Source organism: Barbus barbus (assembly GCF_936440315.1).
Source record: "Barbus barbus genome assembly, chromosome: 34".
In the NCBI taxonomy this organism is placed as follows: domain Eukaryota; kingdom Metazoa; phylum Chordata; class Actinopteri; order Cypriniformes; family Cyprinidae; genus Barbus; species Barbus barbus.
The window spans coordinates 6580087-6641234 of record NC_136762.1 but is presented as its reverse complement, the minus strand read 5'-3'; the positions used below and the strand labels follow the sequence as shown (position 1 = coordinate 6641234).

General features: G+C 37.1%; 3 protein-coding genes across 4 annotated transcripts; 1 reads left to right on the top strand and 2 right to left on the bottom strand.

Annotated features, from left to right (window-relative positions):
* Positions 1–11828: 11828 nt before the first annotated feature.
* LOC306854195 (geminin coiled-coil domain-containing protein 1-like) lies at positions 11829–13700 on the top strand (the record flags this gene model as incomplete). Its single annotated transcript, XM_079392018.1, has 4 exons — positions 11829–11991; positions 12258–12343; positions 12443–12559; positions 12915–13700. The coding sequence occupies 4 exons, from the start codon at positions 11829–11831 to the stop codon at positions 13698–13700; spliced, it is 1152 nt and encodes a 383-aa protein (XP_079248144.1).
* An 8723-nt stretch (positions 13701–22423) lies between these two features.
* On the bottom strand, positions 22424–30916 carry LOC306854508 (NACHT, LRR and PYD domains-containing protein 3). Of its 2 annotated transcripts, XM_079392602.1 has the most exons (12): positions 30846–30916; positions 29561–29635; positions 29250–29348; positions 28952–29050; positions 26743–28539; positions 26288–26461; positions 25849–26022; positions 24121–24294; positions 23846–24019; positions 23602–23775; positions 23155–23328; positions 22424–23073 (listed from the first exon to the last, which is right to left on the bottom strand). In XM_079392602.1, exons 2-12 carry the CDS (start codon positions 29587–29589, stop codon positions 22878–22880), a joined length of 3264 nt encoding a protein of 1087 aa, XP_079248728.1. In that variant the 5' UTR covers positions 29590–29635; positions 30846–30916; the 3' UTR covers positions 22424–22877. The 2 variants fall into 2 exon arrangements, with proteins under 2 accessions (XP_079248728.1, XP_079248729.1); XM_079392603.1 differs by lacking the exon at positions 29561–29635 and having other exon boundaries at positions 30846–30908.
* A 1442-nt stretch (positions 30917–32358) lies between these two features.
* On the bottom strand, positions 32359–40052 carry LOC306853790 (NLR family CARD domain-containing protein 3-like; the record flags this gene model as incomplete). Its single annotated transcript, XM_079391444.1, has 10 exons — positions 32359–32542; positions 32723–32896; positions 33249–33422; positions 33562–33735; positions 34042–35835; positions 36167–36280; positions 37598–37717; positions 38115–38228; positions 38869–38982; positions 39883–40052. The coding sequence occupies 10 exons, from the start codon at positions 40050–40052 to the stop codon at positions 32359–32361; spliced, it is 3132 nt and encodes a 1043-aa protein (XP_079247570.1).
* Positions 40053–61148: the final 21096 nt, after the last annotated feature.

Sequence of the window (61148 nt, the reverse complement as noted above, 5' to 3'; positions counted from 1 at the left end):
TTCTTTTTGGGATTAGAACAGTTGCTTGACTGTAATGAATCCGTACAGAGAACCAGGACTGCAGTCACAAAACAAAAATAAATCAAGTGAATTAAGTGGCCGTGAATTGAATTCAGCTGTATGTACTTAATACAACCTACTTTCAGGATATAGGACATCAGAGTGCTTCAGAGAGTATGTATTTTTGAAGGATTTTTTCATTGGCTTTTGGCTTATTAATAATCTGTGACCAACAAAAGTATATGATTTTTCCTCATTTTGTACATCATATTATTATTTTTTAAATATATTTTAATACTTTATATATTAAATATTTTAATACTTTTATGAATTTTGAACCCTAACTATAATCATCAGAAGTAAAAAGTTAAAGATTTAAAGAAGGCTATACCACAGTTACATGACTTCAGTGTTATCACCACAAAGCTTCCAACAACTCTTTCAGTCTGTATTTAAAGTGGAAATTGGATGCCCATTTTACTCTTTTTAATGAAAAGTCTATAACATACTTTGGCAAAAAATTTCTCAGTGGTAACATTTCTCAGAAGGTAAAAAACACCTTCTTTACCCTTTCAAAATCAGCTCTGTTTTCATCAAGCCGTTTTTTAGTCCATGTTGCTTTAAATCCTAGTGAGCTCTGCTGACTCCACCCCTCTCTTCCGTGGAGTGATGAGCAGACCATAGATATGTTTAAGTTAAGTGACATACTGCCAAGTATGGTGACTCATACTCGGAATTCGTGCTCTGCATTTAACACACACACCGTGAACACACACCCGGAGCAGTGGGCAGCCATTTATGCTGTGGCGCCCGGGGAGCAGTTGGGGGTTCGGTGCCTTGCTCAAGGGCACCTCAGTCGTGGTATTGAGGGTGGAGAGAGCGCTGGACATTCACTCCCCCCCACCTACAATCCCCGCTGGCCCGAGACTCGAACCCGCAACCTTTGGATTACGACTCTCTAACCATTAGGCCACGACTTCCCACATTTAGATTCCCTATTCACATCTTACATTCATCATAATAATCAATGAACATTCAAAGATATATAAGCGTATAACTTGCTGTTGTAGATGCACACAGTCAATGCGCTCAAAGATTCGCAGACCGTTCCAAAAATGGTGGATGGCTTATGTATCACGGCCCATAGAAATAGTCGATAGTGAGGCATCTAGGTATACTGTATATGTCTTTGGAGTATACTAAACTGCATCCGCGAAACTAGCACATTATTAGGAAAGGCGATTTGCACAGATTCATAAAAACCCTTATATTCACTTCTTCTGTAGATAAAGCTGATCACGAATGATTCGGGTGAACAGATGCATTTATGTAGATCGGGAATCGGCACATTCACTTCAAATTGAAAGTAACGTTAATCCTCTGCCTCTGCCTCTGGCTCAGATGTCAGGATTAAATGACGACTGCTTTATTCATTATTATTTCCAACAACTAAACACTTAAATCGCTTAATCGGAGACATCTTGTCTTCCCCTGCACCAGAGGCGGACAGCTCTCAGCTCACTCAGGGCGGGTCTAAGGTAAGACGGTCTTGTCAATCAACTATCGTGGGGGGGCCTGTACAAAACTACATCATTCTGACAGGAATCTCAGAACAGCCTGATTTGAGAAAGGGGATTTTAAAATAGGGATTTAAAAAAAAACACTGCGGGGATTTTTAGCATTATAGGATGGATGTGTACACACACTTCCAACACACATTTATGTTCAAACAACTTGAAAAGTGAATTTTGCATCCGATGGCCCCTTTAAAAAAAGCTTCAGGCAACACAGCACAATATACAATTCTGCTCGTTGGTATCTAGTTTAACTCTGAAGCCACTAACAAACTTTTGACAAATTACACCCTCCCCAAAAAGCACACGTCAACCTGGTTCCTTCAACACCTGCTAAACTCCAGTGTGTTTGCACCTGAAGTGATATGAACTGAATGAATGATATCGCTCATTTTTCCAACCATTCAGTGTTCCTCTGTTGTTTTTTAACAGTCAGAACATTATGCTCCTTAATTTTTTTAGTATTATATCGTTGGCTGACCTACATCCACATATTTTCGACTAAACACCCAGGTGAATGACCCTAGAAGAGGAACACCATAACCCAAACACACACACATACACTGGCACACACTCTCAGTAGTGGATTAAAGACAAAGACATCACTCCGGTCGTGCTCTGCTGCCTATCAAGTCCTCCAGGAACTTTTTAATTCCTCACGCTCCGCTGCTCCTGTAGAACACTTTTGTCTAGCAAAAATTTCAACCTGCAACCTTCTCTCTTAACTACATCACATGATCCGCCCAGCAGCCAATCAGAGGCCGAGGAGAGGATTAGGCGGCAGGCCCATTGTGTTCGAGGGGAACTGAGTGGGCGAGTGGAGGTGTTGTCGGGCACTGGGTGACACCTGAGATCAGGTGTGTTCTCTGTGAAGTTTATGTTGGAGGTGCCACACTGGGGGAAGGTATTAGGCATTCCACCATAATCTGTCTTTTCATTGATCATCTAATAGTTTCATTAGAATAAAGAGAAGAATTGAAACACAAGCATATAATCAGAGGCAGTGCACGGGGGCGGGTTGCGTTTCGGTAATGCTCACATTCCACACTTAAACACCCGGCCTACACACATCTATACCTGCCGGAAGCCAAGAGGGATAGAGTTATACAAGAAAAGTGAAATGAGTTGATAAAAGTGGGTTAGACATGCATTTTTCTTTTTGCATTTTGATGTTCTTAGAAAGAAAGATGCATTTTATGCTCACCAAGACTGCATTTATTAAATCAGTAATACTGTGAAATATTATTACGATTTCAAATAACGGTTTTCTGTTCAAATATATTTTTAAATGTAATTTATTCCTATTATGCAAAGCAGAATTTTCAGCAGCCATTACTTCAGGTTTCAATGTCACATGATCCTTCAGAAATCATAATATGATGATTTATTGTTTAAGAAAAATTCTTATTATCAATGTTGAAAATAGTGCTGCTTAATATTTTTCTTTGATTAACAGAAGGTTCTAAAGAACACCATTATAGTGAAACAATCTTTTGTTACATAAATGTCTTTAATGTCACTTTTAATCAATTTAATGCATTCTTGCTTAATAAAAATATTAATTTCCTTAAAAAAAGACTGACCCCAAGCTTTTGAACGGTAGTGTATATCTTGTTTGAGATGAGTAATCTGACTCTTTAAGGCTAAATGTGTTTAAGTGGCAGGCTTCAGCTTCATTGTTTGTATAATGTGTTTAACCTTTAATAAATGCATTGTACAAGTCAATATATTCCTCAGCACCAGCAAAACAAGTTTGTCTGCTGAAATGCATTTGTTACTCAGATTACAATTTATGAATAATTTTATTTTAGATGCCGAAAGGCAGTTAATGTATGCAAATGCATCACAAGTTTGCGCAAGAGCTATTATACCCTCAGAATATTGGGTATGATATTGCATTACTAGGGAAGCCTTCATGGAATGTATTTATTTCCATGATAAAATGCACCAAGAACAAGAAAACAAATGATAGAAAAAGTTAGAATCAAAACAATGCTTTCGTACATTACTCCTAATAAAAAGTAACAAATTAACTAAGTAAATGTTACATTGTTTCTTTTTATGTGGCATGACCTAATATACAGTATGAGATGCATCAGTTAACATTATGTAAAGTGAAAAGCTGTGTGTTTGTAAGAAGCAAATCCATCATTAAGGGATTTTAACTTTAAACCATTGCTTACAACTAAAATACAAGTCCATTCTCCAGTGAACAAGTCTATCCTCTGTTGTACACTCAAAATCAAACCAATTATTTGTTTTAGGCTGTCTCAGCTATAAACTTGATCTGTGCATATTTCTCTCCTGATTCAGATGAGAGGACTTTTTCATTGGAGAAAGCATTATTATGGATAGAGGACTCTGAAGGGGACTACACTAGTCAACATTTGAAGTGGATCAAAACCTTTCATCAAAGTTGTCCTAAAACCAAAATGCATTCTTGTTTTAGGACAACTTTGATTCACATTTTTTTGAGCCACTTCAAATGTTGACTACTGTATTTTATAGTTAAAATGTCTTAATGACAAATTTAATGGATTTCTGGGTGAACTATTACTTTAAGTCAGCTCTGATGCAAACACACATGTTCAAGTATTTCAGGTATTGTGGTATAAATACAATAAATACAAAAAGTAACTTACTTTACTTAATTTAAAAACTCAGCGATATGCAAATCCCATTTCTCCAGCACACAAGCACAAAACTTTTTGACTACAGTAACTCTCTAAACTGACTTTTACATCACATGGAAGCTTTTATATATCATCTTCTGAACTGGTTAAAACAACTTATCTGGCACCAACTTCTAAAATCTTGAAGTACTGCAAAATGGAGTGGACACACCACAGATGAAGTCAAGCCTGGCAATGGGAAAAGAAGGTGTTCCATTAAACGGATGTTAGCGGGACAACAACAAAAAAACAACCTGCTGTGGCACAGACACCGTCGGCGGTACTTTTATCTACACGGCGTCAGGTTCGACCCGAGGGGGGGGCTGTGTATATCCCGCCGAAACCAATATGGCTTTGCTCACTCCACACAAAAGGACCCCTGCTAAGGGCTGCCCTACATGTGCCTGTAGTGAGGGAAGGGCGTTCGAGATCGGGCTGGAACATGGGCAGCCACGGTAGGCGGAAAGAGAGCCCTGGGCTTAATTGGCAGCGTGTGCTCGGCTGGAGACCATTGTTCAGGTAAAAGAGGCTTAGCATCGCAGCACGCTAACAGCACTCCAAGTCTGGTTTGACACGCGTATGGAGCATAATCTCGATGGAAGGGGGCAATTTTCTCTGAGGGAGGGGCTGGTAATAATGAGATGGAGGACCCCTGTGAAGAAGTCAAGGGCTCTGTTGACTTTGTTTTGACTTTACATTGATGTGTGATTCTCAGTTAATTGGCCCGTCAGTGTTCTAGTGCTCTAGAGCAAACAAGGCACTGCTCTTACTTACTGTACAGAGAGTTTTATATCAAAACAGCACTTTAGAAACAAACTGATTTGCTGAACTCCATCACACTTGAAAGAAAAATTACAAAAACACAAATGAGGCCTCTTAATAAACATCTTAATTGTTTCTTCTAGACAGCAGTGATATTAAATGGAGGGCAAATAGAGACCGTTTCCTGTTTCTTAGTTTTTTTCTTCTGTGGACAAATACCTTAGTAATCTCAAATGTATCTTATCTAGAGGTCATCTCAATAATGTCACACAAACACAAGAAAAAACTAATTAGAACATGGACTACAAACATTACATAATGACTAGTCCCAAAATTCCAAAGAACGAATAGCCTAAAAAAGAGATAAGTACAAAAAAAGACTAACCTAAAGATATTTTACACAATAGTTCATCATTATAAAATAAACTAAAATATGCACTACTGTTTTAAAGTTTATTCTTAGTAATATTTATGGGGGTTTTTTTTTGGGGGGGGGGGGGGGGGGGGGGGTTAAACTTCATTAAGCAAGGATGGATTACATTGATCAAACATGACAATAAAAAAAAGAATAATGTTAAAAAATATTTAGTTATTTATTTTAAATAAATGCTGTTCTTTTAAACTTTTAATTCATCAAAGGATCCTGAAAAAAGGTATCATGGTTTCCATAAATATATGAAGCAGCACAACTGTTTTCAACATTGATAATACTAAGAAATGTTTTTTGAGCAAATAACAAAACAAAAAGCAGCATATTTGAATGATTTCTGAAGGATCATGTGACACTGAATACTGGAATAATGGCTGCCTAATATTCAGCTTTGCATCACATTAATAAATAATATTTTACAATATATTAAAATATGTTGTTGATGAGCCTACCTTCCAGTTATGATAAGCTAAATTTCTCAGACCACATTGCTAAAACTGCCTGGTCCTGCAGATTTGCATTATACAATATTAAGAAGATCAGGCCCTTTCTCTCGGAATATGCTTCACAACTCATTGTTCAAGCTCTTGTTCTGTCCAGACTTGACTATTGCAATGCTCTCTTAGCAGGTCTTCCAGCCAATTCCATCAAACCTCTACAATTAATCCAAAATGCAGCTGCAAGATTAATCTTTAATGAGCCGAAAAGAACGCACGTCATGCCTCTGTTCATCAATTTGCACTGGCTACCAATAGCTGCTCGCATTAAATTCAAGGCATTAATGTTTGCCAGAACCACCACTGGCTCTGCACCCCTTTACCTAAATTCATTAATTCAGATTTATGTGCCTCTAGATTGCGTTCTGCAAGGGAACGATGCATTATTGTGCCATCCCAAATAGGCACAAAATCCCTTTCACAGACTTTTTCATTAACTGTTCCCATCTGGTGGAATGACCTGCCCAACTCAATCCAAGCAGCTGAATCCTTACCCATCTTCAAGAAACGGCTAAAAACTCATCTCTTCCAACTTTATTTGACCCTCTAACTCTAGCACTCTCTATTCTAATTTTATTTTATATTTCTGTCTTCTTTTTATTTAAAAAAACACACATTTGACCTTCTATCAATTACATATTTATTCTCTAACTGCTAGTTTTTCTTGTAAAGCTAACATTAGCTTTATTTTTTCTATTCTATCTACTTGTTTCCTATAAAAAACAAACAAACAAACAAACAAAAAAAACAAAACACTGGCTTTCTTTTTTCTACATTCTATCTGCTTGTTTTCTTAAAAAAAAAAAAAACTTGTTATGTGTACTGCGTTAGGCTAACCAAGACTTGTCATCTTGCATGTTGTTGCTCTTTTGTTGGTTTTGATTGCTTCTATTGTCCTCATTTGTAAATCGCTTTGCATAAAAGCATCTGCTAAATGACTAAATAATAATAATAAATAAAATAGAAAATTGTTATTTTTAATTGTAATAATATTTCAAAATATAACTGTTTTTACAGCCTTTATGCAGCCTTGGTGAACATATAAGAGACTACTTTCAGAAATAATTTTAAAAACGTGACAAAATTTGCTCAGATTAGCAAACCGAAGTCTGCAATCCAAAGTCATAGATCTCATTATTTCTTATGGAATTCATCCAATACTAGTTTTAGTAAAAACATCTGAGACAGTTTTCTGAGCCATGAAAGAGAAATATTTCATTTCGTATGATATTTTATGTCTAGCATATTTTATGCAAAGGCAGCTTTATACCATGGTATTAACTTCAAATACTATGGTACATATACAAAAACTTTGGCTAACACTTTATTTTAAGGTGTCCTTGTTACACTTTATATGTACTTACTATTATAATAACAATAAATTATGCATAATTACATGCAAGTAACCCTAAACCAAACCCTAATCCTAACCCTAACCATATAAGTAGTTAATTAATATTACATAGTACTTAAATGTATAATTACACTGTAACAAGTACACCTTAAAATAAAGTGTGACCAAACTTTGTAATACCGTTATATTCTTCCCTTGCACATTTTTAATAGCTCTTAATATTTTAGTGAGTTTCAAGACTGTATGTATAAGGGTCCCAACACTTACAAACAAACGCACACACAAACAAACAAACAAGCATTTAGCCTTTAACCAGGTTAGCGACCACTTAACATATCTAACAGGTTGCAAGTCCCCATGAGTCCAGTTTGTTGGCCAACAAATCCTGAGCAGCAGTGTCTGGCTATTAGAGCTCTCGGTGGGGAGCTGCACAGGAAAAAAGGGCCTTGACCCAGAGACAGCTGGGCTGGGGGCAGAGGAGTTAGACGCCCAGGTATCTCCACCTGTACCTCCATCACCGACCCTGAGAGAAGGCAATTAATTCTCCAACTGCTGAAAGAGGGAGGGAGACAGGGGTGTGTACAGGGGTGGGGGTTGATGGAAAGATCTGAATTATTATATGAGAGTCTAGTGAAGTGAATTTCAATGCGTATATGTTCAGTATAAACTTAAGGGTCTTTGATGTGTCTGATTGAGCCAGAATTGGTTTTGCATGCTGATCTGAAGTCTTTTGACTTCTTAAGCCGCCTGATCCTCCTCTTCACTCCTACTGTCTGCAGTGTGTCAGCAGGGGTCATACACACCCACACACACTCTTTGATCCTATACATGCTCCTCTTATACATTAACATTCAGTTAGCAGACACTTATATCCAAAGCAACATGCAAACAGGAAATGCGACAGCAAACATTCATACAATCCATTATACAATCGATACAAACTTCCATCATTGCTCAAAAAAAGTGTGAGTAGTTACTTGACATCCAGTGCATAAATCTGCCTTATAAGAATAATCCAAATGTAGAAAGAGAGAGAAAATAGCATTTGTATTATTCTTATTAGAAAAGAAATGCTGTTTTCTTTCTGACATCTAGTGATCATTTTATTATAGTTTTTTCAAACATTCATTAGCCTTGTTCACAGCGTAACAAAAGCGTAAAGTGTTTTCTCATTCATTCTGATACTTCAGCATAGTTGATAATTTAGCTCATCAGACATGATTCATGCAAAAAATTAGTGTTAATTCATATAAATATCCAAAAAAACAAACTTTCAGTCTGTTCTCAAACTCATATTCGCTCTCAGATTGGCGAACAGCCAAAAAACAATCTACAGAAACAGAGCTATAAAATCAGACCTGTCAACAGACAGAATGTTAGACCTGAAAAAAAAACAGCTCTGCCAGCAGACAGATTGATAAACAGTCAGAGCAGCTGACAGCAAAGGACAGAGGCTGTTTAATAGAGGTAGGAGGAGAGTGACAAACTGCCATTGATGTCATAATGAGGCACCTGACAACAGCTCCGCTCTTAATTACCCAAGCTGCCACCTCTGAGTTTAGTTAGCACATAGAGGGGTGCACCAGCACACACACGCATTTCACACTCCTCAAGAGCGGGCTTTCTTCAATAGACTCCCGCATATTCTGCCACACACTTTATATTCTGTGGTTTGTATAATAATCTTATATATACGTTGACAAGTGCTCTTTCCAAGTCATGACTTTATTCATGTGTACATGGATGTTACTTCGTCACTTTATAGGATGTTTGACACCTCACAGCCCATGTCCTGAAGCAGCATTCATATGAAATATGATCAAAATGATTAACCGTTATTGAGATGCAGGTTCACTGCACTTACTGTACACTACCATTTGAAAGTTTGAGGTCTGTAAGATGTTTTTTAAAGTTTCTAATGCTCACCAAGGGTGTATTTATTAATCAAAAATACAGTAATATTGTAAAATATTATTACAATAAAAAAAAGAAATCCTTAACATACTGAATTTCTTTACTGTCCTTTTTTTATTAATTTAATGCATCCTTGTATAGATTTTGTTTGGAACTATATATGCATTGATTGCTCATAAAGTGTTTGCAGGTTATCTAGGACTGTTTAGGAAAAGTTGCAGATACAAAGATTGGTGCACAGTTCTGCAGAATCTGACTTACTGGGTTTCTGTATCTCTGGTATCAGGTGAGAGAGGACTAGGAGAGAGAGTGTGTGAGACTGGACCGAGGTTTCAGATGAAATGACAGAGCTTTCAGCCTCACCATATCCCTTCTCTCCTGCCTCCACCTCCAGCTCCTTTCTACACAGGCAAAGCTGCTCCCGAAACCTGCACAAAGTCATTCTAAAACCCTGCAATTAGTGCCCACAGGCCCCTATACATCTAAATGGGCACATACCATAGACTTCTATTGTTTTTATATAAAGCTGCTAACAAATACTATAGACTAGAAAACATTTCAATTAACCAATTTTTCAATTAAACACAAAGGAAGTTTTGCACATTTCAGTGGACAGTTTTGTCTCCAAATTGTAGCCTACCTTCTCTCTAACTGCCCATATCCAGTTCAACCACATCACACCATGTTTTAAAAGTCTTTATCACTAGTTAATCTTGCATTGGTGCAAAATGTAGGGGAAAACACAACTACCCCCCAAAATCTCTGCATTTTGCAACCAAAATACACTAATTTATAAGACTGAAATGAAGACCTCAGAGTTTAAAGCACAAAAATCTGGTCAAGCAATTTCACTATTCATATACATTTCAATATGATACATCAGCAAATCTATTTTTCTAGCCATAACTTCATTTGGTGATGTCTTCCCAATCAAGGGCAAAGTACAAAAACTCATGTGAGCATTAAAATGATAATCTTTCAGTTCTTTGGAAAAAAAACACAGGCTGACAGAAATGCTCAAAAGTATGTTAATGTGTCACTCTGTGGTATGCACCTTTCATTTAACTCTGTGAGAGGGGGTCATGAACATGTCCTTTAGCTCGTTTGGTTAAATTAATTCATCATGCTTCTAAACTATCAGTTGAGCAATTATACATTAACCCATTAGACAGCGCGCAGAAGTCAGATGCGCAGAGGAACCCTCTACCTCTCCATCCCAAAGCAATAAAACCGTGCATTGGTACAATCACGCCTATTTTAAGGTGAACAAACCACGCGCACTGCCTTCTGCTCGAGCCCTCGCTCATTGCGCATCTGCGATCCAACAGTTGAACGCGTCACTTCATCAATTTGACAGCTTCACACCGAATCAGGTTGCTGCTGCGCTCTAGAGAGCGAGTGTCAAAGCAATTTGAATGAACTTTTGCGCACTTGCTTCTCTGGGTCTTTGGAGAGCTCGCACCTACCCGTGTCATCCTGCCCCCAGAACTGGTAAGTGCTAATGGTTATTTATTCACCTGTTAAATTTAAAACATTTTATAACTTGTGAATGCTCATGGTGAGCTGGCTTTACGCGCACCTGTGAATTGGAGTTTTATTCGGTCTCCGAGTGCCATGTGCGAACATCTTGATGTTTAGATGTGTCTGATACACTGACAGTTATTTGACATGCATAATTAGTACACTAAAGCCATGTCAGCGCAAATGATAAGCCATTAAAAGGAGAGTAGGTTGTTGCAGTCAGTGCAACACGTGGGTATACTGTGGGACATAGGCATGGAATTGATGTCAGTTTCAATAAATGATTGAATTATAATGCAGAAGGCGGGGGTTTGCAATTATGCTTTTTTTTGCAGTTGCACGTTTTCGTCAATATAACATCCTTTTTCCATTAATTTTTTCGTGACAGAATCATTTGTCATTTCTATTCTGTTTAATGATTTTTAAAAAAAGAAGAAATTAACCCGGATTAATCAGATTTTAAATACTAAACTGCAAGTAACTTCTCTGCAGGTTGTAACTTGGCACCACTTTGTTCACATTTATACAGTCTAAAAACAAGTAGCAAGTTTCAACAGTGTTTTCAAAGAACAGTTTAAGTTAGATTACCAGTTAGTCAAAGCGCACTAGAAGTCAGGTTAGATTGAGTTTAGTAACAGTAGTGCACGTTGCTCGCTTTCTAATCCGTACTGGTGCATGGACAAAACAAAATTACTGTCACTATCAATTATGAAACATTTTATATCGCAGGTGATAACCCAAAAATTATTTAAAAAGTTCTAGATAGTTGACGTTTAGCTCCTCCTCCTCAGAACTTCAGCAGATTGACAAATTGACAGAAAGCCCCTTCAAATGTCAACAGCCATGAGTGAGTTGAATATAATTAATAGGCTACTTAGTCGATTTTTATTAAAAAAAATTAATTATGATTATTATTAGGTTTTCCGTCCCTGGAGAAAAAGTTGTTTGCAAGACACAAAAAAACGATTCATGTCACAAAATGCCTAGTTTGAATGACTTTTTTTGGTGTATGTAACGTGGTCGTAAAAACTCAATATTTTCATTCAAAATAATAAATTGTTAAATAACTGTCTCGCTCTGTTATGATGGATTTTGTAGAGCACCATGCTGTCCTGCCAAGATCTGAGCTTTGCAGGAGGGCAGCGCTACTTCTCCGCCTCGACTTCAGCTGACTGTAGTGTTGACGTTTCCACAGCAACGCTGGTCTCCCTCTGGGACGCCGGTCCCCTGGACAACGCTGCCCGCCAGCACGAGCCGCCGCGGCGGGGTAAGTCCTGCAATATGCCGGGATCAGCGGCGCGAGAGGCTTCCCGCCTTCACAAACTGGAATTGTTCCATCTGGGATTTTTTTCTTCACGTTTTGTTAGAGTAGCAATGGACTGTGGAGTATCTGGCCACCTCCAAAGTGTTAGTTCTTTTTGGGCTCTTTCTTTTGTTTTTAAAGTAGCCTATTTATTTCATTGATGTTTTTTTTTTTTTATTTCACATTGCTAGACCATTACTAATCAGGATAATGACCTGTGTTTGTTTTAGATGCACTGCCTGTGTCTGAGCATGTACTGGGACATCGGCCCACCTGGCCAGACCAACTCTCACCTCAACTTCAACGAAACAAACAGGTATTTAAATAGATCAAAAATAGAATATAGTCTAGTTATTACTCAACCAAAGCTGTCGACATATTGTTAATGATTGTGGTAACATTTTTTCCCATAAAGCTCCAAGACACCCTTATGCAAAGAGAAGAAGAGCTGGCCAGACTGCAAGAAGAGAACAACAAGCTCAAAGAGTTTTTAAACTCATCATACGTGAAGTCTTTAGAGGAAAAAACTAAGGTAAGAAATCTCACAATCTATCTATCTATCTGTCTGACAAGTGAAAATGGATGGATGGATGGACAGACATACATACTACTTAAAGGGTTAGTTCACCTAAAAATGAAAATTCTGTCAATAATTACTCACCCTCATGTTGTTCCAAACCCTTAAGACCTTCGTTTATCTTCAGAACACAAATTAAGATATATTTGATGAAATCCGAGAGCTTTCTGACCCTGCATAGACAGCAATGCAACTGACACGTTTAAGGCCCAGAAACGGCGTGAACGGCGCTGTACTGTCGCTCATGTCAGTTCTTTCCTCAAAATACATTAATAATCAACTTTTACATTCTCTTTTCCACAAATTGCAGAAACTCCTTTCGAACTGCAAGGTTCCAGATGGTTCAAGACATCGAAAGAGAACAAATGGTGATTTCCGGAACCTGAGCCAGTTGCTTCATAACGGTGATGGAAAGCGGACCTGCCGCAATCTTTCTTTGGAGTTCTGCTCCGCTGAAGAGCTGGCGACCACTCCACCTCTAGACTCATGGATACTAGAGACTCTAGGCCTGCAGGACGAGAACACTGTCGACCCAGAACGCAGTTTCAACACCACTTCTTTCAGCTGTCCACTTCCTACAGAAGATCTTTACAGTACAACAAATGTAATTAATGCAGTCGGCTTCAGGTCTAATGCTGAGACACGCTGCGAATACAGCAGCACTGTAGACTCCTTAAACACCTCCAGTGGCTACAGCACCTCTCAGAGCTTGGGTTCTGATTATTCTACCCTAGACCCCTCATCTCTCTACACCATCACATCTACAGGGTCACTGGTCAGCTCTCCATCAGCAATGACCACCGTGCACCATTTCACACCCCCAAGAGCCGCCTCCACTCCATATCATCCCCAGGACGTAAGCCCTGGTCTATACTACAACACACCAGCCTGTGGTTCCTCCAGTCCACCAGGGGGCGACAGTCAACTTTTCTCCACACCTCGCATGTCCCGTAGCAGGACAGACTTGGCATTTAGCATGTCACTAAGTCCACAAAACAGTGTGAAGACGCACAGTTTCCCTCAAGGACAAGCATTCACACGCAGAGACACACAAGCGGGATGGAACTTCACCTGGGTTCCTAAACAATGTTCCTAGAGACATTTATTGAGGATTCTTTGGGAAAAAAACTGCCTTTTTAGCCATTTTTGAAGAATGATAATCCAACTTGCCCCATGTTTACAAGAAACACAACAACTCGTACGGGTTATAAATTAAATATTTTGATAGCTTTGTAATATTATGTCATGAATTTGTATATAGTTTTTTTTATTCATTATGATTGAAAGGCTTTGATATTAGATGCAGGATTATGACTGAATTCATTAAAATCATTTTTTTTTTCAAAATAAATGTTTCCTTTTTTAAGTTCGTGGTACTTTCAAATTGTAAAAGAAAACATTAAGGTTTGTCCCTTGAATTAACAACGCTAACTAATACACAAACACAGCATATGTCACTAGTTTTTAAGACACCTGGATCAAATACAGTTCGCATATGTCTTCTATTGAAAATAATAGCTCACCGTAACAGAATAATTGTCTTTTTAATTGTGAACTGATGCATTACAAGTATCAATGTTGTGAGTCCCAAATCTTCTCTTGCTACTGCGTTAGCCCTAACCTGTCATTTCCACAGCTGTCCCGCTTTCCTTCCCTCCTTCCCCTATCACTTTCCCTCCCTCTGTTTCTCTCCGGTACGTCTTCTCCATTCTCCTGCCACTGAGAGACAAAAGAGAGGGACGGCCGGTCTCGAGGGAGACTTCCTCCCTGATCCGCCCCGCAGGTCTGAGACCCCCATGGGGGTCTAACATGGGATACTTACACCCCTCTATCCCTCCCCTCTGCCCAGCCTTTTACTCTCTGCTCTGCCCTCAGGGAGCTGGGGATGGCAGGGAAAGTTTGGGCCTTGAGTTAGCCATGGAGAAGCCAGAGTGAGTGGTCTATCTCTAATGACACGGTTAAGCCCCCTGCAGATGGCCTCCAGATTGAGAGGTTGACAGGAAAGAGCACCTTGAGAGGTACAGGAGCCTGGAAAATAACGGGTACAGGTGAAAGAACAAGGAAAAGGAGATGGTACATGGCTGGGGGTGACGAAAAGGGAATTTGGCAGGATGTGTTAAACAACCAACAGGTTGTGGGTAAAAGAATAACAATGACCTAATTCGGCAACTGCAATTCAATATTATACATAAAACGTATATATGTTTACATATTTCATCTTAGATTAAACAATTGTTTGCACCCATTCAACCTCCCATTCAATACAAGTGTTTTGGACATTCAGTTCAATGGAAAATAGAGTGCTGCAATGATAATTGTTACATTTATTATTATTATATATTTAAGACCATAACCCAGACACAAGTTTGCATTTTAGCACTTCTGGTTCCATCATCCTTAAGCCAATGCTTTTATTTTTGGTTAAATGCCAAAATAATGTTTGTGATTAACCTCTTAAGACTCTGCGGCCTCATATGAGGACATTCTATTCTAGTGAATTTCTCTGAGACTATACATGCCACAGTTTTAAGTCTCGATGTCTTGTACAGAGCACATTCAGGGCTTTTCAGAGATACCAAATGATTGGATGTTTCACCATGACCCACTCACTCTCCTTGCTCTTCAAAATTGTCTGAAATTAATTTAGCGACACTTTTATGGAAATAGGATAATATTTTGTAATTATCATTTAAATCTGTCAAATTTTTAAATTGTGTCATAAATCAACATCTCAGGAAAATGTTTTGGGGTTTCAAATCAAAATATGACTTTCTGTTACAAAACATGACGTTGATTTCATACATGTCCTCATATGAGGACACCGGGACTAAAAACATGTTTATTACGTATTTTGGGAGACAACAAATGAATAGGAAAATAAATTCAATTTCAATATTCTATGAAATATTATATATTATTATGAAAATCTTGTCAATTATTACTCCCATTATTACACTTATGCCCCAAAAATACATTAATATGCAAATTAGATTTAGTTTATAGATACATTGTATATAATGAGAAAACCCGTTTATGGCCATTTTACACACATTTTGCAGAAAGAAAAAGGTATATCGAATCATTCTGTTATAACATAGTTGAGAATTATCTTTATATAAAGTTTGGGGGAAAAAACAAAAGTTATTGTTGATTTAAAAAATCAATTGTTTTTGCCTATGCATGTTCATTTATGTTTTTTTATTAATTTTTTAATAAATTGAGTCCCGATGTCCTCTACCGAGGACATAGCATAACTTATGAATGAAAAATCATTCATTTTTTATGTATTTAATTTTTAATTTTTTACATTATTCCAAATGCTCTAAACAATTTAAAGATATGAAAAAAACTATTTTTTTCCTAAAACTTTTTTCTCGGGTCTTAAGAGGTTAAAGCTGCAGTCCATAAGTTTTGCCTCTTTGTCTCCATCTGTGTTTGAAAACCTGGAATTGCAGTTACAGCACGGCTCCAGCGCAGATTAATCTAATGTTTTGAGGAGTCTGTGTGTCAGTCTGTCAGTCACCACACCGGTGTGGATGTTTACTGTACTTCACAATCACAGATTCTAGCCTATGTCTTGGAATATATGACCCAAATAAGAATTTTCACCATATATTGCCATCTGAACAAGTAAGTAACAAGTCTGCAACGTTTGTTCTGCCCAAATGAGGAAAAAAGCATTACAATAAATAGCGCTACCAATAGTGATTAAATCTAACGATCGGTTAGCTCATATCACACCGAACCATGCAAATTATTATAGTATTGTTATACTTTATTCTCAAATTATTAATGTTAACAACATCAGCATTGCTTGACTATGAGTATAGCATGTATTAGAGTGTAGATTTCAATTTCTGTACAGTCTAATATCTAATTGTCATGCCATTCGAATTTCATATTAATAAATTCTTCTAACCCAAAAAGCAAACTATTCTCCCTTCGAACTGGTTTTCTTTAAAATACAAATCTTGTGTAATCCAATGTTTATCTGTAATCAGAAGCACATATAAAACTGGAATATAATTTAATTTCATTCACATGTGTTTCATAAACACATAATCCTTTCTGGATTACAATCCACCATCAAAATGATAAATTTAATTATTCTAGCTGCTGTGAGAAAAGGCTAAATGATCTGCAGGATCCTCACATGCGATAGCCAAGTAGCTGGGACAACTTCTTTATGTTTACGCAGTGCCAAGCTCGAATTTCCCGCGAAAACCTGTACCACTCAAATTAAAAAACATTATTATAACCGTTGTGAATTGGGCTAAAGTAAGGCGATAGTTTTGAACACTGGCTGGTTATGTACTTTCTCAAATATTGATTTCGGATCATTTTTAACCAAAAAAAGTTACGGACTGCAGCTTTAAGATCAGTAATGCTAACAAGTCTCTAAAAGGGATTAAAGATTGTCAGGGACATTAAACGGCATCGTGCTAAACAGGTCAACTTTTATATTTTGTATTTTGGCTTCATAATTCATGAAATTTGTATTCATTTGTGAAGATTGCCATGGTGAACAAAACGTGTAAGAATCATAACCATTGATAACAGAGATTATTACCTGTAATAATTCAAAAGTCTATGGAAAAGTCCTATTGAGTTTTTGTTGAGGGAATCAAGGTGATGCTTACTTTCAGTTTGGCCCAGAAAAATTAGCATCACTCTATACAATGAAAGGGACACTACACGGCAGCTGGTAATGATTGCCTATAGGGTCTTGGTACCTTCACAGTCTGTTTGCCAAGATGTAGTGGATAAAGGTGTGTTCACATTTGGATGTAATCATTCCAGTGTCCAGAGATTGGAAACCGAAGGATAGTCCATTTTTGAGTGTTATACAGTATGTGGTTATGTGGGATCATTTCTTTACAACCTGCTTTAAAAAAAAAAAAGTAAAAAGAAACGTAAATAAAAAGTATATCATTATGGGTAATTCTAGAGTGATTTTTAACAAATTCCTGAAGAAAGCCTCTGGTTAACTAGGTAGACAGAGAGGTGTAACATTAACAGCAGGCCTCCATAAAATTCACACAAATACAGAAGAACAGGTGTTAAAATAAAAAAAACACTATGACAAAGCCTATACCTTATTTTTTTTAATCAAATAAACATTGTAAGTACAAGATCTAGCTGATCTCTGAGGGTAATTCAAAGTAATTGACCAAAATAATAGTTAGGTAAACCACACATGATGGCTATTGATGGTTATTCATTATCTGCAGTCTCCTAGCTGTTCCTTGCACTACTTCTGTTATAACCAAGAACACCATTTACACTTTATCTGCAATAATACAAAAAGTATTATGAGGATTAGTAGAAAAAAGTATTAGCATTACTTCTTCAGATTATGCTGTCAAACTAATGGGTTTCCCTTTGGCTAACATAATAGAACTAAACTGTTCCACAACTCCTGGTATCACGGCTCAGTTTCAAGTAGCTATCCGTGCTGGGGAAAGTAAGTAATGCTTTACAACATTGCGTTACTCCATAAAAAAGTAACTAATTGCATTACTTAGCTGCTTTTTATGGAAAGTAATTCATTACATTACTTTTGCTTTACTTTTTGTCACCTGGGGTGGGATTGCTTATTTGTTTGTTTTTTAATAACAAAAAACCCTTTCACACCAAAAAATTTAATTAATAAGCCTCCAGCTGAAGAAAATCCCTCTTCGTCTGCATGTCACTCCCATTTTCTCTCAACATGGGACAAGAGAGGTGTCAGTGAATCAATGGGAAAACAAAGTAACTGGCATTACGGACGTGAAAAAGTGACTCAGATATTTCATTGTAAATTGTAAGAATAATGCATTACTTTACTAGTTAGGCTACTAATTAGTAGCTCACTAGTAACTCATGTTACTTGTAATGAATTACCCCACAACACTGGTAATATTGTGAGGCTAACTAAATCAGAAGCATCAGATGCTTATATGTTTGAGCATCAGCAAATAATAAATCATAACTGTATCTTTCAGAGTTGGTGTAGGTGTTAGACATTGGGAGAATCCACAATAGAGATAAAGTTAATGTTTAAGCAGGCCGTGTGTGCCTCTCTAATTAAGGAAGCCCTGTTATCTTGATCTCTAATAGGCCTGAAGTAATACATCATGTATAAGGTAGAGAGAGTATGCTGGAATGCTGCTCTGCCCGGTTTTAATAGTTAATGTGTTTCTATGGTTGTGAAGCTTGAGTAACTGTACATTGTAAACTATAGCTGCAGCTGTAAAATATCCTCAAATATTGCTGTGATTTATCCTCTTTTCTCTCATTAACCTCTGGACACACCTGATCTACTCTAAATACATTTCAAAATTTCCTCAGTCTTAGCTCTCTCACACACACGCACACACACACACACACACACACACACACACATTCTGCAAAAGTAGTAAAAGTATTAAGCTATTCTGAACATAGCCCTGGTTTAATGCACTCTTCAATATAAGAGACATATTGAATATGATTATGTTCAAAATAGCATACTAGCCACTCACTGAACATTACACAGCACATACTGTATAAAATAGGAAAATAGTAACAAAATGCCTGTTAAAACAGTAACATTAAAAAACAGTAGGCATTATTCCAAAATAAATGTTGTCATGTGATCATATATTAATTAAATTTCTGTATTAATTTTGTATATTTAATAAAATTTTGCAAGAAAAAAGTACTTTGGGGCCAAGTAAAAGTTATTTTCTGTTATTGTTCTGTTATTTTGTATATTTATTTGGATATATTTCAAATGTTTGATGCATGGAAATGTGTTTGTGTAACGAGAAAGACTTTTTAAAAATGTATTTATTGTAGGAAGATGCATGTTTTCTATGCTAAAATGTAAGTTTCTGTTATGTTTTGCCTCATTTGTTGTGTACCGATACACTGTGGATTAAAAATATAAATAAAAAGGCAATCCTCATTTTACGAGCTACAGAATAAAAAGTCACTTTGAATATGGGAAGTTCAGTCCGCCGATGGAAAGAGAGAAATACATTGCGTTGGTGGAAGATGGAGGCGTTTAGGTGACAACACAAAACACAAAGGTGTAGCAGCTGTAATGTAATGAAGAACACGTGACAGAGAGCAGTTAAACTATTGTGTGTTGGTGGGTGTATATAGTGTTCCGCTCCGAGGATCGTGTTGCTGCTGTCGCGTGGCAAGTGTGTCTGACTGGAATGCGACGTGACCACATTACTTGACCCCACTAGAATGGAGGCATTCTACCACATACATTCGCAAATACAAACAATTATATTCTTACAACCACTGCTATTGCGTGGATAAATAAAACATTACATTAAAAAAGAGCAAGATGGTGTACAACAGAGGACTTCATCATTGTAGTCAATGATTGGCTGCAGAAAGACATTTGCAGCCTTGATCATCAGTCCTTAACCATTCAGCTGTCAATCAAATCATTCATCCTTAACCGCCGCAGAGAGTCCATTGCACAATAGTGGCAGTTTATATCAACTATCAACCTTAAGCAAACACGGCACAGACCACACACTTACATAGGCCCATTTATATTAGTAAGACTCAAATATGAAAAGATAAACTCACACTTCGAAAAGTGCAAATGCACCCACTGAATATCCCAAATCTCGTTTTCATTTTGAAGTGAAAATTCATTAAATTCTTTTTTGGATGAAAAAATGACCCAAATACATTACTTCGGCTACACTTAATACTTAAATATTTTCACACTTTTTGAATTATTGACAAAATCATATCTTGTTTGGAAATAACAGTGATGTTACATTGAAATTTACCTTCATGTCTCGTGCATGCTGAATGAAGCATGATCTTCACTTGTAAATCATAATAATAATAAACTTTATTGGTGCAAACAGTTGGTCACACTGGAAAAGACACTTTGCCAGTCATAATTGTATAAAAAATTTAAATGGTTTATATTTAATTAACTTTTTGTTTAGATTATAATTGATAATTAAATAAAAGCCATTTAAAAGTAACAAAATAAATGAAAGAAGTGTTTTGATGCAACCTATAGATAACAAAAAGTTCTGTTCAAAATAAATTAAAACCTAGGACAGACAGAGACTGTAGCTGAAGAAACACAGATGTATGTCAACGTCACACTGATGTTCACTGGTTTTATAAACCCTGGATGTTATCACATTTAGTTTAGAGGAGTCACTGCTGGTCATTCAGCCGTCATATTTCACTGAACCTAAAGGACAAGCTCATAAATCTGCACAGAGTCCCATGGGATAAATGTTACAGAGATCATGATCAGTTGGTATTTGCGTAGGCACAAGTAAGTGATTAAATCCACGCACATATACACACACACACACACACACACACACACACACACACACACTTGTTGGTTTTTGTGGTTTATGGGGACTCTCCATAGGCATAATGGTTTTTATACTGAACAAACTGTGTGTGCTATTGCCCTACACCAACCCTACACCTAAACTTAGCCCTCACAGGAGACTTTGTGCATTTTTAGATTTTCAAAAAAACACCCTTTAGTATGTTTTTTAAGCCTTTTGAATTACGGGGACATAGGCAGTGTCCTCATAAACCACATAAACATGCACACACACACACACACACGAGCATTCAATACTTCAATAAACATTTATAGGTCCTGATTAGCAGAGAGGAGGAAAGAAGAGAGGAAACAGATGCAAAGCAAGAGCCTCAGGAAAAAAATACATTTTGAATAAACATTTTACTGGACAATGATAAGGCTTGCATTGATCTGAGAGTGTGTGTTTGTGACGCTTATTTGACCAGTGCTTATATAGATATTTCTTACCTATTATTAACATTCTGCAACAACAAATCTATCTATCTATCTATCTATCTATCTATCTATCTATCTATCTATCTATCTATCTATCTATCTATCTATCTATCTATCTATCTATCTATCTATCTATCTATCTATCTATCTATCTATCTATCTATCTCTATCTATCTATCTATCTATCTATCTATCTCTCACATGACCTTTTACGTTCCTTAACTCACATCTGCTTAAAGTTGCCAACATGCACCTGCCATACAGAACACATATATGAATCCATACATGTAATAATAATATAACCTGCTCATCCTCAGCTGTTTACACAGTTTATCCTTCTAATCCTTAGCAACCAATAAACATTGAGTATGTGTCATCCAGTCATGTCTAATGTTACACCTAGGTTCAAATGATAAATTTTTACTGAGAACTAAATCTAAATAGCAGCATCATGACAACCGATAAATGATTACTAATTCAGATTGTGCTGTTGTCTTCCTACGGTTTATAGTCACGTATGACTGAAGTTGCACGTAAGACGGAAGTGAAATTTTAGAACTCTTAAAGATTGATAAACAGCTCTCTCTAGAGGAATTATGTGTAATTGTCTCAAGCGACGTCTACACTGAAGCACACTGGTTGTTGCTGGGACATTTCACAAATCATTTAAATAAAGTAACAAGTTGAATTAAACGACCAATTTTAAAGTATCAATTTTGGTATCATATAAATAAATTATTTTTTTGTTGACCAAAGTGGTAGGATATTTCCCAGAAGTAATTTCCTCCTCCGACCACTGATCATTATCCTCCTGTAGACTGTTGGCAATTTAATTAAAGCAGTCTTCAGTAGATTCTTTCAATTTAGATTTTCCTGAATACGTGTTTGTTTTTTGAGGAGAAAAGGGAAGAGGGGAAATGAAACTGCGCTGACATGAAGATTCAGTGATGTCATCGTCCAGCTCAGTTCAGTTCAGTGTCTGTGCAATCAAGTCAACAATATTACTAGAAATTGACCTACAACTCTGTATAGACTACATGAATTTTAATACAATCACACTCCGCACATATCAGTTTAGTTTTTACATGGAGAAATTAACAGACACAAAACACAATTCATGTTTTGAGAGGACCTTACAAAATTTCAAAATAGGTTAAAACGTAAACAATCAAATTAGTTAATCAAATCAAAGTGCAATGGCATCTAGCTACCGAGGAGGACTTAAATACAACTCATGGATATATTGTCCAGTTTGTTGCTTATGTCATCGTGGCATGAAAATGTGGAAAACTGACAGAGGTTAATGTCAACAAGAGTCACTGGAGAACTACTACTAAATAGGCCAACTCAATCCTAAATTAAACTCAGTCTAAAGTACAAAGACTTAAATAAGCTGGAGTGAAAGGCCTTACAATCAATCTCTTTACATTTTCAGATATATAATGGTATTTTCAGTGCAGACCAATAAGAAGAATAAGGTCTCTAATAATCATGTTGTCCATACTGTAGTTTTTCGAGTTGATATTTGGGGTCATTTTTCATAGCAGTGAACTGCTGTATTCTTGAATCTCCTATTTTGTTCATGAACAGATCCAGTTCTCTCAGGTGTGAGGGGTTCGATCTCAAAGCTGATGCCAGAACAGCACAACCGTCATCTGTGAGACCACAATATTCCAAACTGCAATGACAAATTGTGATTAACGAGGATTGTTTTAGTCACCCTATCAGAGAAGATATAGAGCAAAAATAAGGATCTTACCGCAGTATCTCGAGCTTGCAGTCTGGCTTTTCCAGAGCGGTAGAGAGCATTCTTACCAATGAGCTTCTTAGATTATTTTGAGAAAGATCAAGCTCTCTCAGATGTGAAGGGATTGATGTCAATGTTGAAGCCAGAGCAGCATAACCTTCCTCTGCAATTTTGCAATTCCTCAGTCTGTAGAGAGCGAGAGAAAAAGAAACAAATCTTAATGCTATTGTTGATTTTTATATCAAATATATAAAGTTGTATCAAATAAACAAATTTCTCCTTAAAGCTCTCATGATCTTGCTAAATAACATGATCATTAGATGTAGTAGGTATTTTAAATATCATTAAAGCACTGCATTCACACTTTATACACACTGTTAAAAAAGTTTAACAAATGATGGCTCTGTCTGTGCTGATATGATGAATTGCATTTTCAGCCTGATTTTAAATTTAACTTACCGCAAAACTTCCAATTTACAGTTTGGGTCCTTCAAAGCATCAAAAATTGCTTGCACCCCTGAGCCACCTAGTTTATTCCAACCTAGATCCAGTTCTCTCAGATGTGAAGGGTTTGATTTCAAAGCTGAACCCAGAGCAGCACAGCCCTCATTAGTGAATTCACAATGGTCTAACCTGCTGAGAGAATTCAAATAATTAGTCTAGCTTTGAAACAAAGGACAAATGTGGTGAGTGGTGATCTTGCCTGAGCATCTCAAGATTACAATCAGAATTCTCCAGATTAACAGATAACTTCCGCAATCCAGTGTCTCCAAATTTATTTGCAGACAGATCCAGCTCTCTCAGGTGTGAGGGGTTTGATCTCAAAGCTGAAGCCAGAGCAGCACAACCTTCATGACTGATGCCACAATCCCTCAACCTGCAGAAAATATACAGCATACAGAATTCATTAAATGTGTCTGTGTGTGTCAGTTATGACTCTCAGTACATCTATTATTAGTTTCTGTAAAATAACCTTACAGCAATATCTCCAGTTTACAGTGAGGGTTCTCTAGTCCTTCAGAGAACTTCTTCATTCCTGAATCTCCCAATGTATTCCCAGACAGATTCAGCCCTCTCAAATACGAGGGGTTTGATCTCAGAACTAAAGCCAGAGATGCGCAACCATCACTTGTGATACCACAAAGTCTCATCCTGCAGAGGACAAGGCATCAGATTTAGGTTAATGGACACATAGTTCTCTATGGTAACAAAACAAAACAAAACCAAATGTCAAAATATCAGAGGTGTAAAGAGTACCAGAAAACCATACTTGAGTAAAAGTACAGATACCTTACAGTGAAAATTACTCCACTACAAGTTCCAAAACAACTTGAGTAAAAGTCTTAGAGTATCTGATTTTAACAGTACTTAAGTATTTTACTTAATATAGGCTCAAAGATGCACTAGTCAAAGACACATTCCAGTCAAAAACTGTAATGTTGTGGAGAAGCTGGGGAAAACAGGCAGAGGCAAAGATCTATGTGCTGGCATTTCATGGAAAAACTAGAACAAACATTAAAGCCAAAAACCACAGGGAACAAAGAACAGAATGGCAAGCAAACAGACAACCATTACATTCAACAACTGACAAAGAACTAAAGAAACACTAGGGATATATATATATATATAGATATATATATATATATATATATATATATATATATATATATACATACATACATACAGGAGGCTAACAAGCTGAACAAGATAAGATACAAACTGACTACAAACACCACGGGAGACAGGAAGTGACATAAAAGTCCAAGACAAGGCACAGAGAACATGTGACATAAACAAGAAAGAGCTTATTTGTGAGGAGAGCAATCACGTTTATTTTCTAAAACCAAAATAAAACTGAACACCTCAGAACTGCAATAAATAAATAATATTGTGAAAATTTAATTAAAAAGTCAAAGTCTTCTTGCACTGGATGTGCTGGTTTCCGCCTCATGCCAGCTGCAGTCATATAAAACACCTGTGATTCACAACTACTTGCTAAGGAGCTCACATTCACGTAAAGTAGCCTTGTTGACAAGTTTGGGTGAGTAAGGGCAAAATGTACAAGATAGTACTTTCAGAGCCCTGTAGTTGGCGATATCACATCTTTTGTAGCGGAAATAAATTGCTGCAGAAAAGATAAGTGCCATGCAAAATGTAATGCGTAACTGCAACACTCATTTCAAATGTAGTTGAGTAAAGAGTACAGATACTCATTCAAAAATGTAGAAGTGGAGAGTAAAAGTTGCTAACATCTTTGATACTAAGTAAAATTACAAAGTATCCGAAAAGATACTCGAGTACAAATGATGTTTTATTAACAAAGTTTGGGAGGAGCATGTCAGATACTTAGCCTAATTAACACAGGAGGTTCGCACTCAAGTTAATCAATGCACGATATAAATACAGCTGATATACCTCTATTCATTTGACGGTTAATCAGCATCCCTCCACCACCCCTTCCCCACTCAAGAGGTATCACTAGACTTCTCACCACACTATGGGGGGTACTCTGGGTTTGGGCCATTCCTGAGCCTGGAGCTCTTCCCCAGGACAGCACGCCAACTACGCATTACTATACACGCCATATACGCATTACCTTACTCGTGCTAAATATATGTAAGTGTGAACTGGTGAATTAGTTACATTTACTCCAATACTTTACACCTCTGCAAAATATGTTTTAGTATAATTTAGAAGTAATCTTACCACAGTTTCTCAAGTTTACAGAGGGGATTCTGTAATTCAGCAGAAAGAATCTTCAATCCGGAGTTAGTGAGTTTATTTCCAGACAGGTCCAGCTCTTTTAGATGTGAGGGGTTTGATCTCAGAGCCAAAGCCAGAAAATCACAACCCTTATCAGAAACATCACAAAACTCCAGTCTGCAAAAAAAAAGAAAGAAAAAAAGACGACTTCTCAACATCAGTTTTACAATAATTTTTTCAGATGATATGCGGGCCTTGAAACAAGGTCAATTTACATGATTACTTGCCTATTAAGACGTCTTCATAGATCACACTTAACTGTGTATTTTCTCTTGTTAAGCACAAACTATATTTACTACTTCATTATTATTTCATTTTTGCAATAAAGAAATTAGGTAAATAAAAAATGAGCAAAATAAAGAACAAGAGAAGAGGAACTTACTTCAGTGTTTCCAAATGACATTGAGGATTTTGCAGGCCATCACAGAGTATCTTAATTCCTGAATCACTCACATTACTCTGAGCCAGGTTCAACTCTCTCAGACATGAGGTTTTTGATGTAAGAACAGAAACTAAAGTGATATAGCTTTTTCTTGTTAGGTTATGATCACAAAGACTGCAAGAAGAAAAACAAAACAAAAAAAAAAAATTCCCAGCATGTGCATGTATAGACAGTATTGAGTAGATTAATTCTGGAATTACACAAATCTTTTAGATTACACTGTTTTAATTAAGATTAATTGAACTTCTAGATTAACTGAAATAATGCAGAAAAATCTTGTGCATAACAACATAAGATAAATATAAAGACTAAAAAGGAACACATTCCATTATATTATACTATATCATTTTTTTTATTATACATAAACTTGAACAATTATTATTGGCATGACATACTTTGCGGTTCTGGATGCTTCAAGCACTGGTTGTAGCCTTTGAAGACTTTCATCTGGTAAGACATGTGTCCAAACATACTTCTTTAAATCAAACACATCTAGTTTTTGCTCTGAGGTCAGCAATACAAAGACCATAGCTGACCACTGTGAGGCTGTCAGTGTGGTCTTTTTTTCTGACCCTGATTTGAGGTAATTCTGGATTTCCTCCTCTAGTGAATGATCGTTCAGTTCATTCAGGCAGTGGAACAGATTGATGGATTTCTCTAGAGAAGGATTCTCTTCGATCTTCCGCTTTATGTAATTAACTATTCTCTCTTTGCTGTCAGAGCTGTTTTTTGTCTGCATCAGTAGACCTCGTAAGAGAGTCTGATTGGACTCCAGTGAGAATCCCAGAAAGAAGCGAATGAAAAGGTCCAGATGTCCACTTGTACTCTGCAGAGCTTTCTTTACAGCTCTCTGATAGAGGTCAGATATTGATATTGAACCTTGTGTAACACAAGTCAGAACACTGGGTAGAAGACTAGGTTGGTCTATCACATTAATATTTTGATTCACAAAGGAGAGGTAAACATATAAAGCTGCAAGGTGTTCCTGAACACTCAAATGAACAAAACAGTAGACTTTCCCCTGAAACAGCCCTGATTCTTCTCTGAAGATCTGAGTGCACAATCCTGAGTACACAGACGCTTCTTGCACGTCAATGCCACATTCTTTAAGATCTTCCTCGTAGAAGATCAGATTACGTTTCTCCAGCTGCTGAAAAGCTAGTTTACCCAGTTTGAGAACCATGTATATATCTTTAATGTTCTTATCATAGGCCTTCTCATGCATAGTTCTTATTTGAATGATCAGGAAGTGTGTGTACATTTCAGTAAGAGTCTTGGGAATCACTCCACTCTCTACTTGACTCAACATCTTCTCTAGAACAGTGGCTGAGATCCAGCAGAACACTGGGATGTGACACATGATGTAGAGGCTCCTTGATGACTTCAGGTGTGAGATTATTCTATCGGACAGGACCTGATCACTGATTCTCTTCCTGAAGTATTCCTCCTTCTGAGGGTCATTGAATCCTCGTACCTCTGTCACACGATGGACACACTCAGAGGGAATGAGATCAGCTGCTGCTGGTCTGGAGGTGATCCAGATGAGAGCAGAGGGAAGCAGATTCCCAGCAATGAGGTTCGTCAGCAGCACGTCTACAGAGGCTGATTGAGTCACATCAAACAACCTCACGTTTCTCTGAAAATCCAGAGACAGACGACACTCATCCAATCCATCGAAGATGAAAATGATTTTACTTTCATTTGAAGAGAATTCAAATTGTTTTGTGCCCGTGAAAAGTTGCAGAAGATCTTGAAGACTGAATGTTTGGTCCTTTATCAAATTAAGCTCTCTGAAAGGAAGTGGAAATATGAGGTGAATGTCCTGATTTGCTTTCCTTTCAGCCCAGTCCAGAATGAACTTCTGCACAGAGACTGTTTTTCCAATGCCAGCGACTCCTTTAGTCAGCACAGTTCTGATGGGCTGCTTTTGTCCAGGTAAAAATTTGAAGATGTCATTCAAGTTGATTGCTGTATCATCTGTTGGTCCTCTCCTAAATGCAGTTTCAATCCATCTGATATCATGTTCATTATTGATCTCTCCACATCCACAATCTGTGATGTAGAGCTCAGTGTAGATCTCGTTGAGAGGTATGAGGACACTCTGTCTTGATATCCCTTCACACAAACACTGAAATCTGCTCCTCAAATTTGATTGGACTGCTTCTCCAATTTTATCAAGGGGTGAGGCAGCACTGGAAAATCATAATAAATCTTGTTATACATTTTAAACCATTAGCAGACCATTTAATCATTTAAATATATATATATTTTAATTAAGGACATTTGAATACTCATAAAATATAAATTAAAGACAATTAAACAGATTAAAAATGACTAAATAGAATAACCAGCAAGATAGAGGAGACTTTTCCCCCTCATGATATAACTAAAGACTCAAAAGTAATATAAGCAAGGATTTAATCTTTTACCTAGATTCTTTTAAATCCATTGGACAACTCACAGACTGATCACTCCTTATAGACTTTTGGTTGGGACATAAAGAGAATCTTCCCTCTTTTTTAAAATGTATTGTTTTAAATGACATTGGATAAAACTAAAAACTGAAAAGTGATAGTGAGGAAAACCTAATTATTATTAATGTACCTGGATTCTTTTAAATCTTCTGGATGACCCATTGACTGATCACTCCTCATGGACTCATGGCTGGGGCATGGAGATGCTGATCTTCCATGCTGCTCTGATCTGCAGTAAATTAGAAACTACATTAATAAAGTGGATTCAATAGTCACAATTGTGAAATAGTCACAAGCATGAGATATCAATTAACAATTGTAAGACAGAATTGGGACTTCTTTTTTAAAATCTTGATTTAAGTGATGTTGCATAAAATTCAAAGGGGATAGAGAGGAAAACATTATTATTAATAATATAAATAATTTACCTGGATTCTTTTAAATCCTCTGGATGACCCATTGACTGATCACTCCTCATGGACTCATGGCTGGGGCATGGAGATGCTGATCTCCCTTGCTGCTCTGAGCTACAGTGAAACAGAGACATTACAACAATAATTCAGTAGATCTTCCTGTCATTCAGAACCAATGAACTAGGTGTAATTGTGAGAGAAAGAGCAGTGATTAAAAAAATAAATGTGTAATCGAGGGATATAAAATGTTTTGGCTTTATTTTTGTTACATAATCCTAAAGACTGACAAAGTTGTGAAAGTTAAAAGGGAGTTTGATTATAATCACCTGGGCTTTTTAACCTTGAGTTGATCCATTGAAGGATGACTCCTAATGACCAGGTCTTGTTAAATCTGATCTCCCCTTCAGGAAAATAGAAATAGTGATTAGCTTTAGCTACCAGACTAAAGACTAAATATAACAAAGTAAGAAACAAATGTGACCATTACAATGTAGGCTATTAATACAAAGTATTAATTGAGGGTTTGCCATCCACACAATAAGCCAAGCATTTATTCATTAATTCATTACTAGCTTACTTACTAGTGAGCCTCAATATTCGGTCACATTTTCAGAATTTTCAGCTACAATGATTCTGCAAATAAACTAAATAAAAGTAATACTAACAATAAACCACACAGTCAAAATATGGCCAGAAACCTAATTCATTCAACAGACTACCAGCCATGAAACAACATAAAATAGCGAAAAATGTAAGTAATGCAAAATACGGGACAGTAGTCACGTACTGTAAACATTCAAATTCATTCAACATTCTTTTTGTTTTTAAGCAAACTTATCTCTCAAAACAAGTGTTGTTTTTGTCAGAGTAAAAGGTAAAACGTCGCCCAACTAGTTTTGTAGGCTACGTCAATTTGTTTTTTTTAGATAAACTGATAACGAGTCCTCATATCTGAAAGTACAACAAAAATAAAGCAAATAAATAAATAATAAAAATAATAACTCAATGATTGTCTTATTTCAGTATAGGCTATATAAACAACATTCAATTCACATCTAGTTATTATTCTGGCTGAACCAATTGCTTTTGCAGGTTAAGGAAACAAAAGATGAAAATCAAATTCAAAACACCTCGATAAAAAAAGTGACAAATTAATGTTTGATATCAAGCTAATAAAAAACAAACAAAACAGATGTTTTCACCAATCCAGCCAAACTAACATTTCTAACATTGTCTCTTCATTTACAGCTCTCCGATCATCACTCACTCTCATAAAGATCACGAGGATCCTTGACAAACCAGTTTCAGCTTCTTTTTTTTTTTTTTTTTGTTGGGCAACGCAAGGCTTCTTATTAAACTACCTACTAAATTACTTTCTTATACAGCTATTTGGCTTAAATTGGCCTGAAACAAATGACTCTGTATTTATTGCGTGTAATTGTTCAGTTGTGTTTGTTGTAAAGCACCTGCTGTGATCACCTGCGAATTACACTCATTCAGTTAACATTTGTCAAGGTGATATGAGATTAAGTAATATGTAGCCAATTTCTCAGCTCGAAGAATATCAAAACATTAACCAATACGTAGACTATACCAATAACCGCAACCTACCTTTTATACTGACCTTCTTCCAGAGTAGCTACATAGTAGGCTACTGGAAATACTTTCACTTTCTGATTTGTAAAGGTCTACTTCGTATCCAAACAACAAGTCAATGGGCGTACACAAGTACAAACAATTGCTACATTTCAAAAACACCATGTTTACTCCTGGAGAGAAGCTAAAAATTGGTTTAAAAATTAGGGGAGATGGATTTTCAGTTAGATTCACACAATTTGAATTGACAGCAAAACACATGGGGTTTCCCTAAAACACATACATATTCATTTAAACATTAATATTTTAAATGCTGAAATACACACGGATAACCGTTTAATTACAAGTTGGAAAAAAATGCACATTGCAGCCTTATCAATTTGCAAAATATAGAATATATTATATAATTACAATATAAACTAAGCACAATAATTTACTTGGTTTAACTATATGCATTTTCATTATAAACAGCTATATTTGGGGATAAAGTCATAACATAACATTAAATGGTAAAGATAATTTAACAGAGAGAATTGCAGAGAGAAGTGTTCTCCATTTAATGACATGGCCATCTGCTGGGAAAGAATCTCAAACACATTCAGAAAATAGTTCCATCACCTAATGAACAGACTTTAAACCACCAAAACCAACAGATCACGTACATTAGAAAAAGTTCAACTGTGACAATGAATTATGTACTAAAGCATTGTGTATCAGTCCCTGGTCACAACAATCAAAACAACATACCCTACTACAATATTAACACAAAGTATTAATAGTTATATTTAAATAAATGTATATTCAAATTATAATTACCTAGCACATATATATATATATATATATATATATATATATATATATATATATATATACAGTATATATATATATATATATATATATATATATATATATATATATATATATATATATATATATATATATATATATATATATATATATAAACATAACAAATATATAATCTAAAGCAATTACAAGAGGTTTCAAAACAAGAAAACAAACCTTTTTTGAACATATATAAAGAAGTCAAAGATCGCATATTTGAAGGTAAATTATTCCAATCTGCTGGAGCCTTGTACCTAAATGCCTTTTTCCCAAACACTTTCTTAACTAAAGGAGAGGAAAAATAATTTGCAGAGTGTCTTAAATGACATGAAGAAGAGTAAAATATCAAATTCTGACATAAATACATTTAAACTGCTTTTATAATGAAGAGTCCATAGAGGACATGAAAGCAGCTTCAGCAGTTTTATGACAAATGTACAATTGAGGTTTGCCATCAACAATCACACTCGGTGTACACGGATACCGGAGAGAATATTTCAAGTTCAGTTCTTAGTTGAACTCTATTCAAATGCAACTTTTGAAAAAGAAAACATTAAATGAAAACATCTATTATTATAGATAAAAGTATAATTCTTCAAAAATTCTTTATGCTGACAGTCTTATTTTCCTAGCACATTGGTTAATAAAGATTGAGTCAAAAAATATATTCATACATTCATATATCTCACACATACTCTAATTTCTCCAGTTTATAGAGTGGATCGAATTTTATAGCAGAGAGCGGGTTAGCTCCCATGTCTGTGATTTTATTTTTAGACAGATCCAGTTCTCTCAGGTGTGCGGGGTTTGATCTCAGAGCTGAAGCCAGAGCAGCACAACCTTCATCTGTTATATCACAATCTCTAAGCCTGGAGACAGAACAATGACACAGCATTTACCCTCTCATTTCAAGACACACAGTATATACACTTGATTTTAGAATACTTATTTTTTTTTTTTTGCCAGGTACTTAAAATTCGCATGCTTTAAATTAATTTCCCATTAACTGAAGAGGTATTCATCTCACCAATCTTAAATAAAAATCTTACCATAATATCTCCAGTTTACAAAGAGTATTCTTGAGTCCATCAGAGAGAAAGTTAACTCCGTCATCTCCCAATTCATTCTCCGACAAATCCAGCTCTATCAGGTGTGAGGGGTTTGATTTCTGAGCTGAAGCCAGAGCTGCACAACTTTTATCTGACAAGTTACAAAATCTCAGCCTGCAAAATGAACAATGGGACACTGTATAAATTATTTACATTTGCTCAGTTCATTAGGAGTACAATGTTACTACACCATCAATTGGATAGATTTAGAATTATGTAACACTAAACAAATCTTGTAATATGTAATATACAGTACACTTCAAAAAATACATTTATAAAACATCACAAATCTAATAAAATTACTCAATTACGTGCTGATGTAATATTACTTTGATAGCAGAAAATGGTGTCTCTCAGAACAATAAATGTATAATTAGCTTCTTAAATGAACTAATTAATTTTTTTTAATACCAATACATCAGACCAGTTAATTTACTTTTTTATTTGCAGCTTTTGAAGAACTTACTTCAGTGTCTCAAGTTTACACTGAGGATTTTTTAGACCTTCAGAGAAAAGCATCACGCCTTGGTCTCCTAGGTTATTTTCAGACAGATCCAGCTCTCTCAGATGTGAAGGGTTTGAATTCAGTGCCAAAGCCAGAGCGGCACAGCTTTCATGTGTGAGACCACACCGCCATAACCTGCGCCAGACAGTTTTGCTTGCTCACATTCCAGTTGCAGGAATACAGCGTACGATACAGTATGTACCATTAATATGTAGTATGTAGTACTAATAATACTTTAGACACAGTAGTAGTTTTTAGAACATGAAGGACTTACCACAATGTTTCTAGTTTGCAGTAAGGATTTCCCAGTCCAGCAGAAAGGAGCTTCACACCTGAACTCTGCAGATTATTGAAGTTTAAGTTCACTTCTCTCAAACATGAGGACTCTGAGCTGAGAGCTGATGCCAGATCAGAACAGCAATTCTCTGTCAGACTACAACAGCCAAGCCTGAAAAAAAGAAATTAAGATGAACTAATAAAATAAGAACGCTCACATAAACAATTATAAAAACAGGAAACATTACCAAAATACAGTATTATTTATTTGATTTTTATATGATCAATATATATACTCTAAATACTGATTTATTAAAGTGTTGGTACTTTAATATGACAAATAAAATAGAATGAATGCTAGTTAAGTCCTAGTCAAATACACATATCTGTAAATGTAAGTTCAAAACAAGGCCTTTTATGTACAAGAAAATATGCAAATGTTTAGTCAAATCTAAGCACAAATATACTTCTTACTTACTGAGCTGATCTGGACAGTTCAACCACAGGTAGTAGATTATGGAGCACTTGATCTTGTGTGAGGTGTTTTTGGTTGAACTCATTCCTGATGTATTTGTTTAATTCAAACACTTCCATTTTCTCTAAAGTAAGCAACACAAAAACCAGCGCTGACCACTGAGACGGAGACAGAATGGCATCTTTGATCGTTCCAGCGTTCAGATAGTCTTGGATTTCATTTTCCAGAGTATGATCACCTAGTTCATTCAGACAGTGAAACAGATTGATGGATTTCTCTGGAGAAAGATCTTCTCTAATTTTTCTCTTGACATACTGGATAATTTGCTCTGTATTGTGAGACGTTGCTCCTGTTTGTGTCAGTAGGCTCTGAAAAAGAGTTTGATTGGACTCTAACGAGAGACCCAGAAGGAAGCGAAGGAAGAGGTCTAGATGGCCATTCTTACTTTGCAAAGCTGCATCCACAGCTCTCTCATAAATTGTGAAACATGCTGGGTATTGAACGTCATGTTTTAAGGACGGGTATTCGCTGAGAATGTCATGGTTTTTCAAATTGAATGAAAACAGCACATACACAGCTGCTAGATGCTCCTGAATGCTCAGATGAACAAAGCAGAAGACTTTTCTCTCACACAGACCAAACTCCTCTCTGAAGATCTGAGTGCACAACCCCGAGTACACTGAAGCTTCTGTCACATCAATGCCACAGTCTCTCAGATCTTCTTCATAGAAGATCACATTGCCTTTCATAAGGTGCCTAAAAGCCAGTTTCCCAAGTTTAAGGATCATGTCTTCATCTTTCACTTTCATTTTAAAGGCCTTCTCATGCATAGTTCTCATTTGAATGATCAGGAAATGTGTGTACATTTCAGTAAGAGTCTTGGGAATCTCTCCACTCTCTGCTTGACTCAACATCTTCTCTAGAACAGTGGCTGAGATCCAGCAGAACACTGGGATGTGACACATGATGTAGAGGCTCCTTGATGACTTCAGGTGTGAGATGATTCTGTTGGCCAGACTCTGATCTTTGAATTTCTTCCTGAAGTATTCCTCCTTCTGAGGGTCAATGAAGCCTTGTACCTCTGTCAGTCGATGGACACACTCAGAGGGAATGAGATCAGCTGCTGCTGGTCTGGAGGTGATCCAGATGAGAGCAGAGGGAAGCAGATTCCCAGCAATGAGGTTCGTCAGCAGCACGTCTACAGAGGCTGATTGAGTCACATCAAACAACCTCACTTTTCTCTGAAAATCCAGAGACAGACGACACTCATCCAATCCATCAAAGATGAAAAGGATTTTACCTTCATTTGGGGAGAATTCAAGTTGTTTTGTGCCCATGAAAAGTTGCAGAAGATCTTGAAGACTGAATGTTTGGTTCTTCAATAAATTTAGCTCTCTAAAAGAAAGTGGAAATATGAGATGGACGTCCTGATTCGCTTTCCCTTCAGCCCAGTCCAGAATGAACTTCTGCACAGAGACTGTTTTTCCAATACCAGCGACTCCTTTAGTCAGCACAGTTCTGATGGGCTGCTTTTGTCCAAGTAACGGTGTGAAAATATCATTCAGGTTGATTGGGATGTCTTCTGTTGCAGCTTTCCTGGATGCTTTTTCAATCCAACGGACCTCATGCTCATCACTGATCTCTCCACCTCCCCCTTCTGTGATGTAGAGCTTAGTGTAGATCTCACTGAGAAGTATTGGGTTTCCCTGCTTTTCTATTCCCTCACATAAACAGTGAAACATTGTCCACAGATCTGATATAAGTTTGTTGTGGACTTCAGCATGTTGACAGTCAGTGCTTCAACATGAGTTAGAAAACACACAAATTAGCAAGCACAAATAGATTTAGACACATGCAGACATGGTTTTTAAGAAAGTTATTTTTAAAAAACAAATCAATGGTTAATTTTAATTTATGTGTGTGAATACCTGCACTCACGGAGTGGTGGCTTTATCCCATCACAATTCTGACATTGTCTTCTTGCATATGACCTGAGCACATTACAGACTTCAGTATATGGACAGTCATTACTATACACAGATCAAGCTTCAATATTCAAAGATTCCTAGGGTTTACATTATAGAAATGCGTCCAATGTTTTACATCTTTATTTTGAAACATAGGCTACCTGTGTTTAGAGGTGTCTACACCCTTGAAGAACACTGGAAGCTCCATTGACTGATCACTGTTTATGGACACACAACTGGGTGCTGGCGAATCTGCTCTCTCTAACTGCATCGATCTGAAACACAACAAATTAATGACCACTCTATTCAGAACACTTTTTCATATACAGTAATGTTCTTGTATTTAGAGCAGAATTTGTTCTTAAATATGGTGACCAGGAGGGGACGTCTTTGGTTCAAGTTAGTTGTCGTGGCCACAACATATTAAGTCGTGAGAACATGATATTACGTTGTGGCCACAAGATCGTTTTGTCAAGGTAACATGTCGTGGCCTCGAGATGTTATTTTGAGGAAACGACATATTTTTCTCATGGCCACGAGTGAATTCATTCATTTACAATGAAATTTACAAATGAAACTACATGAATGATTCATTCCTCAATGAAACACTAGGCAGTAGGCTATAATATTAATAACTATTAATTCGCAGAAAAATAAATATGTTAAATTCAACCTTTAAACTGCATTTCCAATAGGCTAGAAATTCCAGTCAGCATAATCAAAGCTTTATTGGCATGTTGAGCATTTACAATAGGCTTATTTACAAAACTAGTCAGAACGTTATGTAAAGAGATCGAAATGAAGGGAAAAAACAAATATAAAATATAATAAGAGGCTAATAATAATGATGATGATGATAATAATAATAATATATAAATATTACGGAAAAAGACGATCAGTTAATGGACACACACAGCTAGCAAAAATGGGATGGATAAATTTTTTTTCTTGTAGGTCTATTATATTTTATATACTTTATGTAACATTTAGCCTATTCATGATAAACTTAATTCGAATGCTGTTTACATCGCATGCAATTGCCTACAGTCCGGTAGCCTATGGTTAATATAATAATTTAATTATGTAATAATTTCTATAAATATAATAATTTCTTAATTCAAAATAAAATATTAATGAATCCATCTTCTGATAGTCCCGGCTACGGTCACAAAGGTTTGTTTACACATTAAACTCGTGGCCACGAGAAAAATATGTCGTTCCCTCAACACAAGAAGTCGTGGCCACGAGAAATGGATGTTGTTCTCTCAACATAACATCTCGAAGCCACGACATAAGGATGTCATTACCGTGACAAAATGATCTTGTGGCCATGACATAATATCACGTTCCCACGGGTTAATACGTCGTTCCCACAAGTTAATATGTCGTGGCCACGACAAAACTAAGTGAACCAAAGACACGCCCCCCCCCACCGTAGTTAAATACATTGTAGAAATTATTTTGAGAAATCAGAGTGTTGTTGTTCTACACCATTTTTTTTTCAGTGTATGCACTTTTTATTTCCACCATATTAAAATAACAGCAGTTTTAGAACAGTTTTCAAAACTATCTCAGTTTTTTTTTTTAATTACCTGTGTTCAGAGGTGTTTTTATCTTCTTTTCCAAAGAACAGTGGAAGCTCCATTGACTGGTCACTGCTTATGGACACATAGCTCGACACTGGTGAGTTTGATCTCTCTGCCTGCACTGAACTTTAAAAAAAATACAATTTAATAAACACTTTTTCAGAAATGCTTTCATCATAAAATGCTTTTATTTAGATCAGGCTTTTATCAATAAGTATGCAATACCTGTCATATCTCAAAATTGATATTATCTGTATTTAAAAGTACACATTGTTTTTTAATGCTACTTAATCAATTTCAATGTATTTTGTATGTGTAGATACCTGCACATATGGAGTGTTGGCTTTTCCCCATCAAAACTACGACGTCGTTTTCTCACATGTGACCTGAGCACATTACAGACTTCAGTATATGGATAGTCATTACTATACACAGATCAAGCTTCAATATTCAAAGATTCCTTGGGTTTACATTATAGAAATGCCTCCAGTGTTTTCCATCTTTATTTTGAAACATAGGCTACCTGTGTTCAGAGGTGTCTACACCCTTGAAGAACACTGGAAGCTCCATTGACTGATCACTGTTTATGGACACACAACTGGGTGCCGGCGAATCTGCTCTCTCTAACTGCATCGATCTGAAACACAACAAATTAATGACCACTCTATTCAGAACACTTTTTCATTTACAGAAATGCTCCTGTGTTAAGAGCAGACTTTATTGTTAAATACACTGTAGAAATTATTTTTAATAAATTTAATACATTTTAATAAATTAATAAATAGGTTTTTCTACTTCAAGCTTTCATGTTTAATTCAGTGTATTGCATGCTGTTTATTTGTAATAGTGAAATTTATTGAGTGAGAATTGTTTTTTCTTTTTTTCAGTGTATGTACTTTTTCACCCACAGGTGCCACCATTTAAAAACAACAGTAGATTTAGAACAGTTTTCAAAGCTCTCTCTATGGTTTTTTTTTAATTATCTGTGTTCAGAGATGTCTTTATCTTCTATCCCAAAGAACACCGGAAGCTCTGCTGAGTTTGATCTCTTTGTCTGCACTGAACTTTAAAACCACAAATTAATGAGCACTTTTTTTTCAGAAATGCATTCATAAAATGTTCTTTTTTATATCAGACTTTTATCAATGTATATGCAATACCTGTGTTCAAAAGGGCCTCCAACTCAAACCTGACCTCATCTGCCTTTAAATGTACACATTGGTTTGTCTATCCATCTATCTGTACACATTGGTTTGCCACTTCCATTTTTTAAGTACCTGTGTTCTGGGTTGGCAGCATCTCCACAACATGGTTTAAGTTTGCTTAACCGGTGCTTCTTTATAGGTTCGCAGCATGGCTCTGGTGAGCCTGGTCTTTCTGGCTCCATTGATCTGTAACAACAGCAATGAAGCATTTCTTAGTATAAAAAATATTTTCCAAGACAATGCTCTATTTGTGGACTCAAATATGTTTAAAATGCATCTTACTGTTCTGATTATGTAATTCAGTGTTTATTTTATTTTAAAAGTATCATAAAAAACATGTTCGAATAAACGAGAAAATGTATCAAAGTAGGCTACAACCCTGTTGGTAGTCAGTACTACAGTACTTTTTTACAATCATTTTTGCACTAATAACAGAACCTTCATGTCATTTTTTGAAACTCCAGACAAATAATTCACAACCGATGATCAAAATGCACATTTTTCAAAACACTTAACACTTTTTCCAAATCCTTGCAACTCACACATTACATCTGAATTGAGTGTCTATTCATTTCATTACAATAATCTAACTATCGATTGATACAACTACTCAAAATGCTACATAACTGTTGCATTACTCTTGAAGCATAGTTTTTATGGAAAATGATGAACAATATTAAATGTTTAGATTATGAAAGTGAAGCAACTGAGTATTGTTCAGGTATGATCAGTTTCAAGATGCCTGTTGTTGGGAGAAAAAAAAAATCCTCAAAAATTCTATATCATTATTATCAGTATTTGTTTTTCCTACAATACTGTAAATGTGTTTTTAGAGGGTGATAGAAGCTGACGAAAGCCATTCATATTTTTGGATAATGCAGGCTTTAACCTGGCCAAGAGATGGAGATAGAGAGGTTGAGAGCCCAGCCCAGAACGATGTTCGCTGGGGGACCGACCACCCACCACTGAATGTGATTTTGAGGGGCCCCATGGCAAAATCAGTGCAATGGGCCCAGAATGCCTATCAATGGCTCTGAGTGCAATCATGGTTTCAGGCCCATCCACAGTTTATCACCTTGTACTTACCCCCATACTACTCTTTCATTACTGTAACCCGACTGAAGAATTTTTCTCCACATGGAGGTGGAAGGTTCAAATATAGACACCCTCACAAACAAGTCTCTCTTCTCCAGGCCATAGATGATGCGTGCAATGACATCACAGGAGGAGACCAATGTCAGGCCTATTTTTGCCATGCAGGAAGTTTAGCTAATGAAAACATCCATTATGATGTAGATGAGAGCCTATGGCCAAATCCACAAGACAGGATTGATAAAAACAGAGGTGCAGTGAGGAACACTCCAGTTGGCATTTTTACTGTAGGCTTACTGTAGTTTTTTCTTATTTAAAGTTTTTTGAAAAACCTGCTGTGAGTTGATTATTTCATCAATAATTTCCAAATTTTGTTTAATGATTCCAGTGTATGTACTTTTCTCTTTAGTCTATTACAATAATATATATATATATATATATATATATATATATATATATATATATATATGTAGAACTATAATGAAAGCTGCATTATGTGTATTGAACAACTATATTTAATGATTGTACAGTACTAAACAACTACACAGTGGAACTATGGGCATCTTGTTTGTGGGTGATCTAAAGTAATGTTCCTATGATATTTCATAATAAATAAGTAGGCCATTTTGAACCAATGCTTCTGCAAATGCAAGGCTTCTCTAGAGACATGAAGGCAATATGCATAACGTTTTTAATATTGAACAGCCAGTGTTAACAATAATGACTGTTTTGAGCTTTGTGTCTAGCGTTTTGAAAAATTACATTAGTTCTGTTATTAGTGCAAACATGATTGTAATAAACCGTAATATGTTTTTTTTTAGTCAGTCTGTGCACTGTGGATGTTATGTGCTCACCTGCGTCAGGTGGATCTAGCTCCGCCTCGGTTGTTTGTAGATCCAGCACACCGGCGACGGTACAGTTCAGTTTACAGTGTATGAGGCAAGTGAAACAATAACAAGACAGATATACATTCTGAGAAAAAGTTGCCCAAAAGCCCAAAACTGGGGCTAATCTAATCAGCGTGACTCACACTCGACTTTCTCCAAGACTGAAGGTAAGTTACGTGACGTAATCTCCAAATATAATGGCTGTACCTCGGTGGCAGGACCTTCTGCCGCAGGTATAGGCTTTCACTTTAGTGGGGGAAGTTTATGGGTGGGGTTAAGTATAGAATTTCTGTACAACCCATCTGGAGCTGTCCCAGTTCCGAGGGCTGCAGCGATACCTATCTCACGCACTCGACTCCGCCTCCACCTGTTCGCGTTCGTCCAATCGTTAGGTGAGTTCGACTTGAAGCGGCGCTGCGCAGAATGATCAGAAATCACAGTACCGCGAGAGCGATAACAGAGCAGATGGATCCTTAAACTTTCGAATTGCTCTCGCGGTACTTTGATTTCATGCACTGATCATTCTGCGCAGCGCTGCTTTAAGTCGAATACACCTAATAACAGACAATTTACAGTCGCTCGCCTTCAACCTTACCACCACCGCGCTCCCAACAACTTATTCAAACTTATTTTTAGCATGTTCAGAGACACTTATTTACTCTGTATGCGAATTTTAATCCACGCTACATGAACCTTTTCTCATATAAACTGGAATAAGTACAAAACTAGAGCCAAACTAAAACTCAAATGAGACATTAGTAATAACCCAGCAAACATTTGGACATTTAATGACTGTTGAAAAGACGTCCCTCCGACACGTCCCGTCATGGTTGAAAAATATATCCAAAATGAAAATTGAACCGACGTCTTCTGGCCGTGAATTACACGTCTTTTCTGCACGTCCCTGGACGTCTAAATGTGTCATCTTCTGGATGTCTATTTTGTGTTAATTTAATGTATTAATTTAAGTATATGCATCAATGCCTGAGTCTGTAGTAATGGGGCTCCACCTCTTCAAAGCATCTGAGGGAAGAGAATATGAATTAAAAAAAAAAAAAAAAAAAAATCAAAGGCAAAGTTTGAGGTAAATGACACACTAATTGTCTTCAATGGAACACGATTTTGCATCTGTTTCATGAACAAAGTATTAGAAAAAGTTAATTAACATGTATTATATTTTTTTACTCTACAGTAATCTTATGTCAGTAAAAGTTTTTCTGCATTAAATGTGTGTTAGATTTTAGCTGTTTTATTTAGGTGTGAAAAAAAAGAGAATTTCTCTGCTCCCTCTTCAATCCCACTGTGGTAGCATTGAGAAAGACCCTTAACTAGGTGTGTAACTGTGTAAAACTGAACAGGACATTTCTAATAAAGACAGGTAGTCTTTTAGAGAATGTCCCCTCAACAGATAAAGGGTAACAATAAAAAGTACATAAATAATAGACAAGGAACAAGAGATTTTTTGAATGTCATAAGGCCAAAATTACCTTGAATTACATAGTATAAAGTTGGCCACCACATATAGAGCCCTGCACGGGACTGTTTTCTTAAACCTGCACCCGTCCGTTCCTGCTGAATTTCTGACCAGGACCGCCCGCGCCCGCAACCTGCATGTTCCACTCCCACCCGCTCTCACAGACTTTCTCTAACATTGGGTATTTTTTAGCGTTATAAAACATTAACCATTAAAACAAAAGCACAAATACCAGCACCTCAGTTTTTAAAAGGAGCCTATACTGCTTGATACACAAGCACCAAATGATTTACTAAACAAACAGTTTAAAGGTCATTTCACACCCAGTCTGAAATTGTGGCATGTTAAAAAATTTAATTATTAGTTAAACAGTGCTTTGTATTTGACTGTTACTGAACTAAGTACAATAAAAACCCGATGTATGCTTCTGTGAATCTTAAATGGATAGTTAATTCAAAAATAAAACTTCTGTCACCCTCATGCTGTTTCGAAGTTGTATGACTTTGATTCTATTGAAGATTCTGTTAGTGTTTTTTGATACAATGGAACTCAATGGGAACAATATTGACTGGCTCCCAAAATACTTCAGAATATTTTCTTATGTTTCACAGAAGAAATTGGAACGGGTAATAAATGACAGATTTAGACTATCCCTTTAACTATAGACCTGTAGTTTGGTGTTAATAATAATAAAATGTACTTGAGTCTTTCTGATGGGGCTGAGGAGGCTGGGAAACACTGGTTATAAACAAAATAAATAAAAAATTAAGGATGGCACGGGATAATCACACCAGGCTATTTTGGTTACATTTTATTAGGCCACAGATGCATTTCCGCAGTACCACAATCACAGAATGACTACTAGAGCTATAAACTATTCAAATACATTTTAAAGCCTCACAAAAATTAAATAAATCAATAAATAAACATTAAAGTGTTGCATCCCCGGGCATAAGGTTTTGTGACTGTGTTAGTTGTTATTGCGATTTGACATGTATTTTATTGTGCGCAGGTCTCTCTCTTTTACATTTACACTTGATATCACAGGCAAGTCTTCAAGATGTCTTTTATTAAAGAGCACTTCATCTGGAAAGCATCTGTACAAACATCTGTCTTTAAAAAGTTTCTTTGACATACATTCTAAACCATAAACATTTTCTAAACGCATCTCATGGATGCATTGCAGATGAGCAAACACTACAAAATTTAATCTTGCAGATGAAAACATGCACATGAAATAGACGTTTATGTGTGCTACTGTATTTGTTTTCTTACTTCAGATAGCTATCCAATTTGTTAAAACTTTTAAACGATTTGTTTAATTTACAACTGGCCATATAACTGTCTTTGAGAAACGAATAGCCCACATCTTAATTTTCTTGTGCTATAGGCCTATGCAAATTCAACGAGTTCACATTTGCACTGCATTTTATTGATCATCAGCTGATTTCAAGATCAAAGACTGCAGCAGTTGAGAGAGCGTAATCAGCATTGCTGAGAGAATTTAGCATTTACCGCTTTTTATGAAGATGGCTGTGTGCTGAACAGGCGAAGATGCCGTACATTGAAGATGCGATGGAAAATGGTGAATTTCATTTTCGTCAGTTTGCGCGTGTTTGCTGAAGTGATATACTCATCTCCGACAGGCCGTATAATCGCGAGGCCTCCAAGCACCTCCATGTGGGCCCGTCTAAGCCGGTGGGCCCATGCACACAGACCCCCACTGCATTATTTAATTAATTACACACAGTGTTGTCAAAGTTCATATTGTGGCTTTATATTGTAGAGAGCTATACTGAGTGAATTCTAAATTTTAATTTTGGCCACCTCTGAAATGGGTCAAGTCATAGATATTACATGAGAAAGTTCAAGTAAATACGCTTAAATCTGCTGGTTGCCGCCATCTACTGAGGCTTTGTGTACAACTAGTCAAGAGAAAAAATATAGAATAATAGAAAAAGTACTAGACAGTTTTGGAGGTAAACCTCAGAAGCGTATCTTTAATGTGCATAATCTCAAATCATCTCAAATCTCAAAAGGTGCAGTATTAAGATCATACTATGGCATATAGTATATGTAGAAATAATTCAGTTTACACCAAAGCATCTTTCTAAACCCCAATGTGCAATTAAATACAATTTACAATTCCTCTAGTAGACAGAAATCTCTGTGGTAATCAAACCTTCCTGACAGTTTTTTTTTTCTCCAGTTAAACACTGTAAGAAAAGCACATGAGAAGTAAAAGGTTAGCCAGTATTTGACAGAAAATGAAGCATTTGTTTTGCCATATGATGAAGGCAGCACAATTATAAGGCTTTACCATGTAAAGAAGTCTTCAGCCTGCCAGGATGATGCAACTAGAGACATCACAGTGGAGTTTCTCCCATCAGAAGTTGTCATATCATCTGCAGGGTTTCCATTAAAGTTGCCACAGGCACCACAAACCTGGCCTGTCAGGACTGTGCTTACGGATAACACGACCTCTCCAGTGCCATAGTAAGTCAGTGTCATGATAGATACCTTCTCAATGACCACGGCCTCATTTATGTATGAGACTAACACCCCCTCTTTAGGCATAAAGGGGTATGAGACCTTCTTTCCATTCACCTGTTGAGAGAATGAGAAAAATGTGTTCTCAACAATTTATTTGTCAAATAAAATATTTGAAGACTGTAGCTGATGTAAAAACACTATATAATATTTTTTCCACTAACCCAGCTGTGCCACTGATTGTTAACCGTGATAATCATATCCTGGAAGAAGACATGGACCATTGTCACATGACCAGAATCATTCCTAGCACATGCATGTACATCTAACACCACACGGAACCAGTCAGGAGACTCTTGATTGCACAAGAAAGCCATTTGATATGCTCCTGGCCGCTCCACTGCCCCCTTTACACCATCAAAGGACCGCAACTGGTCACTGGCATCAAATACACATTGGCCTTGCTTAGTGTAACAATCTCTTTGGCCATCCTGAACTTCACAGATCTCTCCTCTGCCACAGGTTTTGTTCACACACTCCAGCAGCCCAGCTACACGACACACACACTTCCTGTCGCAGGTGTCAGTTACTAAGACTTCGCCAACCTAAGTGGAAAGAGTGGAGAAAAGATTGCATTATTGCAATGCAAACTGTAGAAGATTCTAATGGCTCAAATCATCATTTTAGAAACATCTGAGGAAAAGCAGCTTTGAAAAGTAGATGAGAAGCTCCTAATACTTAATGTATGAGAAGCAGTAAATCTCACCTTTAAGTATTTGCCATTATGGACACATCCACAGTCTCCCACAGGCACACACGTGTCACCATCTGAGAGCCAACCTTCGTCACACTGACAGCCTTCCATGCAAATATCTGGGCAGTTGTTAACGGAGCCACTAAGGCTGGCACAGGTGTTGGCACAGTTATTAGAGCACTGTGTATAGTGACTGTTAGCTGGACAGTCCGCCGCTTAAAAATAAACAAACATAAAATTGTGTATCAGGTTATTTTGATCATTAAAAAAATTAAGAAACAATATATACACTACCATTCAAAAGTTTGGGGTCTTTCTTGTATTATGGATGTCTCATGCTCTCCAAATCAGAAATTATTTGATTAAAAATATAGTAAAAAGTAATATTGTGAAATATTATCACAATTCAGAATAACTTTTCTACTTTATCTATTTTGTGTTTTTTAAACGTTTGCTATTTTTATATTTTAACAGAAACGTATTCAGCGAAGATGTATTAAAATTATCAAAATTTACAGTTAAGACATTTATAAAGTTTATAAAATTTTTAATAAATGCTGTTTAATGAACTTTCTATTAAACATAGTAATATATTTTTCTCGAGCATCAAATCAGCATTTTAAAATGATTTCTGAAAGACGATATGACACTGGAGTAATGGCTGCTAAAAATTCAGCATTGCATCACAGGAATAAATGACACTTCAAAATATATTCAAATAGAAAAGTTATTTTAAATTGTAATAACATTTCACAATATTACTGTTTACTGGATTTTTCAAAATCATTTAAAACCCTAAAATTCATTCCAAACTTTTGTACGCCAGGGTATATATGAAACAAAATGATTATGATACATAATTTAAAGGCAATGATAAAGCGAAGAACAGGTTAAGATTTACAAACTTACGGCAGAATGAACCATTTCTCCATGGCATGATTTGTATCCCGGCTTGCTGGCAGATGATGGAATAAGCCTGAAGATTTTCACACAGCATTGCTCTGTCTCCATCCATAACACACATGTCAAAAACACAGTTAATCACATGTTGCTCAGGATTCACCCGATCATGACAGGCACTGAAGGGACCCGCGGCAGCTGCCATGAGTCCACAGGCATCATCTCTGCGGTATCTCTCGGCTTTGGTTTGATCGCACTGCTGAGGGGAACTTTCAACACCACACTCAACACCAGTGGCTGGCAATGCCCATGCCCGTCCGAATGCACTGACACTGGCGCTTTGTGTGCCATTGGGCAGCAAGAAGTCATCGGCAGGGTTGCCATTGTAGTTGCCACACAGGCCACACATGCGGCCTTGATAGTTGGAGGGTACATGGACTTCCGCGTGGTATCGGGCGTCATACAGAACTCTCAAGCCAAAGTCGGTTTGCACTTTGACATTGTATCCAACCTGGTTAATGGTGACTTGAGTGCCAAAAGATGAAGGGAGGGTGACAAATTCATTGTTCACCTGTTAAAGTACCAACAGCAAATATTATTTCAGAATTTTTTTTTTTTCATTACAATTTAAAAAGTGCAAACCAGCATTACATAGAGAACGATCTTTATACTTTATTTTTATTTAACTATTTTTAAATTAATTCATACTGGTTATTTGTTGATTATCTTTGAATACTTTATCTTAATTTTAAGCAACCTTTCATGCATTTTAACCATTCAAAAGTTTGGGGTCAGTAATTTTTTTTAAATGATTTTTATGTCTCACCAAAAGCTGCATTTATTGCATTTAAATTATCAAAAATACAGTAAAAACAGTAATATTGTAAATACAGAAATTGTGCCAGTTTAATATAATTAGTGTATTCAAATATATTCTAAAATCTATGCTTATAATATGCTTATTTGATAAGCAATAAACATTTTTATATCATCAGTGTTGAAAATAGTTTTTACCATTTAAAATTGTGTTTCTTTTTTAATGTAAATGTATCCCTTTTTTTCTACGCTATATAAGAAACATTTCTTATATTATCAATGTTGAAAACAGTTTAAACTGTTTAATATTTTTTTGTAAACTGTAATACATTTTGTTTCAGGAACAGCATTTATCTGAAATGGAAACCTTTTATAACAACATTACACTTTACTGTCATTTTTTGTCAATTTCAATGCATTCTGGCTAAATAAAAATATTAATTTCTTTAAAAAAAAAAAAAATATATATATATATATATATATATATATTTGAGGCCAAACTAGATGAAGACTTACGATGACTCTCGAGCGTTCATCTCGTCTGATGCTAATTGTCAGGTTGTAGACGGTCACAGTCAAATTCTTGATGACAGAAACCCTTGTGTTTCTAATCTGCTCGTTCTGTGTGTCCACAGAAAAGTTCACCAGCCGTCCTCCAGCTCGATCACATACCTTAGCGAGCGTATAAGCACATGTGCCTTGAAAATCAAAACTCCTGCCATCAAAAGAAAAGTAGTGAGGGTCACTAGTGGCCACACATCTTGCATAACTGACAGGGTGGCATCCTAAAACTCCATCCACCACCCTGCAAGATTCCCCTGGACTACAGCTTGATGCTTGGCAGGAAACTGTTCCATTTTCTCCACACACGCAGCGCTCCAAGCACTGCTCGTGGACGTAAAACATCTGGTGTTTGTTGTAATAGCGTCCTTGATAGAAGCAGCCACATTCTACTTGCGGCACACAGGTTTGACCGCTCAGGATGTAACCCTCATCACACTGGCAGGCCTCAGCACAGGGTCTGCTGCAGTTGTGCGCAGAGATATTAATGCAGCTCTCCACACAGCCTGGAGCACAGGGGTTGTAGTGGCTGTTCGGAGGGCAAGATGGAGCTGTAATAGACAGATCGAAGAAAATAAAATGAATATGACTTGACTAAATTTAATAAATTAGCATTTCATTTTAGTAATTGACATTTTAGTTAACAAATAAAAGCACTATTAAACCAAATATTCAAAGATTTTATTAATTTAACAATTGTTAAGGTTTATTTTTGTCTTTAATATGATAATATAGAAATTAGTTGGGAAGCAAAGTGGGAAAGAGAGAGGGAGATGGGATCAGGAAAGGACCATGAGCTAGGACTCCCAAAGTGCAATGGCACTATATACCGGCGCGCTGCCCACATGGCTCTCGGGACATGTTAATGAACATATTTGGCAAGAATAACACTGATTTATTTACAAGAATAACACTGATTTGAGCTCAGTTTTTGAAACAGTTTAATTTTTCATTCACTTTTATCAAGCACACATATAAAGCTTCATAATCTTAAAAAACCAACAAAAAAACTGTTAGTTACTTACGGCAGAAAGTGGCATTTCTCCACGGGTGAACAGTGAAATTTTGAATCTGACATTCAGAAGCATAAGCTGCCACTGCGTCGCACAACACAACCTGATGTCCTTGGAAGTGGCAGGTGTCGAATATGCAATCCTCCAAGTAAGATCTAGGATCGATCTGCTTATGACATTCTCTGAAAGGCCCTGTCCGGTTTGTGATGATTTCACAATAGCGCTGGGCGTTCTCTCTCTGGGTCGCATTGCAGGTTGAGCATCCAGCACCAAGGCAACCAGCTGAGGAACAGCCAGGTGCTGCAGCAACCTGCCAGCTCTGTCCCAGACTACTGGCATTGGGTGCCATCAAACCACTGTGCATTGTAAAGTCATCTTGAACAACACCGTTGAAGTTTCCACAAAGTCCGCATACCGCACCACTGTAATTGCTAGGCAAAGTAACGCTCACCACATTGGACCAGTCAAAGGTCACCTGGAGACCAAAGTTTGTCTTCACCACAGCAATGTTACCGCTGCGCACAACTATAAATACATCTTGAATCCAAAATGGAAGTTCTGCTAGCTGGCCATCAAACTACAGAGAAATGAAAACACATTTGGTTATTATTGCAATTATTTAGTTGAAACTATTTAAATAGTGTGTAGACCTGGGAATCACAAGGAATTGAACAATTTCGGTTCCAATTCAAATTCAGACTCCGATACTTTAAAAGTTCAATTTTTTCAATAATTTAATATTTAGGGGAAAAACGTTATTTAATTGCTTTAATTTTATTTACATTGATGTTTTAATGACTTTCCACATTGAAGCAATCCAATAACTGGCCTTTAATATTTTAGCAAAATGCTCAACACACAAAAATGTGGAAAAATATTTCATAATTTGTATAAAACTCTACTTTCAAAACCCATAAATTGTATCTTTAAATAATAGTAGTCTTAAAAGCTACTTGTTGAAGGCAACTTAAATGCAAAGTTGTACTAAAAAAGACTGGTCTGGTTATATGGTCTACACTGGTCACACAACCAATAATGTTGATTCACTTCATTCAAACATCATTCAGTTTATATATATATATATATATATATATATATATACATACACACATTATATTCTTATTCTTATATATATATATATATATATATTCTTCAAATAGAACTGAATCTGAACAAGAATGGTCCTCAACCCTATTAGTGTATATTGTGTGACTGTACTCACCAGTAATCGATACGGGTGTTCTCTGGTCAAAGTGATGGTGAATCCATTCACAGACACGTTGACAGTGTGAGTGAAGCTCACTGCGTTGCTCCAACGATGATCATTCTTAACTGTCACATTAAAAGGTACCAGACTCGTATTATTAATGCACAGGGCTGCTAACTGATACACACACGTGCCCTGGAAGTCAAAATGGAGTCCGTCGAATGTGCGGTAATGCGGGTCTACTGAGCCTGTGCATATGGCGGGGCGACTCACTGGTTGGCAGCTGCGACTTCCATTAACAACTGAGCAGCTCTCACGGATAGCACAGGAAGAATTACGACACACCACAGCTCTTAAGTTATGGTCACACACGCAAAGCCGACGACACTGCTCATCAGCCCAGAAAGTTTGGCCTAGTTGGTAGTAGGCGCCTTCGTAGAAGCAGCCACATTGATTGGTGGGCACACAAGCGCCAGCGCTGAGGACAAATCCACTGTCACACTCACAGGCTTCCACACAAGTATCACTGCACTTTGGCTGCTGATTTGGGTACGGACATGTTGTTGGACAAGGAGACGCACAGGCCTTATAATGACTGTTGGGCGGGCAACTCATAGCTGTTGAAGAACAAGAAGACGTCCATGGTTAAAGTTAAGCATACAAACACGTGCTCTATGAGAGTTTAAGCAAACTTACAGCAATTGAATCTCCCTCTCCAATCTGTAATGACGACACCCTCTTGACGACACTGATGGACGTATGTCTCGAGAGCCTGACAGAGTAGTTCTCGGTCTCCATTATTGAAGCACAGATCGTACACGCAGCCTTGCTGGAACGCCTGTGGGTTCACTTTAACATGACATGCACTAAACACATTCTGGACTGTAGATGTCAGGACGCCACAGAAAGTGTCTGTTTCGTAGAGGGCACGTTGTTCAGGAGAGCAAACAGGGCAGTTGGTCTCACAGCCATCGTGACACACAGATGTGATACTGTCTTCTGCTCTCCAGCTCTTTGCCCACTGGTACAGACTTGGCAGAAGGTTTCCAGCAACGTCTGCCAGTTCATCTCCACCATCACCATTGAAATTTCCACACAGGCCACACACAACTCCATAGTAACTACTGGGCAGATGCAGATCAACCTTCCTGCCCCAGATGAAAGAGACGTACAGACCAAAGTCAGTTTCCAGCAGAGTAGCATAGCCACTCTGTCGCACCTTCACACGGCCATCATGAAGATCAAGAGGTAGATAAAACCACAAACCATCCACCTGACAGACGAAAAACAGAATGATAGTGCTTTTTAATTTAAAGACATTTTGGTAACACTTTATCATAAGGTCTAATTTTATATTCATGATTACAAATGTTTTTATTATTTGTGGGAAAAATATTTTAAGGTGTCATGAACTGAAAAAACAAAATTCCCTTGATATTTTGACTTATAAGAGGACATTGTACAATAAAAAACATCCTGTAAGTTTCAGAACTCCAAACTTTCCCATTAGCCTAAAAACAGATTATGTTGAAGCCAGTCTGCCAAATGACAGCTGGAATGTACCACTCTATGATGTAATAGTGTGGCTAAACACCAGCTCCGCAGAAGAAGATCAATGCCTACTACTACACCACTGCCTGTTTAGCCCCACCCACCGATTCACGCACGTAGTGTAAATAACGAGAGAGGCAAACGCATGTCTAAGCAGAAACCAAACGATAAAAATGGCTCCAAATACAAGACGCTGTGCAGTGCAAAGTTGTGTAAAAACAATCTTTACATTGCCTTCCTTCTGATCCCAACATTAGGAAATAGTGGATGAAATTTATTTTTAATGAAGTCCCAGTAAGAACTTGGTCCTTCGTTCACTTCATTTTACTGCGGATTCGTTTACAAACAAAGCACAATTTGACACAGGGTTTTCAGAAAGACTGAAACTAAAAGACTATGCAGTGCCAACTATAATGTATCCGACAGTAATGCCGCACCACAAAAGTTTGAGTAACTGTTTTCATTATGTGGTCATTATTGCTTTGAATCTGTTCTTACAGATCATTTGATATGTACCGAGTACTCGTGTGTTTGTCACCTAAAACACGGCAGCGTCCATCTATGAAGGATGTAGGCTATCAAACATACATAGCTATTAGCCAATCATTGCAGTGGGCGTTTACTTCCCAGTTTACAATTCACCATGCCTATTCAAACAGAGCGTTCTGATGAAGGGGGTTAAAACAGAACAGAAAATAGTCTATTACTTCTAAAAATGTTTTTTGATGTAAAAAAAAAATCTTGATAGCATTATAAAAGGACCTCAGAGAACAGTAAAAAATAATAAAAAAGGCACTTCATGACCCCTTAAAATAAATATTTGAATCATAGTGTAAATGTGTTAAACAGCATAGTTAAAAAGCACTCAGAAAAGCAAATCAAAACACTGGAATGAAACAAAAATATTCTTACTTTTAAAATATGCACAAGAACTTAAATGAATTAGAACTTGAGTGAATTAAAAGTCATACTGTGACAGTGTAGATGAACCTGAGTGAGTTTGTATCTTTAAAATATTGGTAAAAACGTGTAGTGACTCATTACCATGATCTGTCCTGTATGGTGTTTCACCATAGTAAAAGTGCTGCCATATACAGTAACTTCCACCTCCCAGACATAAGACACATCAGGGTTGCCACGGTTTTCATTGCTCTGGGTTACAGAGAAGGGCTCCAGACCGTACAGATTTCCACAGGTCCTAGACAAGATGTATTTACAAGTGCCCTGGAAGTCATACTCGTAGCCATCAAAGGTGTGGTAGTGCGGATCACCCCACGCCCAGCATGTGCTGTTGTACTGGGGCACACACACTGCCTTGCCATGTTCAGAGCGGCATGTCTCTTTCTCTGGACAATGGTGGTAATAACATGGATCTGTAGACAGAAGCAGCGAGAAGAAACAAAAAAATCTGCCATTTGATAAAAGATTACAGATGTTGTTCCATTTGTTGCAATATTCCGTTTTTTTGTATATCTTAACCTGGATAAAAGCAGCCCCACATTCCCTCTCTAAGTAAACACTGTGTGCCGTTAGGACAGGTGGCTTTTTCACAAGTCAGTCCTTTCCCTGGATCACACTGACACTTCTGCTCACACTGGTCCAGGTAAACCACCTCGCCAGCCTGAAAACACAAACTTATTTACAAACAAGAAAAGGAAAGAATGCCAGCAAGACATTTATAGCTAATATGTGCACAACATCACCACAATAAACTTAAAGCTTCACCTTATATGTGCGTCCCTGCTGATAGCAGCCACACTGCTGGTGTTCAACGCACTGCTGGCCATCAAACAGATAACCATTGTCACAAGCGCAGCCCTCTGTGCAGGTTTTAGGACACTGGACTATCGCAGTTAAACCAGGACAGGCAGCAGAGCACACGTCTGCGCACAGCTTATAATGACTGTGAGCTGGACATGGCATTGCTGGAAAACAGTGACAAAGACAAAAATGATTGCAGGAGAAAACGTATAATAAAACAGAATCTCTCTCCATGCTGTTGTTACATTCATATCTTACATTTAAATCTTATGATATAGTTTATAGCAATGTCACACAAGCAAGAGTGCAATAGTTCAATAAACAAGTTTAAATTTGATATACAATATTGTCAACACTGTCTGTTTTGGTTAATTAAGATAATTAAGATTAATATATAAGCTTATAAATGAATTTATAAGAAATATTTATAAAAAAAGTCAATTATATTGTTTTGAATATATTTTAGAATTTTTTTTAAAGCTGTATGGGACATAATCCCTTTATTTTGCTGTGATTATTTATTTAATATAAAATAAGGAAGCATAACAATTAAGAAATAAACTTCTCCAGAAGAACAAACTTACGACAGAAAGAGTCCGTCCTCCATCTTTGAATGACGACTCCAGCTGTGCGACAACTAAAAGCATATCTTTCCACATTAGCGCAAACCATGCTGTTGTTGCCGTCAGATGCACATGTATCAAAGACACAGTCGTTCAGATAAGCTGAAGGGTTCAGCACAGCATGACAGGCAGCAAACGGCCCATTAGGGTCAACCAGAACTCCACAGTAGGGAGGCTTCTCAAAGATGGCTTTCAGTTGGGGATCACAGTCCAGACATGTGTCGCCTTCACATCCGTCCTCACACACGGCTCCAGGGACGTCCACTTTCCAGGCTCTCCCAAACACATTCACATCCTGTGTGACATTGCCATCTGGGAGGCTGAAGTCATTTGAAAGGACTCCGTCAAAGTTGCCACAGAGTCCGCAGGTGTTGTTGTGGTAGTTGCCAGGGATGGTAATAGCGACATAGTAAAACAAGTCATAGGTCACGCGGAGACCAAAGCCGGTCTCAATGATTATATAACTACCATCCTTATAGGCCTGGACCAAGGAACCATTTAAACTGTTTGAACTGTATGGGAGATTAGTCCGAACCCCATTGACCTGTGGGAATGGTGTCACATTAGAGTTGTACCATACTTACAGTTAGTTTAATGTGTTAAAGGACCTCAAAATCACAATATGAGAGTGTCACTGAAGAACAAATGCAGACAAATCAGCACTTACCAAGATCTGGGGCTCGTTTTGTCTTAAGATGATGGTGCTGCCGTAGACCGTTAAGGCCACTTGTTTGGTAACAGAGACTTTGTGATAGCTATTGGGCCACCATCTCTCATTTTCCACCTGGATGGAGAAAGGGGTCAGGTTGGTTTGTTCCAGGCCACAGGATTGGCACAGAATGTAGGTACAGGTTCCCTGGAAATCAAAGCGCAGCCCGTCCAAGGACACATAGTGTGGGTCTCCAGAAGCTTCACACATAGCCTTGAAAATTGGTCGGCATTTGCGAACGCCGTCCACCAACTCGCACCTCTCATAAGGGCCACAAGACGACCTATTACAGACCACCTGTGGAAAGAAAAGCACTGTATTAATGTTTTTGTATCTGGCAAGATTTGTAGTGTGGTTTTAAAGAAAGAATCTGAAATGCAAATGCAGCAGGTTCAGCTACAAGCAAAACAGCTCATGTCATGTAGCTTTAAAGAGACAACAACTAACAAGAAATTAAAAAAAAAAAAACTGTTGAAAAAAGTGCCATACTAAATAACTTTCTGTAGTATGTGAACTTAGCATGTTTTCTAAATATCTGCCGGTATATTATGGTATTTTGTGCTTTAGTACAGTCAAAAAAATACATACAACACCTTTAAGATAATAGGCACTGTATAACCATATAAAAAAATCAAATCCAGTCACTAATGCCAAAACTCTGGCATTAGTGAGGTGGTGGTGATGGCGCAGTGGATAAGACACATGCCTTCGGATGGATAAGACACATGCCGGGTTCGAATCCACTGTGAGACACCAATGTGTCCCTGAGCAAGACACTTAACCCCTAGTTGCTCCAGAGGCGTGCGACCTCTGACATATATAGCAATTGTAAGTCGCTTTGGATAAAAGCGTCAGCTAAATTAATAAATGTAAATGTAAATGTATGTAAAACAATAGTATTTCCTCACTGTTATCATACCTGGCCATCCGGTAAACATGTGCACACCTCCTCACAGTTGTTGGCAGGATAGAACTGTTGGTAAAGCAAGTAGTAGTGATTGCCATAGAGACACCCACACTGAGAGAGAGGGACGCATTGTTCCCCACTTCTGATGTAGCCTGGGTCACACACACAGCCCTCCATACAGGGGCTACGACATCCAGCAGGAGGAGCCAAACTATGACAAGTGACCTCACAACTAGAACCGCAGAGCTCATAGTGGCTGTGGAGAGGACACTGAACACCTGACAAAACAAAGACATGTGACTGGTTAAGTTCTGATTCCAAAAATACATATAAATATATAAATTAAAGGGATGGTTCACCCAAAAACGAAAATCCGTAAGCTTTCTGACCCTGTATAGCCAGAAACGCAGCTACCACGTTCAAGACCCAGAGAGGTAGTAAGGACATCGTTAAAATAGTCCATTAAAATCATAATTTTTGTTTTCTTTGCACACAAAAAGTATTCTCGTAGCTTCATAAAATTACAGTTGAACCACTGATGTGACATGGACTATTTTAACAATGTCCTTACCTTTCTGCGCCTTGAACGCGCCAGTTGCGTTGCTATTTATGCAAGGTCAGAAAGCTATCGGATTTCATCAAAAATATCTTAATTTGTGTTCTGAAGATGAACAAAGGTCTTAAGGATTTGGAACGACATGAGGGTGAGTAATTAATGACATAATTTTCATTTTTGAGTGAACTGTTGCTTTATGTGTTAAATAATAGTCGAAATGCCACTCTGACTTTGAATTCTTGTTCTTATTTATAGGAAAGATTATGGTTTTTCAAACTGATGTTTAGGGGCCCAAAAAAGTCCACAAGGTGGTGCAGAAAAGTTTATAAATGTGTAAAAAAGTAAACCAACAACAAAAAAAAATACATTACCAATTCCTTGTAGATTATCAATATTGAAGCAAAATACCAAAACACCTATATACTCTCACGGCCCAAAGTAGTGTATGAATTAAAATAATTAAAAGTAGTATATTCTCACTGATAAAAATAGTGTATTCCCACTGTCAAAAATTAAGACATTAGAATTAAAAAAAGGGGTAAAAACCTTCTAACAAATATGTAGAAGTGCAAAAAAAAAAAAGTAATAATAAAACCATGTACATAAAAATTCATAAAGATATACTTAAATATTATACACATTTTCACAGTATAAATTGGACTTCATTTAGGAAAATATATAGGTGCCTTAATATTTTCAGAAATAGGAGACTTGCAAGAAGATCCTCATATTTGGGAGTCCGTGACATCAAAAGGTTTGAAAATACCTGGGCTAGATTACATGTCAGATTTGATTTTGAACTCAATACCCTTATGCTGAATGCACTAACACACCCTTCTATGCTTATCATCTTTGTTTTTGTGCTCTGCTTTACATTTCTTAAGGCCTTTGTTGACATGAATGGAACTGGAACAGCAGTGTCTTCGCTAGAAAGTCTATCACTATACCTACAAAAACCCTTGTGTATGAACACAATATTCCCATGGATTCGGTTTCTCAGAAAGGTCTCGATACAATTGTCCCGGGTTTCTCTCACCACAGAATTCAGCAGTTCTCCAGGGGCTGATGGTCCTTCCCGTCGCCTGACAGGCAGATACATATGCCGTTATGGCCTGGCAGAGTATATCTCTCCTTCCGTTATACAAACAGACGTCGTAAACACAATCCTCAAAAAACTGAGCAGGGTTTAGCACGGTTTGACAGTCCCTGAAAGGCCCTTGTGGGTCACGCAGAAGTCCACAGAAATCAGACGTCTCATAGACAGTCCTTTTGGTCGGGTCACAATCCTGACAACTGTCCGTGCAGCCATGCACACAGTCTGGGATCTCGGCTACACTCCAGCTGGCACCGAACTCCATCGGTCCCGAAGCAGGTGACGTTGTTCCTCTGACAATCAGATCATCTTCTGGATTTCCATTGTAGTTCCCACAGAGGCCACAAACAGCACCCATGTAGGTGCTGGGAACAGTGACGGTTGCAAAGCTATTCCAATCAAATGTGACTCTGAGACCAAAAGAGGTTTGAATGACAGCAGACCAGCCACTTCTGAAAACAGAAACCTGTCCTTCAATAAGATGGAGAGGAAGGTTCAACAGCTCACCATTGACCTAAAAAAGAAAGCCAACTTTGCTTAAATTTCTCATTGAAGGACTTACTGTAACATCACCAAGCTTGCCAAAGGTTTAAAGCATGCAACTTACGGTAATAGCACCGTTGTATTCTCTATCCATAACAATGGTGATATTATATATTCTGATCTCCAGTAATTTAGTGAACGTCACCACTCTGCTTCCCCGAAACTCATTTTGCACCAGCACATCAAACGGCACCAGTCCAGGATCTGACGTGCAAACCCCAACCAACTGATACACACAGTTGCCCTGAAGGGAGAATATAAGTAATAATACTATTATGTTCCACAAAAGCTATTTAACCAAAAACATAAAAGACTTGTATGCCTACATTCCTACTAGGGAAGGGTGATTTTTTTAAAAAATAATAATAATTAAAAAATATTTCCTACCAGTGTTAGTATATTAAGTATAGTGTGTATTAATATTTTTTAGCTTTCATTTGTGTTTTGTTTAAATTTAGCTTATATTTTAATAATTTTTGTAATATGCTTTTGTCATTTTTATTAGATTTAGCTTTACATTTGTTTATTTAGTGTTAAATTATTTTTCAGTTTCTTTTTAAAAATCTTAGCCCTTCAACTTATTTTATTTCAGTTAGTTGGCAAAGCAATATTTCTTATTTCAGTTTTTGTTATTAAGTTAGTTTTCTATCTGAAATGTATATTTTAGCTACAATTAGCAAACCATTTTAATAGCTGTACTTAACAATAGTAACATTTCCCTTTTTCTTGATTTGTCCTACTTTACAACCATTAAAAAAACACATTAATGCAACCCAAAATTTCCAAAGTTGACACTACATGCTAAGGTTATTTACAGGACACTTTGATTATGCATTAAATGCTTAGAAGCAGAAAATAAATGGCTGAAATTTATATTTGTGTTTACATTTGAGTTTAACAAAAAAAATGGTAAAAAAATATATATTTTCCACATTATTCACTATTTCATCCATGTGAAAAAATGGGGGAAAATCCCAGTGATTTTTCATATTTTTCCCCTCCATTTTTGATTGTTATATACAGCATGAAACATGTAATGTAGAAAAAAAAAATAGCACAGTTCTCGAGTGCATCTAGTACCTGGAAGTTGAAATAATTCCCATCAAAGGTGTAGTAGTGGGGGTCGCCCAGTGCCATACAGGTGCTTTGGGAGACAGGATAACAGTCCCTAATGCCATTTTCCACCTGGCAGTGCTCTCCTTTTCCACAGCCTTTGTCTTGGCATTCCAGATGTCCACCCTCCATGGAGCAACGACAAAGCCGCTGACAAGCATCATCTGCCCAGAAAGCCTCTCCAGCAGGAACGTAGTGTCCATTGTAGGAACAGCCACATTGGGTTGAAGGTACACATTCAGATCCACTCAGAACAAAACCAGGATCACAAGCGCATGTTTCGACACAGGGTAAAGTGCAGTTCATAGGAGACCCAAGGCCCATGCAGGTCAAAGGGCATGCGCTACCACAAAATTCATAATGGCTGTTCTCTGGGCATTTGTAAACTGAAAACACATACAGAGACATTAAAACATATTGCAGAACAATATCAAGCCAAGAATGCTTTGCAAATCTATTACTCACAACAACTGGCTGCTTCTCTCCAGTTGGTTAGCTGTATCCCAACACGCTGACATGCACTTGCATAGACCTCTAAGACCTTACATAAGTAGTTTCTGTGCCCATCTGTCATACAGACATCAAACATGCAGTTCTGAATGTAAATACTTGGGTCAATAACAAAATGGCACTGACTGAATGGTGCCATCATTAGGAGTCCACAGTATTTTTCACCCAGCCATTGCCTCTGTGCTTCAGCATCACATCCATGGCTCCCACCATCATCTCTACAGCCCTCATCCAATGTTAAGTTTTGAACTTTCCAACTCTGACCAAACGTTGTCGCACTGGGAGCCAGGGTGTTCAAAGGCATTGTGAAATCATCATTGGGATCACCATTGAAGTTGCCACAGAGCCCACAGACTTTGTTCATGAAGGCATTGGGCAGGGAGACCACGAGATAGTGGTTCCAGTCATATTGCACACTCAGCCCAAAAGAAAACAGGATGGTGATGAAGCTGCCGGACTGGAACATGGACACCCCAACATCATCAAGAACTACAGGAAGGCTCCACAAACTCTGGTCAATCTGCACACATCAAAACATAATAATGCATATTAAATGGCAAAATAAATTCTTACTCAATATTTTTGTCTTGATTTAGTTAAATTTTTTTTATTTTTCAAATTTCCTTTTCAAAAGCCACTTTTATTTATTTAAATGATTGAATAATAATACTTTATTATAACATTATTATATATTATATAATAATAATAATACATTTATTTTCCTTGTTTTAAGCACAAACCTCATTATTTTACACTATTTTCAATGGATAAGAAATAAACTTTAAGATATAGTTTCTGAGAACAACTCTTGGTCTGTTACACATTTGTGATTCTTGAGTAAACTGAGATGTTTATAAAGATGTTTAGATCTTTACAAATAAGTCAAAATACTGATCATTTCTTATAAGAAAGTGCTTAATATAAGCTATCTTTTTATTATATTGTATTCTCACATCAGATAATGTTTGTAATATTGCTGCAGGTTTTGAATGAGGTTACTAAAATTATTAAAATTAACTAAATCCAATGCAATTACTAATTATTTTTCTTTTTGGAAAAAATAAATAAAACAGGTTTACCCTGACTTTCCCAGGCTCAGAACTTTCAACGCCGATGGTGATATCCCCAATATTCACAGTTACACGTGCCACATAGGAGACACTAATGTCGCCACGGTTTTCATTTTTAGCCAGGACCTCAAAAGCAGGAAGACTATCATTTTGCCGGCAGTTCCTGGTGACAACATAGGTGCAAGTGCCCATGAAGTCAAAATAACGGTGGTCAAATGTGCTGTAGTGAGGGTCACCCATTGCCCAACAGATTCCAAATGGTTTCTTCACACAAGTGGGGAAGGAACCCATCATCTGGCACTCCTCATCCTCACTACAGATGATATTGAAGCAAGAGCGAGGTGCTGGCAATTCTATTACAAATGGAGAAGATATACATTACGTTTAAGCAGCATAAAGTCAATTTAGATATTACCGAAAACTGAACATTTATTTCTTCCACTGTAATTAAGAGTATTGTCTTACTCATTTAAAAATGGATTATTGGATTTTACAAGGGATTTTCTTAGCTTAAAACTGGTTGTATCAACACAATTTTTTTAAAACAAAAGGAACAATGTTTAATTGACATACCTGGATCAATGCATGCAGCTGGAGCTCCGTACCCATTCACTTGCTGTAGTCCCACACTATAGACCCCAAAAAAAGCATTTAGATGGGTTAATTTGTGCCCACCTGCCCCAGGTTGGTAAACCAGCTCAGTCCAAGAGTACTCGCTGTTT

Coding starts and splice junctions, on each gene's coding strand:
- LOC306854508 (XM_079392602.1), bottom strand. CDS start 29,589: ATGGATCAACTCAAGGTTAAAAAGCCCAG. Junction 23,776..23,845: donor TGTAATCTTGAGATGCTCAG/GCAAGATCACCA, acceptor TTCTCTCAGCAG/GTTAGACCATTGTGAATTCA. Junction 23,329..23,601: donor TGTAAATTGGAAGTTTTGCG/GTAAGTTAAATT, acceptor CGCTCTCTACAG/ACTGAGGAATTGCAAAATTG.